Source organism: Talpa europaea (assembly GCF_964194135.1).
Source record: "Talpa europaea genome assembly, chromosome: 16".
NCBI lineage: Eukaryota > Metazoa > Chordata > Mammalia > Eulipotyphla > Talpidae > Talpa > Talpa europaea.
The window spans coordinates 31,937,987-32,010,075 of NC_140084.1; the positions used below are offsets into that span (position 1 = coordinate 31,937,987).

General features: G+C 40.1%; 1 protein-coding gene across 1 annotated transcript; it reads left to right on the top strand.

The window, feature by feature from the left end:
• Positions 1 to 1,718: 1,718 nt before the first annotated feature.
• On the top strand, positions 1,719 to 50,569 carry CDH11 (cadherin 11; the record flags this gene model as incomplete). Its single annotated transcript, XM_084257110.1, has 11 exons — positions 1,719 to 1,946; positions 6,869 to 7,163; positions 9,725 to 9,844; positions 12,230 to 12,397; positions 16,002 to 16,189; positions 23,096 to 23,349; positions 29,775 to 29,911; positions 30,983 to 31,116; positions 31,350 to 31,467; positions 47,565 to 47,816; positions 50,033 to 50,569. 11 exons carry the CDS (start codon positions 1,719 to 1,721, stop codon positions 50,527 to 50,529), a joined length of 2,391 nt encoding a protein of 796 aa, XP_084113236.1. The 3' UTR covers positions 50,530 to 50,569.
• Between the last annotated feature and the right edge of the window lie 21,520 nt (positions 50,570 to 72,089).

Genomic DNA, 72,089 nt, shown 5'->3' on the forward strand with positions numbered 1-72,089 from the left:
AGCTGAGCCATGGCTAGGTGCCAGGAACTTTGGACCATTTGGGGGGGCATGCTGTTTGTTGTGCTATTCCTGATTGGTGATGGCTTGTAAAGTATCCTTTGTAAGACCATCAGGTTAAGGTAAGAGCTTTGGCTTCCTGGGTGGATCTTTGAGCAGATGAGCAAAATTAGCTCACTGAATCGACACTCTAGCCTTCACTGGACGTGATTGATTATGTCACTGCCATGGGCTTTAGTCACCACCAGTGGCTTCTCAGCATCTGTTCTGACCTCCCTTCTCTCATAGGACCCATTGCCTGCCCCTTCCCATCTCCCAGTCATGGTGGACATCCTGGCACATGCCATGCTTAGGAGACACTCTGGGCTTGGGACAGGCTGTTCTTCTGTACAGTCATCCTGTCCACTCTGTAGCTTATTGCAGTTGCTCTCACTTTGGGGCTCAGCCTCTAGAAAGTCTCCCCACTCTCTGCCATCTCCATCCTCAATCCCCTTCAACTACATGTTCTACTTCTGGGTTCTTATAAGATCCTAAGTCAATGTTCCTATTATAGAAACTTACCCCAGCATAATTATAACCGGCGATAACAGATATGTCTGGGGAGCTTACTGTGTACCTGGCCTTGTCCTGAGAGATTTAGGGACATTTAATCCTCTTGTGAGCCTTGCAGTGAATATGGTTCTCATCCTCATTTCACAAATGAATGTGTTTATTTATGCTCAATGAAGTCAAAATACTTATCCAAAACCCACAGGTGGTAAGTGGCAAAAGCTGAAAGCCAGGGTGCACATACTTGCCCCCTTGGTAGACCTTGAGGGGTCTTGTGTATTATCTCACCCACCAAGCCAAGCAGCTGGAAGAGATCAGGAGCTATTTCCTACCCACCTGTTGCCTGATGGGGTGGCAACTTTGGTAGCAGTGGGGGATGGAGGATAAACAACTCAAGGTCCAAGTAGAGAGAGAGAGAGAGAGATCTAGAGGGGCTACATCTCTGGAGATACTGCACCAATTTCTGGGCCCGTCTCACATTTATTTGGTATCAGATTCAGGGAAGGTGGGCAAGTTCTTGGAGGAATGTGTGGAGGAATGTGCATGGTCGGGATGTGTACTGGGGATGCATAACAGTCTGGCACAAGCTAACAGGGAGTGAATAGGGGCTTCCTATTCACAACAACAATGGGGGGCTCCATTGTTACTGTTCATCAAATCATCCTATCCCTAGTCCCTGTTAACACTTCACTTCCTCTCAAGGTGATGCTAATCTGGCCATAATGTCTGCCTGCTGTTTTCAGCAGATATCCTCATACCCAGACTTTTGCCCTGCCTGACTCCACATTTAGCTTAACCAGCAGCAACTTTGGGTGCCAAGCAAAATCCTGAGAACAAGGGTGGCTGGGGAATCCACAAGATCAGGGTCTATTTCCTACCCCTCTGCCTCCTCAAGGCCCCAACCAAGTGCTCGCCTGGTCTAAAGTGGGCAATGTCTAGGGGAGGGCATTGACACAAAGTGGAAGGTACCGCAGCTAACCTGACCTTTTCTTCTACCCTCAGAAGCCGACCGGGAAAGTGGGCAGCCCTGACGGGATGCGCTCAGCCAGCAGAGACATTCCACTCCAAGCCAGGTCTGCCTGACGTCTGGGAGGCCACCACCGGCCGGGTCGCCACACGGTTGGTGGAAGGGGTGACAGCCACATTCTCCTGTGCCTACCACGTAACCAAAAATGAAGGAGAACTACTGTTTACAAGCCGCCCTGGTGTGCCTGGGCATGCTGTGCCACAGCCAGGCCTTCACCATGGAGCGACGGGGCCACCTGCGACCTTCGTTCCACGGGCACCACGAGAAGGGCAAGGAGGGGCAGGTGCTGCAGCGCTCCAAGCGAGGCTGGGTCTGGAACCAGTTCTTCGTGATCGAGGAGTACACAGGGCCCGACCCTGTGCTGGTGGGCAGGGTAAGCAGTTGCTGCTCAACACTTACTTGCGTCTCTCAAGGCCCCCACAGTAGCGTCAGGCCAGAGCAACCAAGGAGTGAAAGCATTACTGGTCTGACTAACCAGTAAATCTGTAAAATCAATGTTCGTACAAACTTCATTCAGCCTTTTTTATTTTTACTTTTTTTAATTGGCAAAATATTTTAATTAATTTGTTATTTTATTGTATTTTATATATATTTTTACATCATGAAGGAAAAGATAAACATCAAATTAAAGAGCTTCTGTACAGCAAAAGAGACATTAACCAAAACAAAGAGATACCCCACTGACTGGGAGAAAATTATTTTTACTTTTTTTTAAGATAGTTTTTTTTTTTTTAATTTTACTTTTTTAGATAGATTTTTTTTTAATTGTATATATATATTTCACATCATTCATTTTTACCTTTAAAGCATAGAGTTATGCAAGTGAAAAAGATGTCTGTTTTCTACTTCATATTATACCATAAACACTACGTTTTGTTTTGTTTTGGTTTTTTAAAGATTTATTTATACATGCATACAAGAGCTGGGGTATAGGCCAGAGATGCGGGGGGTGAGAGGATTCACCAGAGTCAGAGCAGGGAACAGAACAGGCAGATTGACTGAAACACACTGCTGAGGGGAGCAGCGGGTGGGCCAAGAGAGGTCTGCCACGCCATATGGGTTGTTCCCTGGGTGGCCGGGAATTGAACTCATGCTGCAGAGGCTGTGGATTGCTTCATAGTGTGGTGCTTAACCCCTTGCGCCACCAGGAGGCCCCTAAACACTATGTTTTTTAATAGCGGCACAATTTTCTACTGAATGGAGAGGGCTGTTATACATATTTAACTGCTCTCCAACTGGGGGATTCCCACACCCACACCCTCACCCCCACCGGATGCCCCTCATGACCCTCTGTGCTTGTTGTGTTAGAGCTTTCCCTTTTGTGTTGCATTGTGTCAGTTTACTCACCTGTCTCCCTCTCACATTGTTTGCTGTCAGGAGCAGCCAACCTGGTATCCCCAAGTCCTGGGACTGAACCCTGCTTTGGGGAAGCCTTTGGGGAAGATGAATGGATGTGTCCCTAAGACACATGGGCAGGGTCTTCTCTGCTTTGGCTTAGGGCTGCAAAACCGATTGGAATGGTTTGAGAGGCCTGGCCCTCCTCAGCTTCTGTACATGTCCTGCAAATATGTGCAAGCATGAAAAGAGAGTTTAAGGTATATTTGAAAGCCTGACTATCCATGATCACTGATGGTGAAACACTGGGTAAACAGTGCTAAGGGACATGAGCTACAAGGAGATAGGTGTTCATAGGCGGAAGAAAAAGCTTATGATTACAAGCAGTTGCTGAGTTAGGTAAATGGCACATTAGGCTAAAATAATGCTTGACCTCAAACAATATGAAACAACGTATTGTGTTATATACCCCCAAACCAACATAATTTTTTCCATTAATTATTACTCAATAAAACAATCAAACAAAAAAAACTCCCCCCACACTAAAATAACGAGTAGGATAATGAAAAAATTCAATAAAAGTGATTGTGAGGTTTGGAAGGGATGAGGGAAGATCTCATGGAGAACATGATAATCACTTGTGATCTGAGGGGTGTGGATTTCTGAGCCTCGGGGATTCCAATGAAGCTGTCTCAGTTGCCCCTTTATTGTGAGAACATTATCCCAAATTTATGCAAGTGACATGGATGGAGAAGGTGCGTATGAAGTGTCTCCAGAACACTGTTCAGGGTGAAGATGTATCTTTTGGAAGAGATGTACCAAAGGACCTTCATTCACTTATACCCCAAATGGAAAGATTAGACCCCAAATAGAAGTGGACTTGGAAAGTGGGAACACAGGGAAATAAATGGCATGTAGCATTCCCTGCATGCAGGAGATGGGCTCAGTGCCCAGGGAGGAAGACAGGACTTCAGCCATGGCAGGGGCTGTGTGGCTTGAACAATGTGGAGAGCTGTGCCTGAATTGTTCGGAGAAAATAGAGCCTCTGCTTTGGGGACTGTCTCAGTGGGGAGCAGCATGCGCGTGAGAGAGAGGGGCTGCAGAGGGCCGGAGAGCCATTTCAGCATTTCAGCATCTCCGTGGCGAGCAGTTGCCATGCCTACTAAAAGGGAGCATCGGGAACAGGGGGATAGGAAGTGGTGGACGATATTTGTTTGTTTTTTAAACCTATGCACATGAGGATGAGTCAGTTGTCAGGTCGGATGGGGAGAAAAGAAAGAAAGAAGGATCCTATGGGTCTTCCTTTTGAGATCATGCTAATGTGCAGTTCCCCGTAAATAGGGCACTAGAATGCCTGACTTGCTCCCTAATAACCTTTGATTTGATGACATTCAAGGTTGAGTGCTTTAAGATGCTCTGAAAAAGTGGAATTTGGCAAAGCATGGACTTTGCGATTTCTTGTAGGAAACACAGCTTCTATCACGCTGTGCTCTGCAGAGGGGAAGCCATCCGTCTTTGGAGTTAGGAATTGGCTCTGGAAAGCCTCTGCCCTGGCTCCCTCAATAGCACTGAATGGCTTCCCAAACTGCTTTTGGGTGGAAACTAATAAATATTGCTGTCAGTTGTACATCATCTTTGCCGAACAGGAAAAGAAAAGGAATTTATTTTTGTTCGCCTCTAGCTTTTGTTTGGTTTGGTTTTAAATAAGGTAACAGTGGTCGACAACACTACATGTGATTCACAGGCCGGGGAGCAGAGCTCCTCCGATGCACATGCCCTCACCCACATCCAAGGCAGCCACAATCCTCCACGATCATTCACTGAGCGCCCTTCCCACTTTGTAAGAAAAGGAATTTATATACAACTTTCAAATCCGAAAGCAAAGAAGACAGAAGTGATGAGCCATACATCTTTCAAATTTTTTCCTGCTATTATCTATTTAATTTTCCAGAGACTTGTCAATGCATATGTAATATAGGAAGGGAGCTAGAAACATTTGTTTTCTTGGCACTCCCAAGCAGAGCAAGAATTATCCTTGTCCCTCATTCACATGAGTGAGCCCTAACTCCTGCTAGGTCTGAAGCAGGAAAATAAGCAATGACAAACCTTTGCTGGGAAGGGAGAGAGGAGCGGCAGGGAAAGAGAGTGCAGGTTCTTATAGAAATGAAACATGTAAAGACTTGTTTGAAATTAGGGACAGTTCATCAGAGGCATCAATTGGCTTTACATTTTACTTATAAGCTACCTTATGCATGAGAAACACAAAACACACAAGTTTTGTGATGGCACAAAACATGTTATGAATAGCAAATTCAGAAGGAAAATATGGGTTTTTTTGTTTACTCTTCCTAAGAAACACGAGGGGCTCAAAACATAATGGTCTTTGTAATTTGTGCCTAAAAGTATCCCTCTGAGCTGAAATATTTGGTGTTCCACTAAGGTGCTACAAATCAATGAGGTATTTTTTTGGGAAACTGAATCAACGTAAAAAAAAAAATTAAAAGCATTAAATTCAATCTTACTTCGTGATTCTGGGCAGGCCCTTCAGGCCTGTTTCATAATCATCATAATAATTTAAATAGCATTAATATTAATATTTAAATGACATTAATAATGTTAAATGATACCACTAATAAGTATTATTAGTATTATATATGCTGTTGGACTAAAGCTTTGTAGTTTATATCAGTTTTTCTTATTTAGTAGGTGGAACCAAGGACTTTTTACCCACTTGATGACTCTTGAAGTCTGTTAGACTGAAGTGGTGAAAGGAATGCTTATCTTTTCACATAAAGGGAATAATGAGGGCAGAGGAAGTCAGATTAAGATAAAAGCTGAAGAAACTGAGATTGGACAACTAAGGAGGCTGAGAAGGTTATTGCTATAAGACAATGGATGTGGTCTTTGGGAGAGTCCCGTTTTACAAAATGCAGAGTGGAGTCAGGGCAGAAAGTATGCGCAGCTGGAGAATTGGGTGATTTCCTGGCCCTGTCAATTGTGGATACAGCAAAGTGCCATCATTTTTCTGCATTTAATAAAAGGAGGGAAAAACCAACAATGTTTAAGCTTCTTGCAATGGGCCAAGAAGCTGCCTAAGTATCACCCCACCCAACTACCCCATGTTTTTGATAACTTAGAATGGGAACCTCTTCCAGGCAGGCCACAGCCCTGATCCTTATACTCCACACACAGCAGGTCTCCTGAACAGGACTGATCAATGGATTGTTCCTACTAACAATGGCCTGGATATAAGCCTATGTCCTTTGGAAGGGGACTGCTAAATCATATGAATGATTCATTCATTCATCTAAACAATGAATGAGACAGATCTCCATGTACCTGTAGAAGGGGCACCTGAATTTACTGTTGAAAAAAAACAAGGGGGAAAGTGATATGTGTACTTTATTGTGTAAAAACAAGCTAAAGTTCTTACATATCCGTTAAAGATATTTTTACGAATGCAATGGATTTGTCTTGGAGAATTTATAAGAAACTGGTAATAATGGTTCTCTGCTCAGGAAGAAACAAAAATCAGAACTAAAAGGATCTACTGTATAAGTGCTTGCTTTTTATTTTTAATAGATGCATAATAACTAATATCTAATATCTATATTAATAACTAATATCTATTATCTATTTATAGACAACTAATATCTATTTATATATGTATGTATGTGTTTTTGTATATGTGCATATATGCACGAGAGCAGGTAACATGAATCAGAATTTTCAAAAATAGTTTTTGCAACCTGGCTTCACTGCTCCCAGCTCTGTGACTTTGACCAAAGCAATTATCTTTCTAAAATCCCCTTTCTTCATTTGTAAAATGGGATGAGAACCGTGTGTGTATATTTGTGTTCACACACAAACCTCACCTTCTAGCAAACAGCATGTAAGAGAGTTTCATTCTCTCCATTGTTTCCCTCCTGGAATTACAAATCTCCATTTCTCTTTTTCTAGCTTCATTCCGATATTGACTCTGGTGATGGGAACATTAAATACATTCTCTCAGGTGAAGGAGCCGGAACCATTTTTGTGATTGATGACAAATCAGGGAACATTCATGCCACCAAGACATTGGACCGAGAGGAGAGAGCCCAATACACTCTGATGGCGCAGGCCGTGGACAGGGACACCAACCGGCCGCTGGAGCCGCCGTCGGAATTCATCGTCAAGGTCCAGGATATTAATGACAACCCTCCCGAGTTCCTGCATGAGACCTATCACGCCAATGTGCCCGAGAGGTCCAACGTGGGTGCGTACGACTCTGCCTGCAGTGTCGTCTGCGGGTGGGTGGGCCTGTCCCCATTCTCCCAAATGAAGGAGTAGCTCGTATGTTGTCTCTCCTGTGGCAAAATAACAAATGAAAACATTTCCTATGTGTAGCTCAAGTTTCAAATATTTAAAATGGACTTGAGGTTGTAAAATCTCACTTAACAAATTCAAGGTGTGGAGACTGGGACAAACGTGATCGAATGCAGGGAATCCTGCTTTGCACACTCATTGGCAGTGTGTGACTTGGAACGAGTTAAGCCTGTTCTTCTAGCCTTACCTTCCTCCTCTGTAAAATGGAAGTAGCCATTTCTGTCTTACAAGATTAGAGGTTATAGGTGTGCAGTCACTAGAGCATGTTGGTGTTCAATACATAAAATTAGCAGCAATATGTGCTACGTGTGGGAACCGTGCTAATTAATGATTTACATGCACTATTGCATTTAATTTTTGCAGTGATTCATCTTTGTGATGAGGTCGATCCTATTTGACATATTTTACAGATGAGAAATCCAAGCCAGAAACAGGTTAACCAATTTATCCAAGGTTATATGAGTTATTAAGTGGGTCCAGAATGCACACTTAAACATGACACTATGTCACCATCTACTAGAATAATTCAGAAGTGGGTATGTCTTTTCATCCTGTTTAAAGATACTTTGCATTGTGAAAGGGTGGTGCTCTGAAGAGTTCTTCAACTGGCCACCTCCTCCTGGTACTTATTTTTGTTTGGCTTTGTAAAGAACACTTGTGGTTACAGTCTTTTGAGAAACAGGCTTCATATTAAGACAGGTTTGTCTTTTAGACAGTGAACAGGGCTGTTCTGCGGGGAGAGTGAGTCTAGTTAGATCAGTTAGAGATTTAGAGCTCAGATGAATTTTTAAGCATCATTAGGGCCAAACCACTCATTTTACAAATGGGAAAACCAAGCACCATGAATAGAAATTACTTGCTCAAGAGTTAGATGTCGCAGTGACCCTAAAGCCCTAAGATCTTTATGAAAGCCTGGCTGATCCTTTTCTCACCTTCTGCTCTTCCCCTTTCCTTGCCCAGTCTCTTGGAATTTGGCTGGGGATTCTAATAAGAAATAGAGACATCAAATAATTCCATAAATAGAGGACAGTGACGTCAGGTACTCAGCCAGGGGGAGAAAGACGAGTCACCAAAACTGATGCTTCAGGGAAATTTCCATTGCTTCTTACTTGGGCAGCTCCTTGATATTTGGGTAACAGCCAAACATGTTTGGGTATCATGGCCTGTAAAGTAGAGTCTGTTGTCAGATGGTACTGGGTTGGATCATCACTGGGTTGATGAGTTCAGACAACATCTTACCTCCTTCTATTTTTGAACCTCATTATAGAACTGTAAAATATAAAGAATTATAATGGGCTTAATGGAGTTCTAGTAGCAACTTAAGTATAAAAAAAAATAATCATTTCCTTAGCTATCCCACAATGGTATTTAGGAGAACATATTCTCTTTCTAAACCTACTACCTAGAATAGTGCCTGATTGTATGGGCACAGTTCATTAGAAAAGAGCGAGGTTTACTCCTACACCATATGAAAAATCACTGACGACCTGGTCAAGGAAAGGGCTTTCAGGGGCTCCTTGCCTCCCACACTGACCTTGAAATCTGTGCTGAAAATATCACAGAAAAAACTTGGGTTTGGTGGTTTGCTGTAGAGCTTGGACTCCTGACTCTGGAAATAACCCGCTTTGCTAAATGGATTGCAGAACTTCACACCTCTCACACATACTATCTCACAAGCACAGTGGATGCAGAAAAATGTCTCTCAAGAGGGCAGTGGCAGAATATATGGGATGCTCCTCAAACAGTGCCTGAGACTCCCCCATTCTAATGCTCAGGAACTCGTGACCAGCAAGGAACAGAGATTGTGCTAAGAAAAATATGTTGAGGTTTCCTTTTATCCTGACCCACAAGTGCTCGCCTTGGATCTCACCAGATGTCTATTGGTGGTTTCTCTTATTTGACTACCAAGCCTGTTAGAGGTGGGAAGATGCAATTTTCATGTCAGTAGGGAATGACATTCTGCACAGTATTTATAACCATAAATTAATTAAAATGTAGTATTAGCAGCCATTTTATTACAAGCAAAGCAACAATAAAATGATGTATTTATTGCTCTGCTGTAGATGGAAGACAGTGCTCTGTCCTTTCATGAAAAGCAATTCATCATTAATTATCCTTTATTATACTCTTTGGGAAGGTTTTTATTTAATTATTTGAAGTACTGAACATTTCAATTGCATGGGTCTTATAATCTTGTTGCAGTGATGTTCATATTGTTATTTTAAACAACAAACATAGAGAGATGTATCATAGATAAGGAAAGTACATTTTTAAGCTATGGGGTTATAAAATAAGGGGGGGAGGATTATTTTCTACCTCAACCACAGGAAAAAGTACATGTTGAAATATTGTGAAGTACTCAGTTTTTAATTTTGTGTTGAAACTTTGTAAACTAGAATATGATTTGAAAAGCTGATGGTGTGTCACTGATGGATTTATTTCAATTTTAAGGAACATCAGTGATCCAGGTGACGGCTTCAGATGCAGATGACCCCACCTATGGAAACAGCGCCAAGCTAGTGTATAGCATCCTGGAAGGACAGCCCTACTTTTCGGTGGAAGCACAGACAGGTACTGTGGAATGACCTTCTGATCTGTTTACAAACATGGAGCCAGGTCTGCTCACTAAACCTTCCTGATGCTCCAGAAGGGCCCCTTGGCAGGTGATTGCTAGGACATGACACTATGCCTGTGCCTGGCAGGTAGTTACAATCAAATGAATGGAAAGAAGATTTTAAGGAAAAACAGCTTATTATAGATATCATATATTATGATTTTTTCTGCCTGTGCTTTGCCATGTCACAATAACAAATATGGTATTAAAATAAAACTTTCATCTTAAAATTGTGTCTTAAAATTCAACTGTGGATCCAAATTAAGAGGTCATAGAGCTTGAAGGCAGATATAAAAAGCAGCATCTCTCAAAGTCTTGCAGCCCACGGGGCAGGTGGTGGGAGCAGGTGTGAACGTTCAGGGGTGTTCGGGAGACAGCACGTTCCCAGTCTCTTCCCTGAGCTCATGCATTCCCAGTGGGGATTCACATCCACACAGAAAGCTCTGCGCATCTCCACAGAAAACAAGTAGCAAAGCAGAAGGTGAACAGATGCAACAACCAATCCAAACCCAGATGTTTCACTTCATTTATCCCAAATATGATTCACTGAAATCCTATAAAACTGCTATTCCATACAACCTTATCCCAAAAATTCTTATTTTCCTACAATATAACCCACATATCTTAAAGATGTTTGCAAATAATTCCCAATACTATAATATTTAAATCTTATCAAATTTTAGATAATCTGCCAATCAGATAATCTGCCAATCAGATGAGCTAGGGATAATTTCCAGTTACCTATGTTATCATTTATTTGTATCTGTCTTGCTTCAGGATATAATTTATGAATCTGCTTGCTCTGATTTTATTAAAGGCATTTACCATTTGGCTTTCTCCAAATTAATGTGGGATTTTATCTCAACGTTTGAGATGTTAAAAACTGGTGAAGTTGCGACCTTCTATCTCAGGGACTCAGATTTAGAAATCACTGATTTGAACCCACAAAGTTCTTCAACAGACAACAAAAATGACATCCAAGAGAGTTCAAGGGTGTTGGTGAGAACACACAGAAGTGGAGGGGAAGAGAAGGGCAAGGGCTTAAGGCTCTCGCTGTCTTTCTTTATGTTTCCAATAATAATGTTGGGCCTCCCCTGGTGGCGCAGTGGTTGAGCGCTGGGCTGTGAAGCTGCCCGCAGCCTCTGCAGTGCCAGTTAGATCCCTGGCTGCCAGCGCGGGTCCCACATGGCGTGAAGACCTCTCCTGCCGTGCCCACTGCTCCCCTCAAAAGTGTACTTCATCAGTCTACCTGCTCTGCTCCCCACTCTGGCTCTGGTGAAGTCTCTCACCCTCCCGTGCTTCTGACTGTACCCAGTGCTTGTATAAATAAATAAATAAATCTTAAAAAAAAAAGTTACTGTATTGACAGAAAGCAAAAGCTTGTGCATGTTTCCAAGAGAATTTTTAAAAGATTTTATTTATTTACTTATTTATTTATTTTTGTGTAGAATGGGGGTGTAGGCCAGAGGAGTGAGGGGTGAAAGAATTCAGCAGAGACAGAGTGGGGAGCAGAACAAGGGATTGACTGAAATACACTGCTGAGGGGAGAGGTCTGCTATGTCATGTGGGTCTTAGCTGGGGATCGAATCCAAGCCCTCAAGGTAGGCCGTAAGGTGCAAGGGGTTAAGACTCAACCTATGAAGCTGTCTGCAGCCACTGTAGCATGAGTTCGATCCTTGGCAAGGGAGCTACCCACATAGCACAGCAGACCTCTCCTGACTCGCCTGCTGCTCCCCTCAGCAGTGTATTTAAGTCAGTCTGCCTGTTCTGTTCCCCACTCTGTCTCTGGTGAATCCTATCACGCCCCCACACTTCTGGCCTGTACCCCAGTTCTTGTATAACCAGTTCTTGTATGCATAAATACAATAAATCTTTAAAAAAAAGAATATTAACACTGCAATGTAGTGTGTGAAATATATGCCTCCTACTACTTTTAACTTAATGTGGACCATAGAAATGTTTGTAAGAATCCCATGCAGATATAGATTTTCAAGAGACTGCTGATAGTCCAAAAGCATGGGTTGAGTCATGGACATTCATGAAGTACACCCTCAAATACTTAAGTTTTTAGATCTTTAAGGCTTATATCTGAGGATAATAAGATTACTTGACTCTCAGTGCAATATTTAAAATAGAAATAATTTGAATGCAGGATTAGTGATTTGCTGGAAGATACATCTATATGATGGATGCTTCAGGATTGGCTGCTTTTGATTTTAATTATGTTGAAGAGACCCTTTTGTGAAGACAGATGCTATCTTATTCATCTTTGCTTTGTGTGTGTGACCAGACCTTTTTATTTAATAAATGAATATGTGTGATTTTCCTGTTCACCTGCCCAGGTATCATCAGAACAGCCCTTCCCAACATGGACAGGGAAGCCAAGGAGGAGTACCACGTGGTGATCCAGGCCAAGGACATGGGAGGGCACATGGGTGGACTCTCAGGGACAACCAAAGTGACGATCACACTGACCGATGTCAATGACAATCCACCAAAGTTTCCACAGAGTAAGTAGATGGGCTTGGCGTTCACTTTTCACTGGTGTCACAACCAGCTCTGTCTTCTATGACCCTTTTTTGCCTTAGCAAATTTCAAGAATAAGTGTAGAAAAATGGAGGTTTTTTATATCCATGAGAACCAAACCAAGATAACAATGACAAAAAGCTGAAGGCAGAGTAGAGGTAGTAGGAGAAAGGAGATGTAAAAGGCTCTATGATGCTGGAAGCAGGACATCCATTTTGCTAGGCATTTTGCTGGATCCTAGGGATAATATCTAGTAATTAATTAACATTTCTCTGTCTCAGTGTTCTCATTTCTAACCTGGTATAACAGTACACCTGAATCACTTATCAGCTTTGTAACAGACTTTTCCCAAACATTGTGGTTTAAAACAATAATACTTTTGGGTCTCCCCGGTTGCACAGCGGTTGAGTGCTGGGTTGCAAAGCTGCCTGCAGCCTCTGCAGCGATGGTTTGTTCCCCGGCCGCTGGGTGAGGGTCCCACATGGCGCGCAGACCTCTCCTGCCGCCTGTGCTCACGTCAGCAGTGTACTTCATCAGTCTGCCTGCTCTGCTCTCCACTCTGGCTCTGGTGAAATCTCTCACCCTCCCGTGCTTCTGACTGTACCCAGCGCTTGTATAAATAAATAAATAAATAAATCTGGAAAAAAAAAAGACAAAAAATCAATACATTTAAAAAAAATAAAGTAAAACAATAATACTTTTTTTGTTTTTGTCATGAGTCTGCAGTTTGGGCAAAAGAGCTTATCTCTGTTTCCTTTGCATCAACTGTGGACCGCTTGATAGGGACTATAGGATCCACTTCCAAGATGGCTCATTGTTGAATGCTGGGTCCTCTCTGTGTGAGCCTCTCCATGGAGTAGCCCAGATAAGTACAGAAAGCAGGAGTCCCAAGAACACCAAGCAGAAACTGTACTGCCTGTGGAAGTCACATAAGACTGTTCAAAACCTAAGTCAACTTCTGATAGACCCCACCTTTCGATGGAAGGCCTACACAAAGTCATGTTGAAGGGAAAGCATGTGGGATGAAAAGTATCATTTTGACCATTTTGGGAAAATACCATCTTGTATTTGGCCTAATTAATTGGGTGCTATTAGAACTAAATGAGCCATTACAAATTCTTAGTGATACCAGCGTAAGTAAGTTGTCAACAAATGTTAGCCATTACTATGTGGAGGATTATGGCTTTCTACAAAATGTATTGGGTTACTACTGAAGAAAATAAAAAGATAAAAAAAGATCTCAGAGGGTTGTTATCAATAATCATAATCACAACTACAGTCATTTAATGAATCATCACTACTGTTACACATCTCTATATGAGCTTACATTTTGCAGATAAAACTGGGTTCCATGAAAGGTGCAATAAGTGGCCTCAGAATGTAGCAAAGCCAGCATTTGAGTACAAATATGTATGTGTTGGTACAGACACAGGCAGTGATGTTGGTGCTGCTCCAATACCAGTCACTCATTGAAAGTGCCTTCTTCTTTAGATTCAGGGAATAGCTGGAAGAGCTTGTGAGCTTATTGCCAGAGAGATGGAACTTTTTGCAAATGAGGGAATAAAGGAGCCAACAAGTATGGCCTCAAAAAGGTATGATGGTCACTTAAAGGAATCCAAAGGCAGCAAGCAATGCAAGGAGAAGTTGAGATAGAGGATTGCAAAGCAACAACCAGTTTTCACAGGGTCCCCCCAAAGGAGATAAAGAAAAACTGCTTTACCTAGTGAGGCACATGGTTTAGTATTCCCAATAAGCTGAAGACTCATATAACACTCTAAAAACCTGCATGCTTCATTATCCACACTATAAAATGCTCTGCTGTGCCAGAAGAAAAGGCCAAGCAGAATTACTAGCAGACAGTCATTAATGCCTTTGCTCACACACAATGCTATGGTGCAGTTACATTGCCACTGTGCAGATACCAGTTTCCTAGCCATGAACTTGAATGCCATTTAGAAAAAAAACATCTGATAGCAGCTGTACTTAAAACTCCATTTAAACTGATAATTATCTGGTGATTCCTACCTCCCAATTGTCCTTCAGTATGAATGACATGAAGTAATTAAATTGACTATGGGTCCACATGGAAAGTATTGAAAGCCAAATAATATAGATAAATAAAGACTGAGAATTGAAACTGATAAAATCTGCATCAGGGGAAACTAAAAGAGATGAAGTAACTTGGCTAAGATGACTCAGCCTGGGAGGCGAGGGCTCCACCCTTTGTATGTCCATGTTGTTTCACACAGAATTTTCTTAAAGTGTGAATATGCTAATAAGATCATCTCCAATCTCACTTTCCTACTGAAACCCTTTGAGGCTTCCCACTAAATCTTTTCTTTTTGACCCAGTTGGACCCCACTCTGCCTACCTGTCCTTATGCATAACAGAGGGCTGTCTTTCTGCCTCCTCTTCTTGTCTCGCTATTCTGTATGTTTGCTGTGTGTTCCCAGTTCAGGAGTTTAGCCCTTTGCTGATGCCTTTGTCTGTGATTTTTATCCAGGGATACTCAGATAATCACTTGCTCAGTTCCCTCAGAGGAGCTCAGATGCCTTCTTCGGAAGGTGTTTGTCTCTCTGATCACCTGCTCAAAACCAATCTCTCTCTCTTTTTGTCCATTTCACACAAGTACTTAACACAGACTGCACATCAACATGCACTCACACTCCTACATGTGCCAAACATACTTTTCACATATTCCTGTACACGCTTATGCACACAGATTCATACCACACAACACACTCTCAGACACCCATTCCAACACAGAACATCACACACATACACACTCAAACACACACTCGCTATTATGTCCTCATACTCTCTACTCCTCACCCTAATGTATTTTTCTTCTTTGTGGCAGTGACATCAGAGTATGTATACATTTGGGGTCTTTTTCTTTAGTGTTCCTCATTAAGAGAGGAATCTAGATGGTTTCATTTGTAAATGAGTCTCCATCTCCAGGGGCTAGGATAGGACTTGGTCCATATTAGGTCCCCCATAAATATGAAATGAATATATATTAAAGAGCCACACTGAGGAAAACCTTGCAGATAAGGCAGTGCTTGTTTGATTGGTGAAGAAGTAAAGTAAGAAGAGAGTCAAATATAGAGTTAAAAAGGTCCTTGAAGGATAAAATTTGTGTTTAATTTTAAAATAAATATGGAGATGTGGAAGGCTCTAAAGCAGAGAAGGCTTTTATTCTGGGCACTGGCAGTGCCATCTGTGAGCCTTAGAATTAACTCTGGGCCAGCGCGAAGACCTGCAGGAAGTTTTGGCTTCTTGAATATCTTCTATCATTTCCTGATGGGAAACATAACTGAACACTGCTTTCCTTTGTAACATATGGGAGGTGACCCTACCGTATCACCCTGGACCCCAATATTGTTTCATCATCTTTTGGAAAATGCATTTCTTTGACAAGCAGGCCATGTGGGGTCTCCTTCTCATCCATTTGCTTATTTCATGTTTTTAATCGATAGAAAGTTCAATTTCAAATCCTTTGAGAAATTTATTGGGATTCAATGAAATCTCAAGGCATACAGCTGTTGAATAGAAGGGAGAATAAAAATAGATGTCTTCTTCTTCCAGGCGTATACCAGATGTCTGTGTCAGAAGCAGCTGTCCCTGGGGAGGAAGTAGGAAGAGTGAAGGCTAAAGACCCAGACATTGGAGAAAATGGTTTAGTCACATACAATATTGTTGATGGAGATGGTATGGAGCTGTTTGAAATCACAACGGACTATGAAACACAGGAGGGCGTGGTGAAGCTGAAAAAGGTGAGTTAGGTTGAGGAATCAGATGTGCCAGTGCAGCCACTTTCCAAAGGCAGCATTGCAGGAAACAGGGAGTGGAAGTTTAAGAAATGAGAATATGGGCCACTGGGGACTGACCTGGCTTTGCAGTTGAACTCATCAGCTCTGGGGAGATAATAGAACTGTTGTTTGGAGGGAGGTGGCACAAGGGGCTGAGGATGCCTACCTGAGATTGCCAGTGAATTCTTGTGTGATTTAACATCATCTTATCATGGCAGGAAAGCTATCATGGAAGCTAAATCTAGACTTGGGAAAGGCAGCCCCAAGCATGCCTGGAATTCACCATTTGCACTGGCAAGCTTAATCTGTTAATCTAGGCTGTTCAGAAAGTTTCCTGCCTCAGGCTTCCAAAATCTACATTGTGGGCCCCGCCATGAAACTTGAACCAACATGTGCTTAATTTGCTCTCAAAATGGAATCTGGGAAACAGTAATATTGTAGCTTTCTCCATAGCTAGATTGCTGCTAAAAAAAAAACGAAAAAAAAACAAAAAACAAAAACAAAAAACAGTGTCCTTGGAATTAATACACTACAAATACGTTGTTTGTTCCTGTTTTGTTCTTAAAAATCTAACATTTACTCAATACAAATATTGGTTAGAAAAAGTCTGAGCTTTTTGCAAATATTCATTTATTTTTCAAAAAAAAAATCACATAGAGTAGATTGCAATATCCCAACAGGCAATGGTTCCTCAATTTATGAGGTGAATGGAACACAGAAGAATAAAATAATTTGACTCACTAGGGCCTCCCTGGTGATGTAGGGGTTAAAGACACAGCACTATCAAGTGATAGCCAACCACTGCAGCACGAGTTAGATCCCCAGCCAGGGAGCAACCCATATAGCACAGATGACCTCCCCTGCTTCTCCCATTGCTCCCCTCAGCAGTGTATTTCAGTAGATCTGCCTGTTCTGCTCCCCATTCTCTCTGGTGGATCCTCTCACCCCCTGCCTAACTCTGGCCTACACCTCAGTTCTTGTATGCATAAATAATAAAATCCTAAAAAAAATAATTTGACTCACTCTTAGCCACACAGTGAACAGTTCCCAGACAGGCAATTCAAACCTAGGCTGCTCGGGTACAGCTTTCCTCTCAAGACATCACAGAATCTGATAAACCAGAAAGGGGGCCTCCCTGGTGGCACATGGGGTTAAGACACAACACACCCTCAGCCTCTGCAACACAGTTCAATACCCTGCTGGCCAGGGGGCTACCCACATGGTACAGCAGACCTCTCCTGTCTCGCCTGCTGCTCCCCTCAGCAGTGTATTTCAGTAGATCTGCCCGTTCTGCTCTGCATTCTGTCTCTGTCTCTGGTGAATCCTCTCACCCCCCACACCTCTAGCCTGAACCCCAGTTCTTGTATGCCTAAATAAATAAATCTTTAAAAAAAAGAAAGAAAAAGAAAGGGTTTATAAAGGACAGTCAGAAAGGATTCACTTTCAAGTGAAGAAACAGTTACAGTATATTCTAAAACCAATTCCTACCCTCAAGACTTACCACTTGAGAAATCAACACCTCTCCATCATCAAAGTGTATGGAGCATGAAATCTGAATTGGATGATGGGATTACCTTGCTTTTAATCAAGCATTCATTTTCAACTCAGTTTTGTAGCATGAATATTAAGTTCCTTGGTCTGATGGGAAAGATTGGGCTACAACCCTGATAAAAAATTAACATGAAAAATCAATAAAAAGGCCAGTACTTGGAGAAGAGACAAGGATAGGTTGGGGGGGCAGGTTCCTGGGAGCAATTTTTCAGTAAGAGAAGTAGGGAGAGAAGTACTCCTAAAGCTGATTTTAATTTTGCCATATTTGAAAGCACTGGACTAGGAGAAGTGTAATGGGGCACAGAACAGAGAATAAGGTGGGGTAGCTCTGTCCTAAAAGGATCTGCAAGTTGGGGTGAACTTTGGATACTTGGATACGTCAACATTAGTGTTGATGAATGCTGTGGCCAAAGAGGTCTAATCAGCCACCAGGGGCCAGAGTAATCATTTTCTCTGGCTGTTCTTCTAGAAAAGTAGCTGTGCGAATGCTGTGTGGCATAGAGCTGTCAACTTAGCTCATTAATTAATATTACTATCCCTCTTGCTTGACACTGACATATGAGCAGTGACATCAGCAATTCCTGCCTCCCATCCTTTGCTGTTCAAGTAATTGGGTAGTTGGTTATGCTAAGGTTGTCACCTGTACTCAGTGTATTCAGGGCATAAACACACACTGTGTCTCTAAAATCCTGAAATATTTAAATCACCCCATGGAGCTCACACGTTGCAAATGAGCTCTCTGCATATGATTAATTTGCACATTTTCTCCCAATTCAATGTGTTTATTCCAGGCAAAGGAATAATCTTCTATAAAGCAGTAACATTTAGGTTTAAAACAGAGTTAGATGTCATTTCATTTGTCTAGGAACATTTGCTTAAACTCGTAGCACAGAGTTCCAAATGTCCACCAAGAAAAAGATTTTGAGTGGTGAATATAACAGAATAAAGTGATGGAATTTTATGGAAGTCCTTTTTATTTTTTATTGGTTTAGTCATTCAATATTAGAAAAAGGTATGGAGAGAAAAATGTCAATATTTTTGTCTCAAAAAATTCTTTAATATAGTATTTTCAACTCATTCTGTAATTCCCTATCCATTTTTTCCCATCAAATGTAATTGAGGTCTTACTTTTTATCAAGCCTGCCCTTTGTGAGATGCTAGACATGTCTAGATGAAGAGACAGAGGTCTGATCTTGGGGAGATCACAGTTTAACAGGACAGTCAAGTGAAAAGACAATTAAAGTGCAGTGGGTTTCCTCAGCCTCAGCACTATGCACATTTTGGGGAAGATCATTCCTCACCATTGGGGGCTGTTCTGTGTGCTCTATGCTTTGTAGGTTTAGCAGAATCCTGGCCTCACCTTACCTGATGCCAGTAGGCACAGTCCCCACTCCTTCCCAGCAGTCTTGATGATGAAAAAAAAAAAAATGATTGGGGCCTTCTTGATGGTACAGGGGTTAAAGTCTCAGTGCTATCATGCTATCGCCAGCCACTGTGGCATGATTTCGATCCCTGGCCAGGGAGCTGACCCACATGGCATGGCAGACATTTTTGCCTGCTGCTGCCTTCAGCAGTGTATTTAAGTCAATCCACCTGTTCTGCTCCCCACTCTGTCTCTTAGGAATGCTCTCACCACCTGCACCTCCGGCCTGCACCCCAGTTCTGTGTACATATACAAATAAAATAAATCTTAAAAAAATGACTTCTAGACATTGCCTAATATGCCCAGGATGAAGTAGAGCAAAATGACTCCCCACTTGAGAACCAACTGTTATAAAATGTGATAAAATCTAAAAATATGGGTCATGAGTGACTTCACACAGGGGAGATTATTGAACTGAAATTTGATAAATGCACAGGACTTTGCCAGGTAGATGAGGAAAGGATGGGCAGGACAAAGAGCTCCTGAAGGGCTGGGATGGATGGCCACATGTAAGAAACCTGAATTCTGGGTCTCCCTGGTGGCACAAGGGGTTAAGCAGAGCACTGTGAAGCAATCCGCAGCCTCTGCAGCACAAGTTCGATCCCCAGCCGGCCAGGGAGCAACACACATGGCGCAACAGACCTCTCCTGTCTCACCTGCTGCTCCCTTCAGCGGTGTATTTCAGTCAGTCTGCCACTCTGTCAGCGTATTTCAATCAGTCTGCCACTCTGTCTCTGGCGAATCCTCTCACCCCCTGCACCTCTGGCCTGCACCCCAGCTCTTGTATGCATAAATAAAATAAATCTAAAAAAAATAAACCTGAATTCAGTTGTGAGGGTTTTCAGGGTATGTAGTGGGACAATTTGAAAAACTGTTGTTGGAATTCAAGGAAGAAATTAAAAAGAACTGAAGGAGGCAGAAGAGGTGAATGTGAAGAATTCAAGAGGTGATTAGGAGGTAGTCATTCTTTTACTGAATAGCTTAGGAAACAATAAATATTCTTGAGTACTGATGCTGTCAGACACAGCGCCAGTGTATGTTGGCATGTTGAGAGAGCGAGCCTGCCCTCAGATATTAAGACAGCCTCTATGGTTAGCTGAAGCAGAATCAAGCTGAGACTGTTGGCGGTTTGGTAGACATGGGGAGGGAAATCTAGATTGTTCACTGCAACGCCCTTCACCAAGTGGGGCTCCTATTTACCCTGAGGGGTGCCGGCTCAGTGTCTGAGCTCTTTATTTTCAACCAAGTAAACTTCTTGTAAAGCTGTGTGAGAGCAGCATTAGAAGACATTTCACATATTCACTCTCTTAGTAAAACTACCTTTATGGTTAATTATTTCTTTATATTGTTTGTTCACGTGTGTATGGATAGGGATGTAGAACATCTAACACAGTTGCAATCACAGGGTGATCTGTTAACTTAATGTCACAACATAAGCATTTTACATGCTGTTATATAATATCCATAATCATTTTTAATGACTACATAACAACCCATCCCATTGATGGACTGTTATTTCCTTAATAAAATCTCACAGTTGGATTTGGTGTTTTAGGTGTGTGTTCCTCCTGATTTAGATATAACCCTCTTTTATATCTAACAAACATCATGCATTTTGGACAATCTTTTGGCTTCCTGTTGAATGAATTCCTCTGGGAGAATTTTCAGAGGTGGGATTAGTAAACCAAGGGGTATTAAGATTTTTACAGCTTATGTAGTGTGTTGCTTCATTTAGCTTTATTTTAACTGCTCATGGCATGTATATAAATGTTCTCATGGGAAACTACCTTAAATCCTTTTTGTTGTTGTTGTTCAAAGGAGGCAGCAAGTAAATTGTAGGTAATGCAATTATCTATACAGCAGCCCTGCTCCCCATTCAGTCAAAATGATTGGAGCATATGACCACCTGCTACAATGACTCCTGGGCACAAGGGAGGCAAAGATCATTAAAGATCAACAAGACCAGTAGAGTCCTTGGGCTGCTTCCCACTTGCCAGGGCAGGGAGCTAGAGGGCTGCAGAGGACAGCTAAGGGACCATACAGATCAGTTGCGGGAGTTGAGGAGGACTCTGTAAGGCAGTAAAACTTGAGCTGACTGCCAGCCAGAAGCCCTAATAAAATATCACTAAGTTAGGTAAGGGCATTCCAGATGAACCTGTGCAAAGATCTGGAGATTTCTGCCTGGGATTTGAAAGCATTAAATAGTAGTGTGACCATGTTAGCCTTAGGACCAACAGGCTTTCTGGTGGGGACACGGCTTTGAGTCTTTTGGCATCTGGCTAAGCCAACTTCAGAAGACTCTGCTCTAGGAATATCCATAGCGTATCTGAGGTTAGAAGATAGCTCCCTATCTGGTCATCTGGTCACAGTATTATCATATTTCAGGTTTTTTTTTTTTTTTAATTTTGTCTAGTATTTGTAGAGACTTTTGAAAAATTGCAGCAATCTCATACCTCCATCCTGTCATATCATTTCTTTCTGGTGCTCAGAACCTAGCACCAGATTTCAGCTGCTGAATCCTAGAATGATGGAACTGTTGGGGTCAGGTTTCACTTCAAGTAAAAGGAGCCGTCCCTGACTCTGGAGAGATTTGGGTGGGAAGTTGATGGGAAAGTGTCAAAGATATTGAAGGCTTTTAACTTTCCTGAAATCATCCTTTGTTTGGAGTTTTTTACTATTAGGTCTGGACCAAGCCTTTATTTATGTGTCCATTTAAGCTAAGTGCGTGCCAGGCAGATGACAATCATCCAGCAGTCACATGCTCGCCTTAAAGACCCAATTCTTTGCAAACCTTTGGTAGTTCAGCATCATCTAGAGTACTAATTAGAAAATTCTGCTTCTTTCTCCTGAGGACTTGTTTCTTTGCTATAATGCTGACTGATCATTGTACCTCCTCTCATTAAGAACTAGGGGATGTGTGCAATTAGTTTCCCTATAACTGCAACCATTCAAATGCTACTTTTCCATTTTTTCATATCCATGTAAAACATATAGTTTATAATTCTTTTTCTCTAAGTGGGCTTTTTTCTTTACTACATGCATACTTTTTACAGGAAACATTATTCTTATTGCCCGGCCATAAATATTCTTATTGTCTTACCATAAATAGAAGGTAACCTGAAAACAAATGCAATCCAAGCAAAACTATGCATTTCAGCTAGGGATTCGTATTGTGGTCCCTAAAAAAGGGAGATTACAAAGAACAACAGATTGGTTAAAAATTAGGTTTCTACTGAGATATTCTCCTTAATGCATTCAGAAGTAAAATAATTGGGAAAATGATAATTTGTAAATAAGTAAGTTAATGTCTTTCAACAAATTCACCCACCATAAGCCACCCTAAGTCATCTTATAGGCTCCTGCTGGTAAGGATCCCTGGCTTTGAGAAATGCTACATGGTCAGAAATGGACAAGATGAGACTGTCAACATGATCAGGCAGATGCTTTTATGCATGGAGGACTTTCATCCTCTCACAAGACAGAACTTTGGTCTTTGGCTGAAGTCCAGTGGGTAAATTTATCACCAAAATTCTGAGTACTTCACAGAATGGGCACAACATTTATTTCCTGTAAAGTTTTAATTCCTTTCCTGAGATAATTTTTAGTGACTGATTTGGGCAGCCTTGCTGTTATTATATAGAATGAGGTTCATTTTAGATGATGCGGTCCTTCTGTGTCTGTCATGCTCTTTGAATTACCCATTTAAGCACATTCCAAGTTTCAGCAATTGATTTGTCTGATTTTCTGACCAAATGGCGCAGGTAATTGGATATTGAATAGACACTGATTTTCTCTCTTTGAGGAACTATTCACTCTGCCCTATAAAACAATCTGGTCTTTCTCCTCCATTATTCTTTCAAGGAATTGGTTGTCAATCTTCTCTTCCTTCTTGCCAGCCTGTAGATTTTGAAACCAAAAGAGCATACAGCTTGAAGGTAGAGGCAGCCAACGTGCACATCGACCCAAAGTTCATCAGCAATGGGCCTTTCAAGGACACTGTGACGGTCAAGATTGCAGTAGAGGATGCTGATGAGCCCCCCATGTTCTTGGCCCCAAGTTATATCCATGAAGTCCAAGAAAATGCAGCTGCTGGCACTGTGGTTGGAAGAGTGCATGCCAAAGACCCCGATGCTGCCAACAGCCCGATAAGGTACAGACAGATTTATTTTAAAAGACTGGTTGGGGCATTTTTGGGGCAAGAGGTTTTGGGAAAATCCTGCAGGAACCACATCCTGCAGTTTCAAAAAGGCTCTAAGATGGTCAGGTTCAATGCAATGAAAACAAGGTTAAGATTTCAAAAAGAGGAGTTCCCCTCCATCTCTGTTCCTAGGTTTTTGGATCCTTGCTCATGCTACATCATTCCTCTCTGGAGCGGATTTCCCAGTGTGTTATAGGTGCTGTAACCCTCATCTGGACCTGTCTGCCTCAGGGAACTGTGGGAAAGCATTAAAAAAATGATTGTGAAATAATTATGGTAATTATAAGGTATTGAACACCTCCAATGCTCCTGTTACTCTACTGGGTAGGTTAGACATATCATCTAATTAATCCCCTCAACTAATTTTATAGGAACAATTATGCCTTAAATGAAGAGGAAATGTGGTTCTGCAGGTAGAGTGAGTTGCCAAAAACCACAGTCAGTGAGCAGGAGGCTAGGAAAGCAAGCTTGCTGTCTCACTGCTGCTCAGTGCAGACAAATGTAGGGGATTTGATTACTAAGAATATTAAGAATATAATTTTTAAGACTTAGAAAAGCAAGCTAGAACAGTGATTCAGAATCCTGCCTGCCCTGTTCCCCTGCTGAGTTAATGACTCACAAGGCAGATGATGAAGATGAGCAACTTAAGAGAGGGAGAGGCTGAGGAGGAGACTCAAGTTGCAGAGTCAAGGCATTTATAGGGGGCCTCCCTGGTGGCATAGAGGTGAAGTCTCAAGTCTCAGCACTATCATGCTATCACCACTGCAGCCTAAGTTTGATCCCCAGCCAGGGAGCTACCCACATGGTGCAACAGACCTCTCCTGACTCACCCGCTGCTTTCCTCAGCAGTGTATTTCAGTACATCTTTCCTGTTCTGCTCCCCACTTTGTCTCTGGTGAATCCTCTCACCCCCTACCCCTCTGGCCTGCACCCATTTTTGTATGCATAAATACAAATAAATATTTTTTAATTTTTAAAAGATTTATTTATTTATGCATATAAGAACTGGGGTACAGGCCAGAGGGGTGAGGGGTGAGAGGGTTCATCAGAGACAGAGTGGGGAACAGAACAGGCAGGTTGACTGAAATACACTGCTGAGGGGAGCAGTGGGTGAGACAGGAGAGGTCTGCTGTGCTATGTGGGTCACCTCCTCAGCTGGGGATTGAACTTGTGCTGCAGTAGCCGCAGATCGCTTTATAGTGCTGTGTCTTAATCTCTTGTACCACCAGGGAGGCCCCAATAAAAATAAGTCTTTAAAAAAGAAAAAGAAATGCAATTGATTTAAAAAAAAAAAAAAGACATTCATAGACCAGATGAAACATGTCCTTGACTTTCGCAGGGTTTTCTTCCATGACCACTTCCCATATCCTTCCTTGCCTGGATTCCTTCCTCTACCTCCCTCCTCCTGGTCTCCCACCTACCTTCCTATCATAATCCTGTAGCCAGAGTGATCTGCTTTAAAATGTATGGCCAAAAATGATAGAATTCTTCAGTTAAACAACAAAAAATTCAGTTCTCAATTGGTCCCATTGTCCCTACAAAGTAATATCTACCATCTCAGTTAGAAGAAGGCTCTTCTTCAAGTCTCTGTGCCCTGCCACCTCCTGCTTTCTTACCCTCCCTTCACACCAGACTTGTGGATAGAGCTAAACTGGGATATTTCCTGTCCTCTGAATAGAACTTGTTTCTCCTAGTCCCTGAACTTTGTATGTTCTTCCCCTGGTGAAGGGTCTCCCCTGTCTTCCCAATACGCTGCACGATACTCATTTCATGCATCTTCAATGTCCCCTCTTCTAAGAATTCTTCCTGAGCTTCCTGCTGCTGGATCAGATGCAGGTTTTACCTTGCCACATTGCCATGGCACTGTAGATTGTGTGTTGTGCTCAGCACACTCAAAGACTAGGGGCGAGTCCACCTGGTTCGGGGTTGATAAGCTATGGCCTACATAACAAATCCAGCCACCATCTGCATTTTGAGCAACCTTGATGCTGTTTTCCATAATGCCTGTGTCTTGAAGAAGTATCTGCTCTCCCATGTTGATTACAGCATTAGTCACAATTGCCAAGACACGGAAACATCTTAAGTGTTCCCTGAGTGATGAGTGGACAAGCCAAATGCAGCATATACATACAAGGGGATATTATTCAGTCTTAGAATATAAGGCAACTCAACCATTTGCAATGATGTAGATGAATCTGAAGAATGTTATGCTAAGTCAGATAGACCAGACTTTGAAAGCAAACACAACTTGATATCATGCACGAGATCTAAAAAGGTCTACCTTTGGGCCTCCTCGGTGGCACAGCCTCCGTAGCTCCGGTTCGATCCCTGGTCGCTGGACAAGGGTCCCACATGGCACGCAGACCTCTCCTGCCACGCCCGCTGCTCCCCTCAGCAGTGTGTTTCATCAGCCTGCTTGTTCTGCTCTCTGCTCTGTCTCTGGTGAATTCTCTCACCCTCCCGCGCTTCTGACTGTACCCAGTGCTTGTGTAAATAAATAAATAAATAAATAAATCTTAAAATAAAAAAATTTAAAAAATAAAAAGGTCTAACTTCTAGAAACAGAGAGTAGAACATTGGTTTCCAAGAATGGACTGGGGGCAGATGGGGAAGTGGATGTTGGTTACAGGGCACAACTTTCAGTAATAAGACGATTACATTCTAGTGAGCATGATAAGTGTAGTTAATAATAATGTATCAGGTAGTTGAAATTTGGTAAGAGAGCAGATCTTAAGTGTTCAAATCACATGCACACATTACACAGTTAATAACTATGTGAGGTGATGGATATGTTGATTAGCTGGGTCATGGTAATCATTTGCCTGGTATAACTATATCACAGCACCATCTGCACACATTAAATATATACACATGTTTGTCAATCACATCTCAACAAAGCAGAGGGGGAAGAAGAGTAAGTGACTCTGAGTATGAAAAAGTTTTGCTGTGGATATTGGAGTTTTTCTCTTTATATCAAAGCAAAGACTGGCAGAGCAGAAGGAAGTTACAAATGTAAAAGCTACTCCTTTGCCTTTAAGTCCTTGAAAGTTGACCCTTCTGGGATAAAGAAAGAGAATTACTCTTTATTGAGCCTCTTCTTGGCCCCAGGCAACGTGTTACATAAGTTCATTTAAGTTAATCCTCAGACACCCTCTGAGGTTATGACTGTTTTAGGATCCCCTAGATGAACATACTGAGGCTCAGAGGGATGGCATGTCCTCCTCACTCACATGGCCAGGCAGTGCTGGAGACTGGATTTTAGTCCAGACCTGCCCTTAAGTCCCTTTTGAGCTTCTGCCTCTAACCAAGCAGCCATTAATGAACAGATTTCCTGGGAAGGATTGAGTACTGCTGTGTTCTCTCAGTGCAGAAGACATTACATAATGACCTGGGGGTCACTGTAACACCTTTAAACTACTCAAAAGTGTTCATGGTGTGAATTTTAAATGAGCTAACATTGACCTAGAATATCAAGGTGCATTAGCAACTTTTTACAAGAGTGATGACGTAAGAGCACACAGAACAAGGGTTGATTTCCTCTGCACCTCATTGTCCCCAAGGAGCCACATCTGCGGCTGGTTATTTGGGTCATGCATTCCATGGTAACTGCTCTGCGCATGTAGGCAATTTCCATGTCTATAATTATCCAGAGATACTCATTACCAGCTTTGAACCAACCCTCCTCACCCACTTGGGTCCCTGTTCCTAAAATTGCCAAACAAATAGAACATTCAAAGCTTTTTATTCATGGGCTCCCTATCCACACTACCTACTCTCCTGATTGCTTATCTTCATCTTGAAGGGAATTTTTGTCTTCGGACATATGGGTTAGACCTTATAAAGTCACCCACATTCTTTACTGCTTGGATGTTTTACAGATCTTTTTTTCTTAGACTCTATAGCATTAGACACCCTTTTGGGCTCACCATTAACTTCTTCAAATATTCTTTCCTTAGGAGTTTCCTCAGCAATAAACTCTTCATGCCTCAGATAAACCACACCTGCTGTCTTCACAATGCCCAGTCCAGGCATTGAAGGCTCCCACAGGCACAGCCTTTTGGCTTCGGCTTTTCTCTCTGTCCATTCTCCTATGGAGTTCTCACCCACACCATGATTAAATTGAGTCAGCGCTCCTGATTCTCTAGATCTGAGCTGATCTTTCTCCATGATTCTAATTCTGTATTTATTCTGCTGTCTGCTGTACATTTTCACCCACTTGGTTTTTCTTTCACTGATTCAGTTATTCAAAAGATATTTTTGAGCTTGTACTTATTGTAACACACTTAAAGAAGAAAAGACTGACTATCCCTGACTGTGAAACAGACAATAGACTTGCTCTGTTAGTACGAAAAGTAGCATAGTCCTAGGAGATTTTCAGCCTCTCCTTCCTGCTAAATTGACTTTGGGTTGGTGTCATCCAATTCTCCCTCTCTCTGACAGACAACCGACTCTCTGGAACTCTCCTAGCCTCCCACAGATATTCAGACCACTGAGTCTTACTGGTGTTTCTTCATCATCACCTCATTTCTTAAAATATACATTAGGTCCTAGTTTCTCCTTCCCCTTCCTTTACTCCTTTGCTCAGAGCATCTTACCTACCCTACCTATTCATCACCCTTATACCATTTATTTGTTCCTCTGATCAAAAGCCTTCCATGAATTTTCACTGGCTATACATTTATAGGATGAAGTTCACACTCTGTCACTGACAGCTTCCCTGTTCTGTCTTCAGTCTAGAACAGCAGCAACTGCAAATTGAAGGACAGCTATTATTTGTTGTATGGCTTACACTGTGTGAGACACTAGGTAATGTATCTTAAACATCTGTTCTTTCAGGCAATTCTTACTGATAACCTGAAAATTAGGTTCTATTAATATTCCAGATATTAACTGATAAATAGGCTGAGATTCAAAAAACTTAAGTAGCTTTTCCAGTAACGTTCAGCTTTGGAGTGGAACATGGACTTATACCTAGTACTTTACAGATCCACACCCTTAACTTCTCTTTCTATGTGTCACGTCATGTCAACTAGGTGGTATCTAGGTGGCAGGGGAAGAAAAGTCTTTTATCTGCCCCCCCCATCTCTCCACATGAGGCTATTACATGAGGGTTTATTTACTGAGCCTCTACTGACACGTAAAGGGTGTGTGATGATTTCCTCATTGGGGAAGAGAATACATCTGACCGTTCATGTGTTCTATACTGTGAGGTGGTGCTCTGAGCACATTTCCAAGAAGGAACATGGAATATCCAGCTTCTAATATTGGATCCCCCATTAAGTAGATAATAGACCAGTTACAAATTCCATCATTTGTACATTAAAGAGATTAAACTCTTAACAGCCATGGATTTTAGTGCCTCTAACATCCTTCAGTTCTATGACCCTCAATATATGCCTTCAGACAGACATACTCTGTAAACATAGCTAACCATCAAGAGGAAGAAACTACCCAGTTATGAAGCTAGGCATGCTACCTGAATTAATGTAGCCGTCTTCACTCTTCTTCATTTTGGAGTTAGTGTGTTGGAGTTCAACAGATTCATAAAGCTAGGACTCTGATTATTACTTACAACTCCCCCTGCATCCTAGGCAAGTCACATTATCACACCTCAATACAGGCCATGCTGCTAGTCCCATCTCCGACCATGACATAAATATACCCCAATAATATTCTGGAAGTCACTTTGTCTCTTGTTAGAACAAAACACATTTTCTAGCAGAAAACTTGTCATAATCTATACTGATTAGGTAAGGGGAGAATGCTCTCTAAATGAATGGCCATCCTGATTGATGTATTTCATCTTGGAATTCTGAACCAAGAGACCCAAGAACCCCTAAAACCGAATAAATAAACTGAATACAGTTGCCAAAAAAATAGTTAACATTTTTCTTTCCATAAGGGGGAAACTGATTTTTTTTTAGGATCCTAAATGATCCTTGATGATAAATTTAAATAAACTTGAAACTATTTAATATTTTATATGCAAAAATCTGGCAAAGGTTTGATACATTTGTGACTTTCTGAGTAGTTTGGGAGCAAGGCAAACCCACTTCCCAAATGCAGTTTCATAAATATTCAGATGGCGGATGATTGTAGTAAATATGGAGAAATATGCAACATGTTATTATTCTTCTCAATCAAATATGCTAAACAGCTCTTTCATTCATTGTACTGAATAAAGTATTCCAACGTGGCAAAATGATTTCAATAAAAGATTCATGTATGAAGTTTGAAAAGTAAATTTGATTAAAAAGAAAACCAAGCTCAATCAATTCATTGAAAAAAAGTGGCTTTAAATATAGCATGGAGAAAATATTCAAGTATTAAGCTCTCGGAATATCTCGGTCTAATTGCCTCATTTACATTCTGCTTAGGTATTCAATCGATCGTCATACTGACCTCGACAGATTTTTCACTATTAATCCAGAGGATGGTTTTATTAAAACTACAAAACCTTTGGATAGAGAAGAAACTGCCTGGCTCAACATATCTGTTTTTGCAGCAGAAATTCGTAAGTATTCTCCAAAGGATTTCAATTCTGCTTTACCAAATATTCCTTCAGACTCTGTATATTCTGGGAGATGACAGACAGCTGAGATAGAATAAAATTTTTAGCCTTGAACATTTTTTTCAGTCTTTAAAATTTATTTGTGATCATTTATCTGGGAATATACATAGGCAAAAAGAGATGTTTTCATTTTCTCTTGCAGGGCTGGGTATAGAATTAGCAAGATAGCAAATAGCCCTCAGCAACAAGAAGCTCATAAGCATCGCTGAAGGATTCCCCACTTCATTTTGTCACTTGGTTTTTGTTTAAACCCAAAGCAGCAGACTCCTTGGAGCCAGGATTTGTGGGTCCTCATTTACCTATAAACCAGTGGTTCTAAGATTTGATAATGTGTGGGAATATTGGGGAGGGTTTATTATGACAAAGATTTCTGGATCCCACCCTCAGAGCCTCTGTATTCAGTAGATCAGGGTGGGTCCTGTGGATTTTCATTTCCGACAAGTTCCCAGATGGTTTTGATGCTTCTCTGGTGAGCTGGGCTCTATTATAAGCATTTAGAATTAAAGCACAGCAAATGGAAAAGTTCTTAGTGGTCTAATATTGACATTTATTTCAGCACCTCCCCCATGCCTTGGACTCAGCATACATCAGTTTTGTTTTTTTTTTTTTTAAGATTTCTTTATGCATGTGAGAACAGGGGTACAGGCCAGAGGTGCGGGGATGTGAGAGGATTCACCAGAGCCAGAGTGGGGAGCAGAAAAGGCAGATCTACTGAAATACACTGCTGAGGAGAGCAGTGGACAAGGCAGAAGAGGTTTGCTGTGCCATGTGGGTAGCTCCCTTCCTGTGGACCTAACTCATGCTGCAGAGGCTGTGGATAGCTTCATAATGCTGTGCTTAACCCCTTGCGCCACCAGGGAGGCCCTACTTCAGGATTTAGATGGCATTTATGTGCATAACACCTTTCCCTGTCCTGCCCCAAGGAGCACCTGGAGCTGGCACTTTCCAAGAATAAACCTTAGACTAATGTGGAATCCTCCCTAAGCGATGACAGTGTGAATTCTCTTCTTCCAGACAACAGGCATCAGGAAGCCAAAGTCCCAGTGGCCATCAGGGTCCTTGATGTCAACGATAATGCTCCCAAGTTTGCTGCTCCTTATGAAGGTTTCATCTGTGAGAGTGATCAGACCAAGCCACTTTCTAACCAGGTAAAGCTGCTTTCCCTCCCCTGGCTATATGCAAGGCATTTGGAAACAGTTTGGATTTGAGAGCATCACCTGGAGATACTTTCCTCTACCCAAGAAGGCTTCAGAGCCCTAGCAGAGCTCTGAAACCATGTTCTCTAATTAAAACAGAGCTTCTTAGCCAGCCAAGAAATTTTTTTAATAAATGATGTGCCAATGTCAGCATGATTCATTTATGGGCCACCTTTCTCTTTCAGCCAATTGTTACAATTAGTGCAGATGACAAGGATGACACAGCCAATGGACCAAGATTTATCTTCAGTCTACCCCCTGAAATCATTCACAATCCAAATTTCACAGTCAGAGACAACAGAGGTTCGTACCAAGGTTCCTATGCCTTCAGAGAAGTAGAAATGAAAAATAAATGGCTTTTATATTACAGGGCACAAGTATTTTCCCTAATCTTAATAATGCCTTTCTGTTGGAGAACAAACAAGAAATAATAATGCCACCTTTATTTTGAGACTTGGGCTCATTTGCTGCATATGAATAAGTGAGTCTAATTTTATTTTACTCCTTTTTGTTGGCTTTGATATTCATGAAGCAGTGGGAAAACCAAGTGGGGAAGCTTACAGGGTCAATATGCAAACAACTTCATTTATCTTTCTCTCTCTTTTTTTTAAGAGGTTGATAAACCCTTGGGGGGAAGCATGGCTTTATGAATATTGATATCAAGCAAAGCATTAAAAGAGATTAGTTCAACTTTGCAAGGCAATGTAATCTTTCAGCTGGCCTTCCCTTCCAAGTACAGTTTTAATGCAATGTAGTTGGCTACAGAGCTTGATACTTAGAGGTAGTTGCAGAATTATTGCCTGAAGGGCAGGAACAAAGCAGAGTTTGGCCACTGTAAACATGGTTAAGTTTAATACAATTTCTGCTTCTGATTTTGTCAGTCAGGGGGTTTCCAGACTTGCAAATTATCCAAAGTAGTTCTTTTGTTGTATAGGCCCAAGTGGATGCAGTCCTTTGACAAAACTGGTGGCAGGACTAGAATCAAAAAATAATTTTCTTGACTCCCTGCCAGGCTATTGTGGTCTGCACCCATTCTGTAATCCTGGCAAAATGCAGCTCTGTAAAAGTAGGAAGAAAAGGTGGTCCTCCTGAGTGTATATGTTTTCACTGGGTGCATACTAACTATGTACTAGCTCATAGATTGATTGCTTTTCCAATGACTGAGAGCAGACTTACAGGATCTCAAATTAATCTATTAAGTATTATTACTTTCCTCATCACCATTAGCATTTTCATCAATATCATAAATACAGTAGCTATGTTCCAAACACCATGTCAAAATCCTTCCCATACACTTTCCATTTAATTCTCTCAACAGCACTATAGGTCGGGATTATTACTGTCACTCCCATTTTGAACATGAAGAAGATTTGAGGGGATGGAAGCTGACATACTCTATTATTATTTATTGAGTGGATTAGAGCATTTTGTCGTGGCTCTTATGAATCCAGTACATATCACATGAGTGTGTGGGGTAAAACATGTGAGATGCTAGGACAGAGATTTTCTCTCCCTGTGTTTGCTCTCTGCAGTGGTCTTGCTCTTGAGAGGCTGGATGTGAAGGTAGTTATAGGAAGAGACGTGCATTAAAGGAGCTTTACAAACCAACCGAATTCACTTTGCAAATGATTTCTATCATTTTAAAATTTTGAAAGCTACTTAGAGCTTTTTTAGTTTTATATTTAAACTAGGATTTTTTCCTTTGCCTGTTGGCTCCCCTTGATGTGCACATGTGGGCACCTTAAGCCCCTTCAAGCAATAATTCTGCATAGCACTGAATACATGAATAGTTCTTAATTAGCTGTGCATGCACCTTGGTGGTACATGTATTTCACATAGGGTTTTCCTTTTATAAAGGTGGATTTCTCCAAAGGAGGGAGACCCTGGCATCTAACATGCATTTAATAAATGTTTACTGAGCTGAATTGAACAGATGCCATAAACAGTGTTTTCATAATACCTTAATGTGTACTTCTTATGGGGGTTCATGAGAATCCCTGCTCTTGGAAGTATATTAATTCCCAGATTATCTTCTCATCCCACCTGGGTTGATAGATTGCTTTATTAGCCTAGTCGTATGTCAGTTTTATGCTGAAGACGATACTTATAACAAAAGATTTCAGTGTACATTTTCAGTTTTATGAATCGTAAGTGAGTTGGCCTACCTGGTTGTTAGGAATAGTGTTATGTTCTCACCTGATCTTATTCCCTAACCTCTTCTATTGTCTGTTTTCTCAAATATTTGTAGTCAAAATTTTATTTGTGTGTTCATATAACCCCCAACTTGCGCTAGTGGGCTAACTCCTGGATGTGTTCCCAACAGCATCCCTGTTTATCTCAGGACATCCAATGAAACAGCAGGTGGCTCCAGCTTTTTTTGCAGTGCCAACGTCACCTCTATCACCTGCCTCATCTTCTTTCTCTCTATATGTGCGATAGCATTTGGCTGCGGTTTGCCTTCTGAAAACATCATACTAAGACATATTGTTCTCTAGGGAGCCTCTGTGCCACAGTTCTTCTGAGATGCCACCTATATTTCCAAGGATATTATTTGTATTACTGTGGGTGAGCCAACTTATTTTGCAATCTGCATCCACTGCCCTATCCTATAAGAAATAATCCTATGTGGAGCTACCACTTTTGCAGGGAATTGCTACTTTTTCAGAAAAATGACTTTATTAACTATGGCAAACAGTTAATGAAAACTCCCATGTTTAGAGCTATTACAAAACCTTAAAGCAAATACAGTCCTATAATTATCATTTAATAGAGTTTCTTTCTACTAGCTCCTAAAAGTAATTACATATTGAAGTCATCCAAAAGGAGTAATCACATTCCACATCCTATTAATAGCCTACTGAGTTACCAAATTTCTCGGCTGAGACTGTTTTCCATAGAAACATGAGATAATGGTTTCTATCATGCTGAGTGAAAGCATCAGGTTTCTTTCTCCTTGAGTGTTTACTTCCATTATGCCATGTAAATAATCAGGATTGTGTTTGCCTAAAATCGGCATATGCATCCCTTGCCTTTAGAAATAGAAGAGGGGAAGCCATCTTAATGCACACAAGCTTTTTATTTCATTTTATTCTCCCTCCATCCTACAGCCTGAGCTTCAAAGACAGCTCAGCGGGCAGCAGGAAAGTGGAAAGCTGGGTGACTCTTCAACGTTTAAGTCCATCTGAGGCTTTTAATATCGAGAATGGGGCTATCTGGGCAGGTGAAGAGCTGATCCACCCAGGTTTTAGGATGCGTTTACTTTGAAAATGTGACTGATGGCATCTCTAAAAACACAAGAAATTTATCATGGATTAGGAAAGTGCAAAGAAAGAAAATGCTGAGAATAGCCACTCTTCGCTATCTAGCTTTCCATTGGTTTATGAAACCTCACAGACATTAATGCCTCAAACAGCCCTGGGAGGGTGTGTTGGCTATTTTTATGCCCATTTTCTTGATAAGGAAGGAATATGAAATATCACAAGTTTCAGAGACTTGCCCAGGGTAAGTAAGTGAAATTAAACTAAAAAGTTTGAGTATTTGGAGGCTTCTGTCTGGTTAATACACTTATATTATAAATAGAAAGCCCCTATTTTCTAGTTAATTAAAAAAAAATCTTTGTTTATCCTATAGTCAAATTATAGCCATCTTCAGAGGAGAAATTGAAATTAAATTCAATTCATCAATCTAGTGTTCCAAAGAAAATATAAACAAAGAGGGACAAACTGCTTAAATTTCGATTTTAGTCACAGCCTTAATAACTGCAGTAAAATAAATTTTCAAAGAATTTTATAATTTCCTTCTGTTGCATAATTAATGCATATCCCTTATAGGAAAATTAGAAAATACAAGCAAGCAGAAGTAAATTTAAAAATAACAAAATAACTTGATAGTATGCGATCCAGAAATAATCTTTTTCTATGACCCTTTGGATTTTTTTGAAGCATAAATTCTGAACTTTCAAAAATGCAATCATAAAAAACATATCCACTTTTATACCACCTAGTATTATGCCTACTTATTATTAATGTTATTAAATAATTTGTGATATACATTTTTTAGCAGTTCATGCATACGTCAATGTTTTCTTCTAAATATCTTCCTAACTTTCACTATGATGGAACGTCATGCCAGCTCACTATTATTATCTGTGTATATTGTCTTCATATAACTTTGTCCAAAACCAAAGTATTCTTTTAGGTTAATGTTCTAGAGTGGAATTACTGGATCAAAAATTTTTGATAGTAAATTAACAAACTGCCCATCAAAAATATGCCAATTTATAAAACCACCAGCAAAAGAGGTGAGGTCCTGTTTCCTCCTTTATTCAAGCCAACATTAGATAGTCTTTTTAAATCACTGACAAATAAAGAAGTGAAATATACTCACATCTTCAAATGTCAATTCCCTGCATAACTATTAAAACTAAGATTTTTATCAGGGTTCCATTTTTTTCTCATGTTTTGTTTTGTGAATTGCTCTTCTTGCCTTTTACCCAGTTTTTGAATTGTACATCCATCAATTTGCAACTGATTTGTAAAGTTTTCTTCATCTTTTAATGTTGATAATCTTTGACTCATCATCTGTACTACATAGCCTTCCACAATGTGTCAGTGCCCTTTCAGTTCTGATCATGCTGTGTTCTTTTTTCAAAATTTTATTTTTGTGTAGAAGAATTGGGGTGCAGGCCAGAGGTGCAGGGGGTGAGAGGATTCACCAGGGAGAATGGGGAGCAGAACAGGCAGATTGACTGAAACACAGTGCTGAGGGGAGCAGTGGGCGATAGAGGAGAGGTCTGCTGTGCCATAAGTAGGTTAGCTCCTTGGCCGGGGCTGGAACTCAGGCCATAGGAGTGATAGCACTGAGACTTCACCCCTAGGCCACCAAGGAGGCCCCTATTCTGTGCTCTTAACTATAGAGTATTTAATATTCTTCCTCAGCAAGACTTTACTCATGCAAATTGATAACAGCATTCACCGATCTTTTCTTGCTTCTTTAGATATTATGCTTCTTACATATCATCTAAAAATTACATTTTCTAAGCCACTATTTTGAGTATAAACTATAGCTGGTTTCATCAAATCATTTATTACTATTTAGACATTGTTCGAAAGTGATAGAACTGATTTTCCTGGGTTTTCTAGGGAGACAACTTCATAAAAATTAAGTAATGACAATTTGCTTCATCTTTTTAAAATATCTTTGTTTAGTTGCATAGATTTGCACTTTTAGAGTATGAGGTAAACAATAACAACCATAATGACCATTCTTGTTTTACTTGTTACTTTAATAGGGATATTAGTGCTAAAGTTTCACCTAGAAGCATAATATTGGTCATTAGGTTTAAATTAATGTTTGTTATGATGTGTATGTGTTGTGGCTGTGTGTGTTATGGAATTACCTTTCCATTATTATTTTATTAAGAATTGTAAATGTTCCATTTTTACCAAAATTGTTAGATCCTAATAAGAAAATAATATGATTTTGTCCTTTGACCTTATTTGATAAAGTAATTTCATTGTAATGTCCTAATATTAACCTCCTATTTTAAATTCCCAAACCTCTTGTTGCAAACAATAAGCATTTGATAAAGTATAGGGGAAGGAGCAAGGGTTGGAGAGTAAAACTTGGCTTTACTCCGTATCTCTTAGAAGAGGAACAATTTTAACATTATAAATACCTGAATATTTGACACTTGCTTAATCCTATTACTGTTTTGAAACAAAATTTGCCAATTATTGCATCACCCCTAATTTGTGGATTGGCTGCTGTTTTGATAAAGGCCTAGAAATGCTGAACGCCGGACACAATGGGCACTCATCTCAGGTTCTAGAAGCCCAGGCTGCATACTTTTTATTTATTTATTTGTTTGTTTGTTTGTTTGTTTGTTTATTTATTTGTTTATTTATTTATACAAGAGCTGGAGTACAGGCCAGATGTGAGGGAGAGTGAGAGGAATCACCAGAGGCAGAGTGGGGAACAGAACAGGCAGACTGACGAAATACACTGCTAAGGGGAGCAGCAGGCGAGACAGGAGAGGTCTGCTCGCCATGTGGGTAGCTCCGAGGTTGGCGGGGATTGAACCCGCACTGCAGAGGCTGCGGACAGCTTCATAGCGCTGCGCTCAACCGCCTGCGCCACCAGGGAGGCCCTGCATACTTTCTAATGTGCCATCTCAACAAAGATTAGAGTCCTATCCAGTCATAGAATCACTTGGGTTTTTCATTGAACAGCAGAGGACAATTTTTAGGAGCTTGGACAGTTTGTATTGTAACAAGAGTGGCCCTTTAGACATCATGAAGTTCCTTCCCTATTTTATTTGCTCTACTCTGCCCTTTGTTGTTTCTCCTATATTTAGCGTCAGTGTGCCCTTCACCCAAATACCAAAACTAGGTATTTCCTAGTTCCCCTCTCACGATCTCTTCTTTCTGTGTCTATAATCAAGAGGGAATGAGCTGTTCTTGTGTGCCATGTGCTAGAAGTGTCTTAGGAGTGGAGCTTAAGTAGTGAATGAGACATAGTTCCTTGTGTGAGGAAGTGCCCAGGAGAACGTAACATGTATTAAAGTCAGCTGTATTGTGCAAGTGCAGCTAATACTGATAGTGCCTATTAATGACCTACCCACAGAGAAGCTGTGCTATCCTGATGACCTCCAAACAGGCCTGTCTGACTACAGTCCTTTCCCCGGTTAGTCTGGTTCTTACTTAGGAACCCACCTGCTGATGTCTCGCTGACATTTCACACTTCTTCTCTGGCCCTCCATCTTCTGTAGAGTAACTGAAATGTCATGGCTTAGTGGGCAAGAAATTATATTTACTTCCCATAAACTTTGTCTTTATCCTCTCCTTTCTCTTGCTGCCTTCAACTGAAGCTTCAAAAACTTCAAATAACCTCGAGTTTCCCAAATATGTCTTGTTCTCTATGTCTATACTTTTGCTCTGTCAGGAATGTATTCTTTCTGCCGATTTCTTCTATTTCTAGTCTCACCATAAAGGATGTCTTGTAAGAAAAGCCTTTACAGGATCCCCAGGCCATTTTGGGTGCCTCCTCGGCTGCACTTCAGGAATCCTGCATTAACTTCCAGTATTTTCCTTATTCTACATACTTGTTTTCCATCTGTCTCCCTATAGACTATGGGCACTGTGGGGGCAGTATCTCAACATTTAAGAAAAGTAAGTTAACCAAATGCATGCATTAAAGAGAACAAGTGTATGGGAAAGCATGCAGTGTGCTTCAGAAATTTCAAACATTACCTATCATGGAAAAATATGATTATAAGATAAGCTTCAGGCTGAAAAAACTACCCATCTTGATGTTGGAGTGTTTAGAAGGAGTCAAAAACCCACCCTTTCCATTCATTCATCCTTTTATTATTCCACAAAGTTATATTGGACATCTAGGGTTTGAATCCAGGAAGAGATGACCTTGAAAAACATTTATTTCACAGGTTTTATATCCAAGATGGGTGAAGTTGCAGATCAAATGAGCTCTGATACCTGAAACCTTTAGAGTTAAGTTTGAACTAGAAAACAAAACAAAATGAAAACATAACAAAAAGAAGTTTGTTTGGAAAGCAGGTGTGGCTAATGAAAGATGAACAGTCAAGACAGATTCACCTTGATTAGACCAATTGGCAAACATCTTTCCTTTTTCTTTTCCTTTGCTCTAAACTAAAACATTTTTTTAAGCAACATCAAAGAGCATCAAATATGCTTTTTTTTTTTTTACTTTTATAATTTAAAGATAACCAACAGATTTCTGTGGAACTTGTTTTCCCCTTAATTGCTTCAATATGGAAGATGCTCTGTTGGCAGATCAAGATGGCAGATGTCTTTTAATGCCCTGCCATTTTCACTGTGTAAATAATTATGTTCCTTTTCTGCTGTAATTCATTGCTGCAGTTTGTCCAACACAGAACACAGTTCATCTGGGAATCCACCCGCTACTCAGCCCAACAGAAAAAAAATAGGTCTTAGTAGAATAGACATGTCATTCTTCCAAGGTTCTTTCTGTTACTGACTTAACTCTTAGGACTTTTCGACTTATTCAAGACCCTAAATGATTATATCCTCCTGAATTTTTTAACTAAAATTAAACTAACTTTTTAAAGTTAAACTAATTTTTTAACTTAGTTTCTTAAACTAAGAACTTCTAAGTCAGTATGTGCTTTTCTAACTTCCTATCACCAATGAGGAAATTACCCTCAAAGAAAAATGAAAGGAGAGTTGATTCTAAGGAATGTGATAAATTATAACAATAAAAGTCTATTAAGACCAATAAACAGTATACGCTGAGATGTCTCATCCATGCATGCGCAGTGGTAATTATTCCTACCGTGTTATTGTGTTTCATATTTTGCCAATTCCTTAGTATCAAAGGATTAAAATACTCTGCTCAGCCCTCTCAGATATGCAGCTTCTTCATTCCGTTGGAACAGGCATGGCAGCCATGTCTTGTGTAAAACAATATTTTTATTAATATGTTAAGGCTACTCTTTTAGATAATTTACTTCATTGTAGAATTTTCTTCACTGCAAACTAGCAGGAAAAGAATAGTTTTCTTCTTGCCTCTTGCATGTTGGTTTATTTGCAAAGCTGTGTGTGCATGTGTGTGTGTTATGTGTGTGTGTCTGAAAATGCTGTGGAAAGAGGTTTTAAATGAGTACCCTTAATTCTTGGGGTTATTTCTGTCATAAAATTTCTATTTTTCTTAAAGCAGCTCTTTTTCTGGGACCTGATTATATTTGGGTTTAGCTAGAGGCTATAATGGGATCCATCTAATTAACTAACCATTTGGGGGAAATTTGATAATAAAAGAACCAATGTAACTGCCATGCAATCATATCAGGATTCTAGGGTTAGCTGTGTGCTAAACAAAATATAGTGAAATTTAGTGGAGTCTGAACCTAGTTTTATTTACATTTTCCGTGTTACTGTGAGCAACTGTTCCCTTCTTTCTTTTTCAATTTCCTTTCCAATAAAACAAGGGTAATTATTCTTTCTGCATAAAGCTTCAAAAATTCTTTGGGATAAGGAATGTGAAAGTATCAAAACAAGATTTGTGCATATTATTATTATTTTTTAAGATTTATTTTATTTATTTCTACATATAAGAATTGGGGTGTAGGCCAGAGATGCAGGGGTGAAAGGATTCACCAGAGTGGAGAGAACAGGCAGATCTACTGAAATATACTGCTGAGAGGAGCAGTGGGTGAGGTAGGAGAGGTCTGCTGTGCCATGTGGGTCAGCTCCATGGTTGGGTATTAAACTCTGGCTGCAGTGGCTAGCGATAGTTTAATAGCGCTGAGACTTTAACCCCTGTGCCACCAGGGAGGCCCGATTTGTGCATATTAAATAAATGTTGCTTAGTTGAATCTAAATAATAGGAAAAGATTAATTATATAAAAAGATGAAAACGCTTAGCAGGAACAAGACCTACAATATAGATACAGACTGCATGGCTGGGTTGGACTCTAAGGGATGGAGTGGGAGAAGATAGACTGGAGATAGACTACAAGCTCAGGAATCAACAAAAAGCTGACTAAGATGTAGTAAAAGGATATCATCCAGCTATTCATACTATTAACACACCAGACACTGCTAAATGCACAAAGGTGAGTGAGATAAGGCCTTCGCTCTCAAGGAGATTATTGTCTGGTGGGGAGCATGATACTTTAGCCATTCCCACAGAGTGTAGTGCAGTATGTACAGTGACCACAGGTCAGTAAGTAGACAGTTCATGTATGTACAGAAAGACACATATGTGTTTATGAAGTTCATCATTTAGCATTAGTAATATCAGAAATGCTGCAAACTTTGAAAATACTGTTTATTTTATTTGTATAATTTCTATGATTTCAGACCCTGAGATTGAGGATGGAAAATACTGGCATCAAAAATTTCAATCAGTTTTTCAAAAATCACATATCTAAATGAGCTCTTAAAAATTCAATTAAATTTTCTAATGATGGTCTTTTGTAACTGTGTAGTGTAGCATGTACACACCTGCAATTATTAAAACTTAAAACTCCACTAACATTTTTGGGACATACTATATATATATATATATATATATATATATATATATATACATTCTCTCTCTCTCTCTCTCTCTCTATATATATATATATATATATGTAGGGACAGACATATACACACACACCTATTTCATACGTGCCTAAACATATACACAGTTATCTCTGTATGTGTATATATATATATATGTATATATTTTTTCATCTTCCTGATAGAGTTACTGTCATATTTCCAGGGAAAATGGAGATGACCCAGAGGAGAGAATTCAAATTATGATTACTCTGCTACTGACTAACTAACTAACTCTCTTCAAGTGTGTGGGGGTTTTTTATGAAGTAGATAGATCTACTTTGTCTCTGAGGTTTGAGCAGAAGGGTTGAGTATCTAGATTTGGGTCAGAAATGAACAAAATAAGAGCAAAGCTTGGCCTAGATTCTCCATTTCTTCAACAGCTCAAAAGAAGGGCTCAGACTGATACACCCAGGGCATTTCTGCAGAGGCTAAGGTGCCTCTGATCAGGTCAAGCAATTGGGGAACTTTAGCCTCGGAGCAGCTTCTGTGCTTGCAGAAGAAAAGAAGTGGCAAAGAAGTGCATCTGAAGAACTTTAGGGGTACTACGGGGGTGACTGGTTCCCTCACCTTAGGTCAAGCCTCTCTCCTGACATCAAGGTAAAGAGCAGAATATACGAATAATTTACTACTGTGCTTCCTCTTTTCAAATTGTGAACACATAGTGAGTATTCCCATACTTCTACCCATTTTGCTCTGTTTCCCATTTTTTCCCTTATTTTGGCTAATACAGGGTTGGCATGCAAGGCAGCCTAATCATCAAGGGCTCTTTCCTCATTGTAATTTTCCCTTTTAATGTCAGTTCTATGTATCCCTCCATTGGGCTACATCATCATTATCACCCTTATATTTGCATCCCCAAACTGGTACCAGGGAAACCATCATTATCAGGAACATTTACATTTTGTAGTATGATGACAAAGCCTACACGTAAGAGCAGCATATAATTAGAAGTCTAGGTTGTAGACCTAAAAATTTGGAACCTGAATTTATTTTCTATTAATAGCAACACCACAGTCTTTGCATGACATATACTAGTAATTAATGTTCCCATCTGCAAATTTTTGCTTAAGAATAAAGCAAAGATTTTGGGGGAGAATAAAATGAAACTGGCAACATATCTGTGGCTAGGGATGAGAACATTGGGTGCCAAGATGAAAATCTGAGGTGCTGGCAAATGATTTTTGTACCATGGGAAATATACTGCCCAGAACTGAAGAGCACGAACTGTTTTCTTACCTCTGGATGATGAGTCCTTCTGTGCAGGCAACAGCATTCAAAGCTTCAGTGACATTTCTAAGAATTCACTTTCCTCTCTTTGCCAATAAGTTCCCCTTCCTCATTAGCGTCTGCTCAGAGAGGAGAGCTTCCAGAAATAAATGAATATTTACTGAGCATCTCCAAAAGACTGGCACTGTGCTAAATACCTTTAAGATCAGACTCAAACTAAACCCTAAAAATCATTAGTGTCAGGGGTGAGAATTTTGAGACTCAAGGCACCCACTTAATATGTCTGAAATCAAACTATGAATAGGTTGCAAATTCAAGATTCAAACCCAGGACTGAATCCAAATACATAGAAATTTACTCTTTGGGTATTCTATAAATAAGAAGAATCTGTGAAATGTTTTGATGGAAGTTTAAACATTGATAGAACATTTGTGTTTTTCTGCCTCACTTTTAACCATGGAGCCAATTTGAAATTCCCTGAAATTGTGTCCTCACTGAACCTCTTTTTTTCTTGGGTCACAATAACCTTCAGATTGTGCATGCGTAGATTGGGGGAACCCTCTCAAAGGTAGACAGGGAGTGGTTGGCTAGTTAAAATAATTCAGATGAAAGAGAATCCTAAAGTTAAACCCAGGGTGCAAAATTGACTCCTAGTATAGGGGCTAATAGGGGCTGAGGTTTGAGCAGAAGGGTTAAGTATCTAGATTTGGGTCAGAAATGAACAAAATAAGAGCAAAGCTTGGCCTAGATTGTTACTGTTAGTTCCTTTTTCCATGTGTTAATTTAGAGTTGTGTTTTTTTTTTTTAAGATTTATTTATTTATTTGTTTGTTTGTTTATTTATTTATACATGCACTGGGTACAGTCAGAAGCGCGGGAGGGTGAGAGAATTCACCAGAGCGGGGAGCAGAGCAGGCAGAAGGACCGAAGTACCCTGCTGAGGGGAGCAGCGGGCGGCAGGAGAGGTCTGCGCGCCATGTGGGACCCTCCTCTGGTGGCCGGGGAGCAGCCGGGGATCGAACCGGCACTGCAGAGGCTGCGGGCAGCTTCGCAACCCAGCGCTCAACTGCAGCGCCACCGGGGAGGCCCCTAGAGGTTTTTTTTGGTTTTTTTTGTTTTTGTTTTTTTTTTAAAGCATTTATTTATTTATGCATAGAAGATCTGGGGTATAGGCCAGAGGCATGGGGCATGGTAAAAGGATTCACCAGAGATAGAGTGGGGAGAAGAACAGGTGGATCCACTGAAACACACTGCAGAGGGGAGCAGTGGGCAAGTCAGGAGAGGTCTGCTGTGCCATGTGGGTGACCTCCCTGGCCAGGGATCGAACTCAGGCCATAGAGGTAACAGTAGTGAGACTAAGCCCTAGGCCACCAAGGAGGCCCTATTTAGATTTTTTTTTTCCCATGAAGCTCTTGCCCATTATAGCTCTTTTTATTAATGAAAGATCATCTCAGGCCAGAGTATTGACTCTTCTGAAATGCTTTCCCCAAAAGACGGCTTCACCCTACCATTGGTGCTGGCCACTTGGATCTAGAGGGAGTATACAGTTCATTCATTCAAGCACCTTTGACTACCTCCATGCCATGCCAGACTGGCTAAACTTGTCCCTATGTGCCATATTCACCCTTCACTAGCTCACCAGTCCTGGAGATTCTAAACATTGAACATTAACTTTTCTCAGAGGATGATTCTTTGAATCGTCCTGGAAGCAAAGCACAGAGGACAACCACGGCCTTTCATTACAATATTCACTCCCATTAACAACTCTGTGAGGTATGTTCAATATCAACCAATATCCTCACTTTAAAGATGAGCAAATGAGGTCTTGATGGGACAAACAACTAATTCTAAAGCACATAATTACCGTAGTTTAAGAAGAGACCCTCTGTCCATTACTCTCCCACCTCCTGAACCAGTCTTAAAACCCGCATGTGAAACATGTTTGAAGTCTCAGAGATATTTGAAAAGTTCTTGAGATTCTAGTGATCTCTCAGAAATTATAAATGGTTCCCTCCGCTGGGTACCACAATGAGCTTTTATGTAATCGTTTCAGTGTGTCTGAGAGGACTCAGCTGTTTAGAATAAAGAACATCTTGAATTCTCACGCTGGTGTCCTGCTCAGACTCATGTTTTCCATTAGTGTTTGATTTTCAATTACTTTTATGTGTAAAACAGCCGGCTGTGATCTGTAAGTCTTGCCTAGATGGCACACTGAAGAACAGATTTTAAATTATGGTTTCCACAGGTTTGAAAAAAACAAAAGCACTCAGTTCATTCCCTCTAACCCAACACCATCGGTGAGAGTGGGGACCTACAAGATAAACCTAGTCACTGATTTATTGGGGATGTTATTCATATTAGGGGTGTGTGATAAATTTAATTAATTTGCTTTTCCTGTGAAATTTTTAATGTTGATTATTTATTTATTTATTTTTTAAAAAGTATTTATACATACAAGAGCTGGGGTGTAGGCCAGAGGTGCATGGGGTGAGAGGATTCACCAGAGACAGTGGGGAGCAGAACAGCTGTTGACTGAAATACACTGCTGAGGGGAGCAGCAGGTGAGACAGTTGAGGTCTGCTGCACCATGTGGGTCACCTCCCTGCCGGGGATCAAATTCATGCTGCAGTAGCTACTGATAGCTTCATAGTGCTGAAACTTAACCACTTGCGCCACCAGAAAGACCCCTGATTTTTTATTTATGGGGCGTGAGTCACATCTCAGATCATTAAAACGTGTGAAAGTCCTAACTGATCTCAAAAATTTTTTAAGAAAAATCATTTTGAAATAATTGTTACAAGTATATAAATTGTAATCAATAAGTATAAAACAATGGTATAGTCTATGAGAGTCAAAACTGAATTTTTAGTTAACATTTTATTTGTCCAAATAAGTTTTATTTTTTCATGATTTCCCAGAGTATATATGTACTTTTTCCCAGTGACAAAAACAGTAGATATATTACACAAGATTGAGAAAATTTAGAAACGAGAACTGTTCTGCCTTTTTTAAATTGAGATGTTGGATGCAACAGGCAAAGAATGTTATTATAAAGCTTGCCAAAGCCAGTGGGTACACACACCTTACCTTCTGCAATACTCATATTATCTGCCCACCCCTAAAAGAGGTTGAATCTGCCATTTATATGTTAGTTTGTTTGTTTTTTAACTCACGGAGAATATATTGCATTTCCTTTAACATAAAAGATATCAATTTAATTTATTTTTATTTTATTTTTTTAAGATTTATTTATGTATGTATGTATGTATGTATTTATTTATTTATTTATTTAGTTAGTTAGTTAGTTAGTTAGTTAGTTAGTTAGTTAGTTATACAAGCACTGGGTACAGTCAGAAGTGCAGGAGGGTGAGAGAATTCACCATAGCCAGAGCGGGGAGCAGAGCAGGCAGAAGGACCGAGGTACACTGCTGAGGGGAGCAGCGGGCTGCAGGAGAGGTCTGCGGGCAGCTTCCCAACCCAGCACTCAACCGCTGTGCCACTGGGAAGCCCCTCAATTTAATTTTTTAGATGCTAAGATATTTTTTCTGCAACAGGAACAAGCCAATGGTACTGTCATTCCCTTTCAAGCCTGTTAGTTATTGGGCTAGTCTGTCAGTCCTAACACTCACTTCACTGTAAATTATTGATTCTTAACTCACAAATGGAGGCAGGCCAAACTGAGCATGGGTGTGTGGATAGGATTTGATGGAGCATATTCAAATCTTCTACTATTTTGTAATTCCAATGTTTTCCCCAGAGCTCACAGCCCGGAATTTTTTTTTTTTTTTTAATTTTGATTGGCAAAGAAAAAATGATGAGGAAGAATTGGGCGTCATAGGTTACGAAAGATTGAGAAATACATGCAAGTCAACCTCAGGAATGAGGGTCAAAACTTTCCCCAGAACACAGTTACACTGTTTGTTCAAAAAGCATTTCTTTGAATGTCTGCTGTGTATCTAGCACTGGAGAGGCTGAGATGAATCAGATAAAATTCCCTGATCTCCAGGAGGTCAGAGTCTGGGAGAGGTCAAAGTGGTTATGTCAACAAATAATTACAGAATAGCGGGATACCAATTTCTGTAGGAATAGACAGTGTTATGGGTTGCACAGGAGATGAGGGGAAAGGTCTTGGATCGTCTCCCTCAAGAGATGATGTTTGGATTCAATTCTGAGGCTTGAGGGCTTCCGCTGTCATGATAAAAGGAGCAGTTTCCGGGGGCCTCAGAGCAATGGGTAGAAACGGAGGCATGTGGAAGAGCGTGAGTGGGAAGAGAGTAGGTTCTGCATACCTGGCTGAACTGAGGCATAAGGATGAGAGGGGGATGTGAGCCTGGAAGACTAGTCTCAATGACTAGGGTAATACCTGGTCCAAGCGCAGAGGTGGGCAGCATTGTCTGGACAACAGAGCAAATATGGCATCATTTTAAGCAGGAGGGGTGGCATGTTTAACTGTGTAGTTCATGGTGCTTGCGTTTCAAAGAGAGTATAAACCTGATGCTGGGTTTTAAAAAATAGTCCCTCTTTACAGAGGATACTTGCCTTAAGCACTAGAGTGGGCACGTGGTTGGGGAAAGGTTGGCGGGTGGGCGGCAAATCCCTGTAGAGCAAAATGACTACCCCAAGGTTTTTTGTGAAATAGGAAAAGTGCACATAGGAAAAAGAAACTTTTGTTCTTTTCATGCTCACTTCTATATTTAGTTCTATGCCAATAAATCCTAACAGTATAGAGTATGTGGTTGAAGTCCACATTTCTCTTCTAACTGATGAAGAGGGTAATCCCCAAACAAAAAACGGTGGTTAGCTGGCTAACGAAGGCCTTTGGTATCCGCCAAATAATTTCTGATTTCTGAGTTTTGTTCCAAAATACAGAAAAGCTTATCCTGTGATCCTATCATGCCACATGACTTCGGTTTCTATAGATACCCAAAGAACAAGTGGGAAAGTCTGGTTGCTAACCTTGGTGATGACAAGAGCACCCTAAAATCTGCCAAGCTGAATGCAAAAAGAATGTGAAGGCTGTGATTCAAATGTTCTCACAGGAGCGCACACCTTGTCTCCTCTCTTCCAACAGATAACACCGCAGGGGTGTACGCCCGGCGTGGAGGGTTCAGTCGGCAGAAACAGGATCTCTACCTCCTGCCCATCGTGATCAGCGATGGTGGAATCCCGCCCATGAGTAGTACCAATACCCTCACCATCAAGGTGTGTGGGTGCGACATGAACGGGGCGCTGCTCTCCTGCAACGCGGAGGCCTATATCCTGAACGCCGGCCTGAGTACTGGGGCACTGATTGCCATCCTCGCCTGCATTGTCATTCTCCTGGGTAAGGATCTCCCTGGTCACCTGCAGCGTGGGCTTTCCCACCAGGTGCTCATGCTTGAAACACATATATTTCTCAAGTACAGGCTGGTTACTGGGAACAGCTGTGGATACATTTTGAGGCAGGAACGAGTCATACCTGCTTGCATGCATGCCATCATACCATGAGGGAACAGGTGATCTGATAGCAGCATTAGGGGGAGGTGATAAGCAATATGCCTAGCAACACAGGACTGCACAGCAGAAGGCATCTGGGGGTGCTGGGTGGGTGCACCAGGGGGGATGCATCAGAGATGATGGGAAGACAAGGAATCAGGAAGAGACCTAGTATAAGAGCCATCATTTGCCTTACAAGAGGAAGGAAAAGAATTAGAGATAGGAAGCCTAATCATGGAGACAAAGATTATAAAGGAACCAAGTGACTAGGCCAAAGTTGACCTGATTGAAGCCAGGTCTTGGCTCCTCTTATCATAATGTAAACCATCTGGGTGGATGCCAACCCCCTGCACCCAACGCCCTTCCCCACCTGGGAAACTTTACCTGTACTTGTAGCCTGAGTCAGATTCTCTTCTTATGCATTTCATCCCATTGGTAGTTCACTCTGTAATAAAAGGAATGTGCTGATGCTAATCATATCTACCCTCGCTGGGCCTCAGGAAGAGTAGACAACCCCAATCTCAAAAATCAATTTTGAATATGTCTTACACCAGATTTAGTCTTTTCCATGACATTCAATTCTCCATTGAATGAACTAACAGGGCCCAAATGCATAATGAGCCAGTGAGTTCAGTGCAACAAATAGTTGCTGAGTATCATCTGGGTACCAGATCCTACATCTATCTCTGAGGGATAAAGAGAATCATCATACAAGATCTTGGTACTCAAATGCACTCATAAGGAAAACAGGCATGAACAGATAAACTACAGAGCCACATGGTTAGTGCCATGAGGTGGGGTGGGGGTGGCCTGATCCTGCCTGGAAAGGACAGAGGCCTCCTCTGGAGGAAGTGGCATACTTCTCAGATGCTGAATGAGCTTTCTCAGATGCTGGTGAAGGGGACAGGAATAAATCAGTGTTCCAATCTTCCAAGGGATTATGAAAGTTCACAGTCTAGTGAGGAGCCAGATGTGTAAACCATGTGATAAACATTATGCTGATATAAGAACAGAGTCTGGAGCATGCTCCATGACACCACATGGAGCATCCTGTGGTGTCAGGATGGGATGCCAGGAAAGCCTTTTTGGGTGAAAGATAAGAGTCAGCCAAACAAAGGCAACGACAAGTAGTGTTTGCCAGAGGGTGTTATCAAGAGCAAGGCACAGAAGCAGAACCCAGCCCTGGAACCATGGACTGTCCCAGCAAGTACAGACACTTGTCCCTGTACCTCACAGGAATGTGGACCCAGGGGAGCTGTCAGTCCACTTGCCAAATTCAGCCACAATCATTTTCTTCACTTTGCTGAGTATGTGGGAGAGTGTTCTAATGGAACATTGTAGAAACCCCTTGTGGAAAGGACAAGGGATCGATAATGAATTACATTGTGTCTGAGCTTTCCTTGTAAGCAACTCTGCTCACTCATCCTAGATTACCTGAGCTAGTGGAATCCCCTCTCTCAGGAAAGAGATGGAGTTGCTTCATCTGGAGTTTCCACTAATACTATTTTCTGATGTTCAAATAAGTAGGAAAAGACTTGTTTCCTGGAGATTTCATAAACATCCCCTTTTACATGTCGGGTCTGAAAAGTGTCCAGCTATGCTTATGTAATAAGGTTTCATATTAAAATAAAGTAGAATCAATGCTGACCCCATCCTGAGACCTCTGTGCTAGGCATGACCTCCTGTAAAAGGTAGGACCTGAGTTTCCACATATCCTCATTCCTAAACTATGGAGAAAAAGCTCTCCTCATTTGCCAAAGACACTGGCATATGCTACTTTTAAGGGACTGCACATCAACATATTTAGAAGTTGACTTCCAAACAGTGTTCGCTTCATGTTTGAGAAGTCCGCGACTTGCCAGTTTGTAGGATGTAGTATTTTCTGGCAGCATTTTGCATAAGATGAGCCAGGTGGAGGATGCTTTACATCTTTGGGGGATCCAGATAAAGCTTTCATCCACAGACTGGCCCCAGACCTAAAGCACAACGACCCTGCTTGACCATAGCAGAGTCCCAGGAATACCGGGCTTAACCTCTGCTGACTTTCTTTTTCTTCCCCCGTAGTCATCGTAGTATTGTTCGTGACACTGAGGAGGCAAAAGAAAGAACCACTCATCGTCTTTGAGGAAGAGGATGTGCGCGAGAACATCATTACCTATGATGATGAAGGGGGTGGGGAAGAAGACACAGAAGCCTTTGATATTGCCACCCTCCAGAATCCCGACGGCATTAATGGATTTATCCCTCGCAAAGACATAAAACCCGAGTATCAGTATATGCCCAGACCTGGGCTTCGGCCAGCACCCAACAGCGTGGATGTGGATGACTTCATCAACACGAGAATACAGGAGGCGGATAACGACCCAACCGCTCCTCCTTATGACTCCATCCAAATCTATGGGTACGAAGGCAGGGGCTCGGTGGCAGGGTCCCTGAGCTCCTTAGAGTCTGCCACCACAGATTCAGACTTGGACTATGACTACCTACAGAACTGGGGGCCTCGTTTTAAGAAACTAGCAGACTTGTACGGTTCCAAAGACACTTTTGATGACGACTCTTAACAATAATGATACAAATTTGGCCTTAAGAACTGTGTCTGGCGTTCCGAAGAATCTAGAAGATATGTAAACAGGTATTTTTTTAAGTCAAGGGAAGGCTCATTTAAAACAAGCAAAGTTTTACAGAGAAGATGCATTTACGAAAACTGCAAGGACTTCAAAGTGGTAAATACTGTGAAGTACCTTTTCTCACAAAAAAGGCAAATATTGAAGTTGTTTATCAGCTTCGCTAGAGAAAAACCACTTGGCATACAAAATATTTAAGTGAAGGAGAAGTCTAATGGTGAACTTACAATGAAGGGAAATCGTTTCTGTGTTACGAACATCTAAATCTTTTCTTTTTCTTCTTTTTTTTTTTAATTTGTCAAAGAAGCTTCCACGAAATTAGAAAGGACAACAGTTCTGAGCTGTAATTTCGCCTTAAACTATGGACACTGTATGTAGTGCATTTTTAAACTTGAAATATATAATATTCAGCCAGCTTAAACCCATCCAATGTCTGTACAATACAATGTACAATTATGTCTCTTGAACATCAACCTTGTTACTGCTGATTCTTGTAAATCTTTTTGCTTCTACTTTCATCTTAAACTAATACGTGCCAGATATAACTGTCTTGTTTCAGTGAGAGGCGCCCTATTTCTATGTCATTTTTAATGTATCTATTTGTACAATTTTAAAGTTCTTATTTTAGTATACATACAAATATCAGTATTCTGACATGTAAGAAATGTTACGGCATCACACTTATATTTTATGAACATTGTACTGTTGCTTTAATATGAGCTTCAATATAAGAAGCAACCTTTGAAATAAAAAAAAGATTCTTTTTTAATTCTGGGTTTGATTCTTAACATTGAAAAAAAACTAAGTATTTCTAATGACCCATTTATATTTCTAATTTAAGATAATTGTGATCTTTTCATAACCCTATTTATGATCTGTGGTTGTCTGCTGCTTTTATTGTTTATTTAAAATCAAATATGTTTTACAAATGTTTTTTCAGATAAGATTCTGTAACATCATGTAAAGCTTTTTTGTACAGTCTCAGTAGCTTCACTTTCACACACATCTTCTAAAAAAGGATGATAAAGATCTGGGTCAGTCTATGATTTTGCAATACTTGTTATATAATATGCATTTATCTTGTATATTGATAATTCGATGGTTATGAGAGATGAATCCAGGCGAGAACAAAACTATCAGAAATCTAAAGTTCAAGATGTTGATTTTATGTCCCATACCTGGGATTTGGGGTAGAGAATAGTCAAAAATATAAATTTGCCACATGTGGCCATCAGAAATCCAATGTTATTCTATTTTTCCTTACTTTATTCTTGCCAGGTGATAATAATGACTAGGATGGTTGAAACTGCATATCTTTTTTTCTCCTGTAATTTCTACTCCTCTTAAAATAATTGGCATTTTAAATTTGATAAAAGACAGAGCAATTCATTTCTAAATCTTTTTTTTTTAAATACCCTTTGGGCCATAAGCGCAGGAGGGCAGGGACCAGGGTAGATTCTGAGAGTCAATGCCATTTGATCCGTGAATATGCCCACAGCCTTCTGCAGCCCCACGTTGCTGCCTGGGGACGGGGACTTCCATGAAGGTCATATAGCTTGCTCAGTTGGGCCAAAGGTCAAAACGTAGCAATACTTGGGGAAAGAGCACCCAAAACCATGCTGCAAGTGTTTCCTCTTTCCCCCCAAACACAGGGCACACACTTTCTCTTGGGTTATAGACAATTGCTAGATTATCTTTTTTTTTTTTTTTACTTTGTTGTGCAAGTTTGTTTCAAGCATTTCTTGATATCCTGCTATCTACTATTTTTATGACTCCGTCAAAATGCATACAAAGAGAAATGTTTTTATGAAGTGCTCACTTCCATTTTACTTTGCATTTAAATCAAATTGTCTGAACACTTCAATGGAATAAATTCTGTGGACAATGTCACTTTGGAATCTTTCATTTCAGTGAAGGATTGCACATTCTCAATACTTCCATAATTGCAGGTTTTGTTCATTTTTTATATAGTTTTTGTAATCCAAAGAATATTTTGCTAGATTTGCACAGATCTCCAATTGAATTTGAAATGAAGAAATAACTCAAAAGGAACATGAATAGCACTTAAACAAGCATACAGCTGTGAGTAACCCTGTCACCATGGATGATCCTTTTTTTCTAGGAATGTATTTGGATTAGATTTGACAACTACATTTTCACATTTTTATGTTTAAGTTTTTTAAAAGAGCTATCTACTTTTCAATAGTTAAAAATACTTGGTTTTCTTTTTATCTTCTCTTTTTTACTTTCAGCCTCTATTGTTTGTAGAACCCTCTTAGAAGCTTGAAAATAAAATGTCTTTCCCGACTAGTGGAGTCCTTTTTCATTTGGAACATATTGCCTTAAAAGCAATCTTAGTTTCAGTGGTCCTTCCTTATTTCGATATAAAGTTATCACTGCTTTATGACATCAATTCAACTCAAAGAAAGAACGCGTCTCTGTTCTTGTCCTTGAATAGTAGGCATTGTTTACATTTATCATTCATTCACTCATCACAATGTTATTTTGTGCACCCTGTGTTAGTCACTTAAGAATGCAAAGTGAAACTTGCTACCTTCCTTGACATTTTCATTCTTTACAAACTTGTTCCAAAATGTCTATTCTGTTTTCTTGTAATGACTTGTTACCTCTATGCCCAACCACCTGCCCAGGCATTGCAACAGGATTCTCTTCCTCTTCTTCAGCAGTGAAGGAACAAGATATATAAGAGACGTAACCAGAGACTGTAAGATGTTGACCGTGAATGGAATGGAGGCCAATTGCAGTCACTTGCAGCATTCTGGGTGCATCGGTATTTAAGCTAAGTTATACCTTGTAGGCTGGTGTTCCTGGGATGATGGAGATGGCTGAGAGAGTGGATCATCTACATCATTTGGAGAAGCTTAAAAATACAAAGTCCTGGTAGAGTATGTCTCTGTATGACAGAGGGGACACAGTCAGGAGTATTTTAAATTGCTCCTGGGCAATTATGTTCCACCTTCACCTCTTTTTGAGAAACTTTGTAGAACAAATGGGATCTCTCAGCAGAAGAGTGGCCAAATCTACTTGGCAGGCAGTGTGGAGGGCAGACCTAGTCTGAAAGAGCATGGCTACCCTGAGAGGCAGGGCAAGAAGGCATTTATGGAAGTCAGAACAAGATCAGGGCTGGCCAAGAGGAAAGGTTTCTCTGATTCTCTGACCTGCTTAGCTGTTCTTTGCCTCCCAATTCCTTCTCTACAAAAAAGCCAGCAGAACCTAACACACAACTCAGCTCATTTGACTCCATTTAAATCGCTCCCCAAAGTCTTCGAACAAGTCCAGTTCCCTTACTTTATTGTTTTGCACATGTCCAGGCGCTTGCAAACATCTCCCACTTCATCTATCGCCATTCTCATTTCAGAGCATCATGCTCCACACTCAGTGGTTCCTCATGCAAACAAGCATTCCTTGTGTGGTTAAAAGCAGGCACCCCTTTCTGGATTTCTTTGTCACAACTCTTAATTTACATACTGGCTTTGTGTGTGCGTGCGTGTGTGTGTTTGTGTGTGTGTGTGTTTCTGATTGACCCATTGGAATGTGAGCTCCCAGCTGCAGGGGTCTTTTCTTGTTCATGTGCCCCAACCTTTACATTATGCCTGAAACATCATGGGTGCACAGCAAATGCTACCTGAATGATCAATGGTGCACTTCTAGAAGGCAGACTTAATCAGGATTTGAGGACTGATTAGTGAATTCTTGTGTGGTTTTAAGCTTCCCTACCTAAGAAATTGAGTGGATGATGATCTTGGTACCTGTTTTGAATCCTAAACAAAGAGTGGGTTTGGGGAAAAGACACTGAATTGAGTTTGGGTTAGGCTGACAACTTGGAGGTGTTTATGTGACAGCTAGTCACCTAGGTCAGAAGTAATATAGGTTTGCCTCTGGTTTACTACAGAAATAGGACCCAGCAAATAGAGTAAGAGGTAGTTGAGTCTCTGATGTGAGTGTATTTTTAATTGGGTTTCACTGCTCTCTCTCAACTTTAAAGAAGCATTTCGATGATGAAGGACATTCCTCTGGGGTTGAAGAGTTATGCTGACTTTACTTTTATTAATAAGGATAATTAATAGGCATAAGCTTTATCCATGTATGTCAAGTGCTTTGAAATATAAGAAGGAAATATTAATTAATTCACTTATTCTTTTCTTCAATTAAGTGAGGCTTTCCTGAGAGCTCATACTGCATGGAGGGAGCAATGCTAAGTATGTGACATTGATCTCATTCCTATGAGAAGGCAAAGCAGGTGCTATAGTCCCTATATTACACTGAAGGAGACTGTAGGCCAGAGAGACTCATCCTGTCTCTGAAGCATGCTCAGGAAATGATTGTCAAGGCTGGGTGGGGACAGACTCCATTTCTCCTTTCTCAACAAAGGGACTTAATGCTTTAAACTTAAAGAGCCAACAGTAATGACTCTTCCTCATAATCAGTAACTTAGTGGAGACACTGGTATTAAGAGCTCAGGAGACATGCTCTTTGACCTACATGGGACATTCATTTGAGCAGCCATTCACCCGACAATGGGACATTCTGTCTCCCAAGTCCAAGGCTGTATACAGGACAGGATTGTGAACTGTTTCTGCTGGGATTTGCAATCTTTCTACCATATGAATGTTGAAAATCAAATATAAAATAAGCTGATAAGGCATTTTATTCTTTGTATTATGTTTCATGTAGAAGCTTGATATTTCATCCTCCCCATGGGATTAAAATGGTTAAATAAATAAATAAATAAATAAGAAAAGTGGATGTTTGGAGCCTCAAACCTCTGTCAGGTCTTGAGAGCTTGAGAGCTTGAATTTATATCTTTCAGACTAATTTATCTGATTATTTTATTTTTTATGACCTGATGTTGCCATCTTTTTAAGAGGGACTTTAGCATTCCAGGTATTTCTATACATTTTAATGTTGATTATACCACTGATGGAATTTTCTATAGATTTTAAATATGATTTTGTAGTTCTTTGTCACTTTAATCAATGAATCGCCACGACTTGGACATCTCTTGCAGGTTTACGGAGGCAACACTAGTCTAACACTCATTCTGCAGAGAGGTAAAGAGAAAACAAACAGCCTCACAGACTTTGCCATTTCTAATATAAGACATTTTATGTTTGCTTAGCAATGGAGTTTCTTCTTGGGGAGAATATCAGTACACCCCTGTGTGTAAAGCCTGGCTGCAATATTTACCAGCTGTGCAACTTTAGACAGGTGTCTTGACTTTTCTGAACCCCAAATTCCACCAATACATGCAATGGAAATAACAATTTCTACATTGCTGTGGTGGTGAAAAATAAATGAACTCGTATTTCTAGAGCCCTGACAGTTTCTAGAACAGAACAAACACTGATTATGAGGTAGCTATTATATTGTTAATATCTATAGTCTTTTCTCACACCCAGGTTGCAAGTAATGTAAGGGAGAATTTACTAGCTCATGCCTCCCTTCTTCAAAATGAATTTACTCAGTTCTCTGAGCCAACAGTACAATATCATTTAGCACACCATAGTTCAGTTTAGACAAATGTATCAACGGTTTCCTACTACCCTCTCCAGCTCACCCCCCCCCAATTATTTTTAATATGACTAATTGCCTTGCCAATGAATTCACTTATGTTTGACTGGAATATGTTGGATCTATTGGCAAAACAACAGGTAAAATAGCTTTTAAATGTCTTATCAGAAGATAATAAATATATTCACATGATTATGATTGTATTTAATTTCATAGAAACTATGTATTAAATTATATTTGAAATCCAGATGAGTTTGTTAAGCACTGCACAAACTGACATTTCTAATATAAGGAATTTCATATTTGATATATTTTGTTCATTTATTCAACAATGGCACTTCTTTTTTATAGACATGATTCTCTGAAAATATTTAGATTTGAAGACATATAATTTCATTAGAATACTTCATTTTTTTATAGCAACTCTGATGAGTTTAATTTAAGCACAATTTTTACTTCATTTAGCACTCAGGAAATTGGAAATTATTTTATGCTATGGTAATTTTCTTCCTCTTTTTTTTCCTTAACACTAACTGGAATGTGAAAGAAATAGTAGTGCTTGGAAATATAATTTTCAAATTACTTTCTCTTATGGATTATATATTTCTCTTTTCTTCATGCCCTTTTCAGGAATTTGATGATGCTGACCTGGAAGCCTTCCTATGGGGCATTGGAATCTCACATTGAATAGATACTGACTAAATATTAGAGGCAGGAATATAGGGATGAATGGATGAAGGAAAGTAAAGTCTTAATTCTTTAGGAATTACAGCATTCTGAACTAATAGAAATAGTTGGAAATAGGTGTGTGTGTGTGTGTGTGTGTGTGTGTGTGTGTGTGTGTGTGTGTGTGTGTGAATTCATCTGGTTATCTTCCTTCAACCACCCACCCCCATATTTTGATAGTACTATTATACTGTATTGGATTTAGATTTGATATAACTCTTTGCAAGCTTAAACATTAAAACTCATTTTTTAAAAAAGTCCTTATTCCCTGCTTCCGGGACACAGAAATATTTAAAATAAAGAAAGAAGAGGATTCCTTTTGTTTCTACACTTCTATGTTAAGTATATTGCACTTAACATATGAGCAGAATACAGTATCCCCCAAAAAGGATTTTTAACCTTTACTTGAATTGCTGCACAATATTATGTCATTTAATCACTACTTACTTGTCAATTAAATGAGCAAATAGTAAACACCTTATTATAAGCTGAACACTCAGCAATGCCCAGAAAATAACAGCAGCAAAATGATTAAGTTCTTGCTTTTGTATAGATGAAGTTCTGCTGGTGACTAAATATGGTGGTAAATAAATATGCATGTAGACACATAACTTGACAGGAAACTTGATAGGATAAGTGATTTGATTTCTCCAACTAATAAATAGTAATAAAAATGGTGGAGGGAGAAATTAGATATTAAAAAAGACTGGTGATATATCAACTGAACAAAATATCTTGGATCCTTATTCAGTCTTACCTGAATATTTATTCAGGTAAAATGCTTTAAAAATGAGACACTCAAAAGAAGTTGAACATTTACTGGATATTTGATATTATTTAATATTTGATAGCAATTTGACATTATTTTATATCTTTTGAGAATAAGTTTTTAAAGAGGATTTTTTCCTTTTAGCAATACATACTGAAATGTATATAATATATATGTTTATGTATATTCTAATTTATAATATATACATATAAAATATATATAATGAGATTTTAAATTTACCTCATATAAGTTGGAGCTGGGGATAGGGTGGGGAATGATAAGGTATATGGATGAAATAATATTGTCCATGTACCAGTAATTGTTCAAACTCTCTAGTAGATACATATGTACTCATTATATTCTTCTTTCTACTTTTGTGTGACATTTTTCATAATAAAAATTAAAAAAAAGTATATCTGACTTCACTGTCATTACTATTTTGGATAATGTCTTGCTCTCATCCCAGATCAATTGATTCAGAATAGGATGGCATTTGCATACTTGTACTTTTTAAAGAAGTGCCCGATCTAACTATACTGGAAAATTAGTAAAATCAATACTGCCTTTATTTTGTTGTTTTTGTTCATCATGAATTGTTTGCACTAATTTGAACTTTCTAAAAAAAAATTGCATTAATTTTTTTTATCTTATAATTGAGTTTTGACCCTCCATTAAATTTTACACTGAAGGCTTATACCCCAGAGGCAATTTTTTGCTCCTGGGATTCTAATGTATACAAGGATAGGACTAAGGAATCTTCTCTAGAGACTAGTCTAGACTAGCACATCTCAAATTTTAATATGCATGTCAAATGACTAGGAATCTTGTTGAAAACTGACTCAGCAGGTCTGGAATGAAACCTGAGAAAATAGGTTTTTAACAAGTTCCTGTGTGGTGCTAATCTCTGGTCTACAGTATGGAAAGTTTGAGATGAGACACGATTCCTATATGCTCAGAACCAGAGTGAATGTTATCCCACCACAGATGACCCCTTCCACGTGGAATAAAATGGATGGGGGGTCCAAGCCCCCCAGGATGTTTCTGACAGAGCGACAGCCAAATAAGTTGAACCATTTCATAAGCTACCCCATTAAGCCAATTAGATGTGAAAAACCAGCATCAGTAGGTCTAAGGTCCCTACAGCCATTACAGCTGACCAAGGCATGATATCAATCCCGTTTCTTGGCTGCTTGCCCTGTTTTATATTCCATTAAAATATTTCCTTCAGGTCCCCAGTCAATCCTGCTACGTTTGGATGAAAAGGTTCCTGTCAGTTAGCTGTCTTCAGTAGCGCATTCTGCCTGGAGTGTTTACAACTTAACTCTTGCTTTGGCTGGATGCATTCAGCACAAAAGGGAGTTGTGACCACTGGCTCTCATACTGGGGTAATGTATAGCTTTGGTATCTCAGGCCACAAACTTTGTATGGCAAAAAATAAAAAAAAACAAAAAAAAAATAACTCTTGCTTGGGACATGCCTATTTTGTCAAACTGGCAGTACCCCAGACAATACTGCCCCTGAATTTCCTATTCAGGATTGCCCTAGAATCCGTTGGGGGAGTGGTCTTAATCTTCATTTAAATGTATTGGTGGCAGAGATCTAGCCTGTGCAAGCCAAAGGGTCTAAAGATTTTGAGTCTTGACTCCCTACAGTATAGAAACTATCTAATAGCTAGGGCTTCATTTCTTAATTATTCTGTAATCTACCTACCTCCTCTGACACATGCCTAATTCCCTGCCAAGAAGAACCTGTGCCTCAGCTTAGCCAGACAGACACCATACCTTTTGTCTTGGTTAAGAATAGAGTTGGAGCATTAAATCCCTCCCTTCTCACACTTGTTCTTATTTCTTCATTGTTATTAATCTTTCAAAAAACAATTTGAAAAGCTATTTGACTGCAGGCTATGTCTGCTTTCTCTAGGGCAAATCTCCTTGAGGCTGAAAGCACAGAAGTTTCTGATAGCCTTTTAAAAATGGAATGGAGGGGCCTCCCCAGTGGCGCAAAGGGTTAAGTCTCTGCAGCAGGAGTTCAATCCCATGACAGGGAGCTGACCCACATGGCACAGCAGACCTATCATGTCTCGCCCACTGCTCCCCTCAGCCATGTATTTCAGTAGATCTGCCTATTCTGCTCCCCACTCTGTCTCTGGTGAAACCTCTCACCCCCCAAACCTCTGGCCCATACCCCAGCTCTTGTATGCATAAATAAATTTTAAAAAATATTTAAAAATGGAATGGAGTAGGACAGAATTGAGAATAAAATTTGACCTCACTGATATTTAACAAACACATTTTGATGGTGAGAAGAGACAGACTATAATCATGAAACATTAAAAAAATGTACATATCTGTGTATTCTTGTGTCAATATATTTGCATATGTGTATGTGCATGTACATTTGCATAATTACAGTTAAAGCTGTATATCATTGCATAGTGATCTCAATAAATAAATCAGGAAAAGTGGAAAGGAATGGTCAGATTGAGAGGAAGGACTTCAAATTTTATATTCTGGTTAGGGAACACAGTGAGAAGGTGATATTTGAGGAAAGCCCTGAAGGGACTAAACAACTGATCACACAAACATCTGGTGTAAGAGTGTTTCAAGCAGTGAAAATAAGAAGAATAAAGGCCACTAAAGCCAGAAAGGCAAAAGAGAAAGAAGGGACAACAATTGTGTGAAATATAGCAGGTAAAAGGACATGTTTAACATCCATATGGCTTGTGTGCATGTTAAATGAGTAAAGATTATGAGCAAACCACGAAAGAGGAAAAGCAAATGACTAGCAACAACCCAGAAAGATCATGCATATATCATCACCAACTAGTAATCAAATAAATATATGCTAAAGTAAGTTGGTTTAGTTAAGGTGTCCTATTTAAATGAAACAAAGTTAAATTTTCTAATAGTACTGTAAGGATTCAGAGAAACAGATATTTGAATATTCTAATGTCAGAAGTGCAAATTGGTACATTTCTTTGGAAAATCAGTTTGGCAATCTATAGTCAAAATGTCACAAGACCAGATGTTTTACTTCTGAGAATTTATCCGGGTATCTACTTATGGAAAAATAAGAATATGCATCTATTCATAAGAGTGGTCAGTGGCACCAGAAGCCAATGAAATGCTCAGCAGCATCCTATGAGTTAAGTAAATACTGTAATTCTCTCAGTGGATTAATATGTAACTTTAATCATAAATGATTTAGTAGCGTGATGACAGGGAAAATGGCCATCAGACTCTGTTAAATTGGGTCTGGGTGGAGTCAGCATGGAGATTGTATGTGTGTCTTAATTACAGTTTAAATATATAAAGTGTTTTCATGTGTGTGCATGTTCCTGTATGTGCATGTATTTTCTTCACCCGCCTTATGGAATAAATGGTGGCCTCACATCAATATATATGGAACACTGCAGACACTATAGGAAGAGAGAGAGCGGCTCATGTGATCAGCACATACACATTTGAACAGTAAGCCATCAGGCTGGAGATCAAGGGAAGACTTAGTGTATGTCCAAAAGCAGTCTTGCTGGCAGAATTATCTCTTCTTCTGGGGATATTCTTTTTTTTTTTTTTTTAAATGAGGCCTTCAATGATAGAATAAGGCACATGAATATAATGGAAGGTAATTTGCTTTACTCAACATCCATTGATTTACATGTTAATCTTATCTAGAAATATATCTGTACTGAGATATCTAGAATAATGTTTGATATCTAGAATAATATTTGATAGAATATCTGGATTCCCTGGTCTAGCCCAATTCATGTATAAGAGTTACCATCACAACCTGCAATAGGTCCAAGTTTACATAATGTATCAAGACCATACTTAATGCCAGAAAAGAAAAACAGCACCTCTTTCTTGATGCAAAATGCAAAATGCAAGAGAAGACGGAGCTGATTTGGCATCAGATCCAGGGGGCTTGCATAGGAGTATGATGGTTATACAAGTCTAGGTCTCACAGTGGATGGGAAGAAAGGCAACCCCAATTGTGCCATATGGAGTAGATTCCTTAAAGAAGGGGGACAAGATAGACCGGTTGAGCAGATAGAAGTCCTGACTTGAGTTCACTATGGACATTATCCTGCACAGAATTTTCAGGATGTCATTAAAATTTTCTTTTTATAATCTTTTTATTTTCTAAGTACAGTTCTCTTTTTTTCCCAAAAGAATAAAGGAGAGGGATGATGATAATATTTGTCTGTCTGCCCTGTTCACACCACAAACTGTAGAATTGCTTCTAGATAGGAAAATCCCAGTTGTCAAGAAACACTAACAAACGGGCATAGAATGTTAAAATCATTTTGCAAGGATAAAGGTCAGAATTCAAACTTTTGTTAGACAATAAAATAGACCTGTCTGATATGTTTAGTGCTGACAACCAAGTATTAACCTGTGCGATACAGTCAGGCTTCAACCGGGTGGTTTAGTAGGTTGGCATAATCATAAAACAAAGTTTTTATCAGTGTAAAGAAGGACAACAAAGTCATAATCTCCTTGTGCCTGGTGTCATTTAAGGAGATGACACAGAATCTCTTATTAGAGATATTGCTCATACATATTGCCGTTAGAATCTAAGCATGTTCATTTTCTTATCATTTTTTTTTTCTGTAAATACTTTTACAGAACTAAGGAATGTTAAGATTGGATGAGGTTATCACAGGTCTAAACAATGATGTATCTCAATGTATCAATATGTCCAGGTGGACCTATTTTAAGAAAATCCAGGGTTCTTTTCCCCGCTGCTTAAAAAAATAAATCACATGGGACTTTAATAGCAAAATATTCACCTTTTTTCCCCTGCAGAACATATTTGATTATTCACCTAACATTTTCAGAAGGTATTGCTCATTTCTACAACTTGCTAAATAAATAAAATAAAGGGGGGGATTTAAAAATTAAATGATATTGCCATAAGGTCTGGATCTATAACTGTCAATGACTTCATCTTCTAATGATTTATGGACAGAAGTGAATCAGTAGTGTTGTCCAAACTAAGAGCAGTTTCTCAGGCCTCCCCTGGTGGTGCAGTGGTTGAGCGCTGGGTTGCCAGGCTGCCAGCAGCCTCTGCAGGGCCAGTTTGATCCCTGGTCACCAGGGGATCCCACATGGCGAGGGTCCCACATGGCGTGCAGACCTCTCCTGCCATGCCCGCTGCTCCCCTCAGCAGTGTATTTCATCAGTCTTCCTGTTCTGTTCCCCACTCTGGCTCTGGTGAATTCTCTCACCCTCCTGCATTTCTGACTGTACCCAGTGCTTGTATAAACAAACAAACAAACAAACAAACAAACAAACAAATAAATTTTAGAGAAAAGAGTAGTTTCTCATGGGTATAATTATGATATAGTTTTTCAAAATATATCCCTTCAAGTTGTTACATTTGTTGAGTGCTAAATATCATTTCAGTTTTAGAATGAAAACTGTCAGCAAATAAGAAATTGGACTAGGTAACTAAAAATCAATTCACAATGTTTATAAAGAACTTTTTAAAAACATTTTGATGAGAAGGGACCTACCAACATAAATATTTCCATTTTTATAGGTCAAAATGACCAAATTTGGTACTTCAGTAAAATAATAATGAAGTCGAAGGAGAAAAACAAGGACAAAGATAAAGAAAATTGAAAGAAAAATAACAATGAATAAAGAAAAGTGAATAAATAAAAGTAAGAGCAACAATAACAAGATCAAGACCTTCAGTGTAATGAAAATAATCATATACCTTAAACGGAACCTCCATTTATCATTCACACCTTATATAAAAATTAAATCTGAAATAGATAATACAACTGAATGAAAAACCTAAAACTAAGAAATGTCAAGAAGAAACTATAGAATATTTGTGCTGTTAGGTTACAAAAGGAATTTTTTACCTTGATCCATAAAGGAAAAAATCAATAAATTCTATCTTAGAAAAATTAAGAACTTCTGCTCTCAGTGAAAGAACAAGTCACAGAATGGGAGAAAACAGTTGTAGTCTCATATTTGACGACCGACTTGTACCCAGAAAACTAAATACCTCTTAAAATCAGTAATTAGGGGAAAAAAACAACCAGTTTAAAAAGTGAACAAAAGATTTGAAACTATACTTCACTAAAGAAACTGCATGGAAATCAAATAAACACACAAAAACAGGCTTAATAGTGTTCATCATTAGGAAAATGCAAATTAAGGTCACAATAAAAACCACTAGAAACCTGTTAGAATGGAAAAAACACCAACAAAATGCCAAATGTTGGTGAGAACATGAATTATACATTGCTACCTGTGTGTAAAATATTATAATTGATTTAGAACAATTGAAGCAATTTCTTATAAAGTTAGACATATCCACTCGGAGGTATTTAACCAAGTGAAATAAAAACCTTCATTCACACAAAACTTGACATACAAAAATTTATAGTGGTTTGATTCATAAAAACTAACAAGTCTAAGGACTCAAAAATATTCATCACCTAGGGAATGGATAAATAAACTATGGCACAGCCAATAAAAAGAAGGAACTGCTGAAATACTTGATGACATGAACGAATTTCACACCTATTTATGCTCCGTGAAGGAGACACACCTCAAAGGCTGCAACTTCCATTTATATGACCTTCTTGCAAAGACAAAACCACAGAGACAGGCAATAGATTAGTGTTTTCCCAGGGTTGGGGGTGGGTGGAGAAGCTGCCTTTCAAGGGAGTAAGGTAAGGGGAGATTTTCTTTCATAACTTAATGATGGTGGTGGTTACCTGGTATCTATCTTTGTCAAGACTAACAGCACTGTGCACTGAAAATTGTGACATTTACCTTACACCTTCATCAGACAAATGGGAAAAAAAAAAAACATAATAGATTGTAAAATTTTCTGGATTTAGGAAACAAAAGACTTTCCACTCTGTGCCATCCTCCTAGCGGGCTTCCTGGTCCAGATCCGAAATCCCAGAAGGTGACACCTTAGCCACTTGGCATACCTATGTGTACTTAACATAGGGTGGGCCGGCTTCCAAGGCTCGGCAGCTTCTCAAGCTGCCAGGATGTATTCCTCAACTCCCATTAATCCTATTAAGAACAAGCCAATGACTTTAATTTGGATTCCTGATTGAACTATAAACTGTGCTCCATCTGCTTTGTAGTCTAAGCAACAGAGAAGCCAGCACTTCCCAGAGAGGAATTTGCTTAAAGGCTGGAATAGGGGAACTGGACAGCTGAAGAGGTTGGTGCCAAACCTCTGGTGATTAGGGAAATCTCCTCCAGCATGAGCATGAGAAGGAATGTTTACTCGATATGCTCATTCATCCCTCTCAGGTCTGCAAAGTTGATGGCATCTATTAATACAGGTGGTTAAGAGTGCATTTCCATCCTCTGTGTGGGCAGTTCCACCTCATGCTAACAGCCCTGCCCCACACAATCCTTGCTCAAGGACGATTCCTTATGTAGACAAAAGGGGGTGCTTTCTAATCAGTGCCTGTGTGCTCTCATCTTTGTTGTAATTTTTTTAAAGATTTATTTATTTATTTATGCATATAAGAACTGGGGTGCAGGCCAGAGGTACAGGGGTGAGAAGATTCACAGAGACAGTGGGGAGCAGAACAGGTGGATCTACTGAAATGCACTGCTGAGGGGAGCAGCGGGCAGGACAGGAGAGGTCTGCTGCACCATGTGGATCAGCTCCCTGGCCAGAGATCAAACTCTTGCTGCAGTGGCTGTGGATAGTTTCATAGTGCTGAGACTTAACCCCTTGTGCTACCAGGGAGGCCCCTCCATTGTACTTTCCTTTTTTTTTTCTTGTTTAAAGCATTTTTTAAAAAGATTTATTTATTTATACAAGCACCGGGTACAGTCAGAAGCACGGAAGGGTGAGAGAATTCACCAGAGCCAGAGCGGGGAACAGAACAGGCAGACTCACGAAATACACTACTGAGGGGAGCAGCGGAGGCGGCAGGAGAGATCTGTCACGCCATGTGGGACCCTTGCCGGGGGCCAGGGATTGAACCTGTGCTGCAGAGGCCTCAGGCAGCTTTGCAGCCCAGCGCTCAACCGCTGCGCCACCAGGGGAGGCCCTCCGTTGTACCTTTCTTCAAACTTGTATCTGTAGGGGTGGGGACTTTGTGGCCAGAACAGGACTACTTATTAATACTGACTAGTGCCAGGAGAGAAGATAGGCCTGTGCTATGTGCAGAGACCAGTTGTTGACACAAATGATTAAGTGATTACCCCAGGTAGACAGATTCTGCTTGTGCCTTGGTTTCTTTCACTCTCACACCCTCCAAAGCAGAGTCTGCATGTCCATGCTGGTTCCTTGCGGTCTAGAACCCAACCCACTTACATTTTGTCCTTTTCTGTTGCATGTGTACCTGACTGCTATCACAGCTCACGGAGAGAGTGGTTTTTGCTCCTGTGACCCAGCAGTAATGAAGAGGCTCCTTCTCTGATTTTTCTTGGGAAGGTACAGCTGTAGGCATCCAGACTAACAGGGGCGAGTGCAGTTTTCTCTCTGCACCTGGCTTCCTAGGCGTTGAATCTACACCAGAGTATTTGGTCTTCTGCTGTATTTAAGTCTCACACACCAGAAAGGTTTCCACACTGTGTTGATGGGTCTGTGAGTGGTTTGGGGATGCTTTCCAGTGGTCTCACTTCCTGCACTGCTTGCTCCAGAGAGTGGGCTCAGCCTGGCACATGTTCCGGTACAGCTCTCCTGCCTTCCAGGGCTGACGATGATCTCCCTTGTCTGCTTCCTTGGTCCTCTCGGCTAATCTCCCATCTGCCCTGCCATGTTGCTTCTGTTAGGAAGTTACCAACCTCCTCTTAATTATTCTCCACCAAGATCTCTTTTGTTTTCTACAATACCAGTTTACTCAATGTCTTCGACCTTTCCAGCTGTTGTCACTAAATGCCACCAATGGGGGCATTCATCAACAACAAACATTTATTTCTCATGGTTTTGGAGGCTGGACGTCTGAAATCTGTGAGGCAGCATAGGTGAGTGAGGACACACTTCTCAGTTCATAAATGGCAACTTTCACTCTTTCCTCACTGAAGGAAGGCACTAGGCATTTCCCTGGAGTCATTTTTTAGAAGGCACCAATTCCATTCATGAATGCTCTACCTTTTTCATTTAAATAGTTCTTAAAGGTCTCCTTTATTATAATGCTATCACCATTGTGGGCTAAGATTTCAATATGAATTTTGGGGGAACACAAGCTTTCAGACCCTATCACTCACAGGCAAGGGAGCTGAGAAGGCACTCTTGTCATTTTGAGCTGCCCTTCCCTGGGGAATTCGCATAGAAATTGCACTTTTCTTGGTGTAACACCCAGGTCCCAGTAGTGGGCACATAGACAAGTGGCTAGCTTTTCAACCTGCTTCTTTCAGCAGAGAACCTGTCCCCAGGACTGTATGGGTCAGAGATGATGGAGAGGAGTTGATTCAAGTGAAGCAGGAAGTCTTCATGATCAGGAGTGAGGGGTGGGTGAAGGGAGAGAGCTGCACATCTCTCTGCTGCTGTTGCTTAGAATAGAGCATCTTTAACAGGAGGTGGGGGGTGAAAATTGGAGGGCTCTCCCCCTGCTCAAGATGAACCAGTAACCCCAGACTGTGAGCAGGAGAAAGGGAGTCTTTATCTTCTTGGACACACCTGTCCAGACTAGAAGTCTCAGGGTAGAATTTCTGTAACATGGGGCCAAAGAGAGAAAGCAAGTAGGTCCTTACTCAAATGCCACTGGTTCTTGTTTTTTGTATTGATATTTAGTAAATTTTCTTGAAAACACATCTCTTCATTTGAGTATGTTCTCACTAGTCTTTTTTTCATTTTTTTATTTTCTATATTTTTATATAATTTTTCATTTAGCACTATTTACAATAGCTAAGCTATGGAAACAACCCAAATACCCAAAAATAGATGACTGCATCAAGAAGATGTGGTGCATATACACAATGGAATATTACTCAGCAATCAAAAAAGATAAACTCATGCAATTTGAAGCAACATGGATGGAGCTGGCAGGGATCATGCTCAGCGAAATAAGCCAGAAAGAAAAAGAAAAATTCCACATGATCTCACTCATAACAGGCATTTAGAAAACTTAAATAAGGGACCAGGCAAAAGACTAATTATAACAAAATCAAAATCAAAATCAACAAGCAACTATAAAACAGAGACACACTACAGGGGGTGAGGAGGGAATAGGATCAAAACAAGGGGGTGGGAATTGTATGGGGACTATACCAAGATGAAAATGCATGCATTGTTCTCACTAGTCTTTTTAATGATCGTTTTTCATTTTTATAATTTCTTTTTTTTTTTTAAAGATTTATTTATTTATTTATACAAGCACTGGGTACAGTCAGAAGCGGGAGGGTGAGAGAATTCACCAGAGCCAGAGGGGAGAGCAGAGCAGGCAGACTGATGAAGTACACTGCTGAGGGGAGCAGTGGGTGGCAGGAGAGGTCTGCGCGCCATGTGGGACCCTCTCCCAGCAGCCGGGGATCGAACCGGTGCTGCAGAGGCTGTGGACAGCTTCGCAACCCAGCGCTCAACTGCTGCGCCACTAGGGAAGCTCCATTTTTATAATTTCTGACAGTGACACTGACATCATTGTTGGGGAAACAGCCATCTAAGCTTCTTACTCTGTCTCAGACATCCTGGAATTAGTTCCTTCCCACCACCAGTCCATAATGTACCAAATCACGGAATGATTGTCTTTTGTCCACCTTTGTCTACATATAATCTCCATCTGCTTAACTATCACTTTCATTTTATCTACATAAATTCTCTCTTAAGCTTAGATATTTGAAATCCTGCTCCAAATTCCCCCCCGACCCATATTCTCAGTTTTCATTTATCTTTCTACTCTTTCTATGAAAAGAAATATAATTGAGTGTGTTTATTGAGTTCTTTCAAATGCTTGGCTTTAGTTCTCCATATCAGAGTTTTATTTTTATTGTTTTTAAATTTTTTAAATTTTATTTTTTTTATTTTTATATTAACTTTTTATTTTTTATATCACTGTTGATTTTTAAACAATATTTTCTTCCCACACACCCCCTCAGGTGTAGTCCCCACAGTTTCCTTCCCCAATGCACCCGTGCACCATCACCTCAGTCCCCTGTGCTCCTCCTTCCCCCACTCTGATCCCTCTCCCTCCTCCTCCTCTGCAGTATGTCTCTGATTTATAATTGTCCGTTTTTGCTTTGTTGTGTTTTGTACTGTTATTATTTTTTTACACTGATGTCTTATCTGGTTCCCCTATATTTCTGCTAAAAATGAAACCATCCAACATTTTTCTTTTATCTTCTGGTTTATTTCACTGAGCATAATTCCTTCTAACTCCATCCATGTTGCTGCGAATGGCATGAGTTTATCTTTTTTGATTGCTGAGTAATATTCCATTGTGTACATGTACCACATCTTCTTGATCCAGTCATCTATTTTGGGGCATTTGGGTTTTTCCAGGTTTCACCTATTGTAAATAGTGCCGCAAACATAGGTGTACAGGTGTTCTTTTGCATCAATGTTTTTGTGTCCTTTGGGTAGATCCCTAGTAGTAGAATTGCTGGGTCATATGGTAGCTCCATTTTTAGTAGACTGAGAAAACTCCAGACAGTTTTCCATAGTGGTTGGGCCAGTTTGCACTCACTCCAGCAATGTAGGAGAGTTCCTTTTTCACCACATCTTCACCAAATTAAAACCACACTTATATGGACAACTGATTTTTGACAAAGGAGCAAAAAATATGCAATGGAACATGGACAGTTTGTTCAATAAATGGTGCTGGGAAAACAGGACCATAGCATGCAAAAAATGAAACTAGACCACTACCTTTCCCCATGCACAAAAATCAACTCAAAATGGATAAAAGAACTGGATATAAGAACTGAAACCATAAAATATATAGAAGAAAATATAGGTAAAACACGAAAAGATATACATCTCAGAAACATCTTTAAAGACTTATCGTCCAAAGCAAAGAAAGTCAAGGAAAAGATAAACACCTGGGATTACATCAAACTGAAAACCTTCTGTACAGCAAAGGAGACATTAACCAAAACAGAGAGACACCCCACTGATTGGGAAAAAAAATCTTTATACTCCAGTCAACTGATAAGGGTCTGATCACAAAGATATACAAAGAACTCACATGGCTCAACAAAATCAAAACGAACAACCCAGTCAATAAATGGGCAGAAAAACTTAAAAGACATTTCTCCAAAGAGGAAATGCAAATGGCCAACAGGCATATGAAAAAATGTTCAACATCCCTTATAATCAGGGAAATGCAAATTAAAACCACATTGAGATACCACCTTACACCAATAAGAATGACACATATCAAAAAAAGAAGCAACAACAAATGTTGGTGAGGATGTGGTCATATCAGATTTTTATATAGTTAGCAAAAGGGAAGGTCTTAATAATTCCTTCCGCCCTCCCTCCCTCCCTTCTGTCCTTCCTCTGCATTACTTACCTGCTCCACCTTAGCTTCAGGTGATATATAAACCTGCCTTATCTCTCTTGGGAAAACTACTCTGAAACTACTCTGAATTTCTCATGGATCTGGCACTCTGCTTTTCAAGTGGCAGATACCCAGTACAGATCCACCAATACTACAAAGAAAACGTGTCCATGCTTGAGTTCTTCCAGAGGGAGGGAAGGCAGAGAGAAAGTGACATAAGAGAGAGCATCCTCAGGTTAGGTATGTTTTGGCAGCAGACTGGATGGTGGAGAAGGCTACTGGGCAATCTCACTTGATTACCTGGACTAAATCTGGTACTGAACAATCAGGAACACATGAGAGGTGCATCTAGTGGAAGACCTGGGACAACAACAAATGTATCATCCTAAAATGTGAGAGAGAGGCCAGCCGATGTGGGAAGAATGCACTGGCACTGCTAAACACAATTGCAGGGGTTTATGGAAAACTTGCAGCAAAACTTGGCTAGGATGGCAGAAGACTTGCAATCAGAAATCTTCCCCGAAAGGTCCAATACAAGCACATTTGGGACATCAATCTATGGTGCATGCCAAAGGAGACAGGCAGATAAGAGTGACAGTTGGATCAAGAACAAAGTTTGTAGTGAACAAATTGGAATTTTCTTTTTAGCACAATGCAGGGGTCAGGAACATCAGACAAGCGACAGAAATATGTATGTTTATTGTATATTAAAGTAACTAGGCTCTCTGCCCGCTGTGGGTGGGCTGGGTGGAAATGACCCTGACTAGGGAGGGAGGGAGTTTGTGTCTGTGTCTGATGTTGCATGTGTGGGCTGAGAAACCTCAAACATGTGAAATTTATGAGGACCCATGTCTGATAATGAAGGAAAGCAAACAGAGACATCTGGTCTGTGTGCCTAAGCTCAAAGCATCAACCTAGCAAGGAGGAAGAGAAACTTTTTGATGAAAAGGTGCTTTTTAAAAATGCATTGCAGGGCCTTCCCTGGTGGTGCAGCGGTTGAGCGCTGGGCTGCAAAGCTGCCTACAGCCTCTGCAGTGCGGGTTTGATCCCTGGCCACTGGCGAGGGTCCCACATGGCATGACAGACCTCTCCTGCTGTGCTCACTGCTCCCCTCAGCAGTGTATTTCGTCAGTCTGCCTGTTCTGTTCCCCACTCTGGCTCTGGTGAATTCTCTCACCCTCCCGCACTTCTGACTGTACCCAGTGCTTGTATAAATAAATAAATAAATCTTTTAAAAAAAATGAACAATGATGTAAAAAATTAAAAAAAAATTAAAATGCATTGCAAATAATGTATGTTACAAAAATAATGCTTGTCTATTGAAGAGTAGTTATAACTTTCAGTGAGGTAGGAACAAAAGATGAAAACAGTCCACAGACAATCCTGCTATCGACATTTTTTGTCTATTTCATTTTGCTCCTAGCTTATTTCAGATGCAAGTTTTACATGGCTGTGATCATATTCTATGCACATTTCTGCACCTTGCATCTTTCTCCTACCAATATATTACACATATTTTTTATGCTACCAATTTCCATAAGCACCATTTTAATGGCTGCATAACAGTCCATCATATGGATGTGTTATCATTTAATAATTTCTTTCATTATCTATTTAGTTTTCTTTATTATTGTATCAACAGAATGGAAACTATGGTATGATAAACATATTTCTGCAAATATATTTATGCAGAGTTATTTCCCCCTATGTCTTAAGCTATTTCATTTGGATGGATTTCTGGAAGTGGAATTGCTGGCTCATAATAACCCTGTATGAACATTTTTAAGACTCTTGATCCATTAATGCCAAATTGCTTTGCAAGACTTCCGCATCAATTTACATTTCCATGCAGTGTATGGGCGTTCTTGGAAATATAAATATTAAGTCACAGAAAGTGTATGCCAGAGTCTCTAGGTAAGAATTAAACAAGCGGCTAGGTGTCACCCAAAAGATGAAAAAGAATAAAACTTGTTTCAGTGATATACACATAGTGAATATTTCTAGAATATGCCAATATAATAAGTAGGT